Below are 53,867 nucleotides of genomic sequence, written 5' to 3' on the forward strand. Positions count from 1 at the left end.
ATCATCAATGACCTTCCGAAGGCCATGAATGTCGTTCTCTACAGACTGTCTCATGGCCAGCTCTGTTTCATATCTAGGTAGATGGGATATGGGCAAAAAGGGGGAGAAGTTAGAAGGGCCGCCCTCCTCTACCATCTCATCTCATAACCTAAACCTGGAGTCGTGTTAACCCTAGTCCCATAGCCATCCCAAACTCATTTCCATCTTATTTGGTGTTCTAACCTAAATCATGACCCCCTCCCTTAAGTCCCACCATACTCTTGACCCCAAATGGAGTATCTAAATTGACTCACTTGACTCTGAAGTCATCAGCAGCCAGTTGGGCATTATCAATCTGTAGGGCGATTCTGGCATTGTCCACAGAGCTTGCATAGATCTGGTGGGGGGGAGGCAGGGAAAAGACATGGAAGTAGCTTCATGAGTAGAGATCGTACATGGGTAAGGAGGATCCTTAGCATAGGAGCATGTGGTTCACCCCTGGCATTTCTTAAAATCCTTCCTAATGCATGATTCCTTAGTCTCTATCACCTAATCGTATTTCAGACCATTTGTACCCTAGATTCTGTACTCCAGATCCCAGTAACAACCGCCAACAGCCCCCTCATCACACCTAGTTTCCCAAGGTTATACCTGAGTTCCCTTCCTCCCTACCTAGGGGAATCAGTTGCAAAATCAGTTGCAAAATCAGTTCCCCTCCCCCACCTCTTCACCTGCAGCTTGGTCTAAAGCACCTGCTTTTCCACTCCTTCCCAAAAGGGGTGAGGGAAGCAAGTCCCTCCCACCGATTCTCTTGTTTACCCATAGGTGACTCAGCTATATCCGCTTAACCCTCTCACAGAAGGGAGTCTGAGAACTAGGCTTCTGGGGTCCTTTGTATGGGACATTTATTTTCATTCCTACCCTCAAAATTCATTGCTTCCTTCTCAAGTCTTGGCTTAGGTGAAAACCTGTTACTTGGCCTTTTTTGAAATTTTATGGCTTGGGCATTTGGGGGGAAAATAAGTGTTTTTCTTGCCTTTCCACTTTCTTTCCTTCCACATAAGGGAGGCTTCAGAAAGAAATGGGCCTCAGGGTGTGAAAGGGGAAGAGAGTCAGGGTATCTTTTGGGATTCAAGACCTGGACAAGTGCATGGCTCAGGAGTTTGCTAAAGCTGTCTTAAGTCATTGACGAGCAATGTGAAATTTTTAAAAAGTCCTATGAGTCATTATTGAGATTGAAATGACAGGATGAAGAATTTTTTTTTTTTTGGGGGGGAACCTTTTCAGGAAAAAATCATTTTCTAGTTGTTAGAGTGGGAAGATTACTGGGAGGCACTTTGGTTAGGAGAGACTCTGGGGATTTTCCCTGTATCTTTCCTAAAGTGACTTTCAACATTTCTAAATTAAAGGGCAAGGGATTATCAAAAAAGACAAGCAAGAGAAGGGAGAGGGACAAGTCTGAGGGAGGTCTGAGATGGGGGGGCAAAGTGGCACTTGGGCTCTTCCACTCTTACCTGCGCTCGCAGATCCTCGATCGTCTTGAAATAGTGTCCCCATTCTCTAGTGCGAGGTCCCTTCTTTTCCATATGCTCCCTGATTTTCCCTTCCAATTTGCAATTCTGGGCTTCCAGGTTCCTCACGCGTTCCAGGTAGGAGGCGAGGCGGTCGTTGAGGTCCTGCATGGTCTCCTTTTCCCCCTGGATCCCCCCGATCCCGACCATTCCCCCCATCACGCTCCCGGCCCCGGCCCCGGCCCCCCAACCTCCGCGGATGCTGCTGGAGCGGGCCACGGAGATTCGGGACCCAGAGCCGCCGGCGCCCGCATAGACGCTGGCGGCGCTGCTGGCCGGCCGGAGCCGCTGGCCGGCCCCCTGGACTGAGCCCAGGGAGCGGTAATTAGTGGAGTAGGTGGTGGAGCGGGTAGTGAAACTCATGGTCTCGCTGGAGGAGAGCCGCACACACACACGAGCTGCTGGATCACAAGGGCCGGAGAGCAAAGCGGGGGGGTCAGCAGGCTGACTTATAGTCCAGAGGGGAAGGGGAGGGGGCGTCGGCCAGGACTGGCTCCGCCCTTCCCTGCTCCGGAAGGCGCGCAGGTAGATAAGCAAAACTGCTGGAGGGATTTTCCCCTATCTTCTGACCCCGGGTTTCTCCGACCTCCCTCCGGACTCCCTCCAGCGCCTACCCTAAGGGCGGGAGAAAAACAGGTGTGTGGGCCCTAGGGAGGAAGTTTCCGGGCTGGAAATCATGTTCCCGCCCGCCTTTCTCTGCTACACCCAAGTCAGGTGAAGCTGAAGGCCAGGTAGAGGGGGATGCTCCTCTCTGAGATTTGGAGATTTTGAAGCACTCGCCAAACTTCAGCCGTCAGTTTCTTAGCGGACGGGAGCCCGACCCGAAGTAGGGTACCAGCATCCCACTTCCTTACGGTCCCTGACATAGGCCTGAAAACATCCACTGTTACCTATCCTCTCTGCGTGTGGACGGCACTTTCCAGCCCAAGTCTGCTGGGATTGCCTCAATCACCAAATTGCTGAAAAGAGCCAAGTCCATCACACTAACATTCATTTAAAAAAAAATTTAAATTCTGAATTCTCTCATTCTTTCCCTATTCTCCCCCCTTTCACTAAGAAGGGGATTTGGCATAGGTTATACATGTGCAACCATGCAAAACATCTTTCTATATTGTCATGTTCTGCAAGAAGCATACCAAAAAATAAAAATTAAAATAAAAAAAAAAAAAACAACCCACCATGAGAAAAAGTAAAAAACAATATATTTTGGTATTATTTTCAATTCTATCGATTCTTTCTCTAGAGGAGGTTAGCATTTTTCATCATGAGTCCTGTGGAATTGTCTTGGATCATGTATTACTAAGAATAGTGAAGCCAGTCACAATTGATCATTGTACAATGGTACTATTTACTGCCAAAATCTACTTTCTAAAGCTATAAATTGTTGAGGTGCCTAGGTTCCTTTGAGAAGGAATTTTCCATTTTCATACCTTGAAGAAACACAAATCCTTTAAACAAAACAAAACAAAAAACCCACTAGATATTATTAATCTCTATCTCACAGGGGGACTGCTGAAAGGAAAACTCTTCATAAAGCTCTGTAAAATGTGAACCACTTCTAGATGCCCTCCTACACATTCCTATTTTTGCATGCACATACATTCTTAAATTCTCTCCAATCACCTGTAATAAACAAGTCAAATTTCATTGCTTGTCTTGCCCCACAGATGTTTTGGAAGCCTCATTCTTGTGCTGCAGAGTAGAGGCACTAGCTCCAAAGGGCTATCATTGACCTCTTCTTCAGAAAATCTTACATTAATAGGGAGAATTATAGAGGTCAGGTGCTTTTCAGTCATCTGATCTTTTATCCCTGGCTGGACTTGGCTTTTCACCCCCACCTTTGGCATTTTTGCTTGTTCTTTGCTCCCTGATCTATTGATTTTTAGCTAACTCTTGTTGAACATTGGAAGCAGGGGATCAGGGGAGGGAAGAGAGTGGGAGAAATCCTGGGGATGAGGTAAGGTAGATGGAAATGTTACTGGGCTGCTGGGGGCCACGTATTTCAGGTTATCCAGGAAATGCTGGATAATTGCACAACTGAGTCACAATTGAACGCTTGTTTGCTCTCCCCAGGCTCTGAACTCAAGACGGGGTAGTGGAAAGTGCTGGATTTGGAATCATGGACTATAGCTTTGGGTAAGTTATTTCATTTCTCTGGGCCTCAGTTTCCTCATCTTTAAAATGGGAAGGTTGAAAGAGCCTACTAGGTAAGAAGACCCCTTTCAGCTCTCAGTGTTATGATCCAAAGTCTTTCCCATTCACTAAACAGCATGAGCTGGTAGAGGATAGACTCTGATGGAAGAAGGGAAGATGCTGGTGGCATCTGGAAGGATATTCAGGGGAGAGAAGCCACAGAGAGTGATTGCAATGAAAAGGACATACAAAAGAGCTTGCAAATAAGTGTCCAGTCTTTTGCATCAGCAGCACTCAAGTACCAGCTGCAGGCTAGCAAAGTTCCTCATCAGCTAAGCTTTTTTCCTTCCCTTCCCTGGAAACAGACATTGTCTCCTTATCTTAAGACTAGTTATTGGTATAACATAGGAGATAGACTAGGCATACAATTTAGTTATAAATGTACTGTCTTAGTACTATACATTGCTTTATGTATTCAGCTTGTCCTCTCCAGTGAGGCTGTAATTTCCTTCTTCAGAATGAGTTGTCTGGGTTGAGACTTAGATCCCAACTGAGTCCTGTCAGTTTTGTGACCAATTTGCTTCAGGATTCCAGCCTCAGTTTCTCTAGCTATAAAATGTGAGTGAAAACATTTATATGCTCCAAACCTTGCAGAATTTTTGTGAGAAAAGCACTTTGTAAATCTTAAAAGAATTACAGAAATGTGAGCTATTATAGTAGGTGTTCAACAAATATTTGTTGGTTCATTCATTCATTACCCATCTATTTGGTCAATAAACATTTACTGAGAGCTTGCTGTGCACAGTGAATACAAAGGTAAGTCAGACAATGTGTCTGACCTTTTAAGAGCTCACAGTAGGAGAAGAGGGGATATACACAGGCACTTAATATATAAGGGAGAATGTGATTCTTAATAAATTCTTTATCTAACAATTTGTGCGATGCTTAAATGGTTTACAAAATATTTTCCCCACATGCTTTCTCTGAGGCCAGAAGTGGATATATTATTAATTCCCACTTTGTAGATGAGAAAACTAAGGCTCACAGAGTTAAACTGAATTACTCGAGGTTAAACTTTAGAAAAAGTTCAAACCCAGGTTTCTCCACTCCTGGCTCAGAACTCTTTTCACTCTGCCATCCTGAAGAGGGAGGATGAACATTTAGTTGGATCAATTAAGCAAGGCTTCATGGAACTGGTAGGATTTAAGTTAGTTGATTGGCCACAAGTTCTCTCCCACAAGAAGGACAGGGCCATAGTCTTTGGTTTTATATCACTTACCCAAAGTATCCAGTCATATAAGGCAGATTCAGCCTTACCCTCCCTGACTCTAGCAGCTCTCAGTGTTTAGCAGAGGTCTTGTTACAGCAGACCTAAAAAGAAATGTGTGTTGGTTTAATTGATTTTAATGTGGGAGAGTTTACAATGGCTCTCCTGTTTCAAGGAACACAGCTAGTCTCTTACCTTTCAGCACAAAGAAGTCCTTGAGCCTAGGCTATCATAAAGAACCAACTACCAAAATGGGCAAATCGGAAGTAGACTCTTCTTCCTTGTGGGAATCCCTTTTGAGTCTCCTTTTTTCTACATGAATGGCTTGTAAACATATTAAGCTCATTATGTCCAGAACAGAACTTATCTTTTCTCCTTCGTCCCACTTCCCTCTCACCTTTTTTATTGAGAACAACCCATTTCTCACTCCCATATCCAATCTATGGCTAATACCTATTGATTTCATTTTTGCAATACCTCTTCAATATGAGTACATCCCCTTTACTCTACCTCTGTTACTGCTATGCCCTCATTACCTCATGCCTAGACTATTTCAGTTGTATGCTGGAGGGTCTGCCCGCCTTAGATCTCTCCCTACTCTAGTCCCATTCTCCATTTAATCAGTAAAGAGAGATTGTCCAGGTTTGATCATATCAATTCCTATTCAGTAAACTCCAGGGAGTTCCGGGAACAAATACAAAATACTCTGTTTAGCATTCAGATTTCTTTATCTCCTAGCCCCTACCACTTTTCTAGTCTTTTTGCACCTTGTTTCCCAACATGTTCTCTTTGATCTAGTGACGCTGGCCTCCTGGCTCTTTCACAAAACAAGAAACTCCATATTTCTGCTCTAGGAATTTTCTCTGGCTCTTCTTCCTGAATGGAACATTCCTTCCTTTATCTCCTGACCTCCTGAGTTTTCTTTTAAGTCCCAAATAAAATTCTCCCTTCTACAAGACAGTAAATTATTCTCCTGATCTCTTTTAATTCTAGTGCTTTTCTTTGAATTATTTCCTATGTATCCTGCATAAAACTTGCTTTTTATCTCTTTGTTTGCATGTTGTCTTCCCTATTAAATTGTAAACTTCTTGAGCCAGAATTGTATTTTGCCTCTTTTTCTAACCCTAGCACTTAGGACAGGGCCTGGCACAAATTAAGGGCTTAATAAATGTTGCTTGATTGAATCATACTTTGTCCAAATGATAAACAAAACAAAACACCTTATGAATTGGTTCATCCAAACTCCTGATTTTAAAAAATTAAATTAATTTTTATTCTGAACTTAAAACATTAAATATTAATCAATGTCTATACATAGAACACAGAAATGAAAATTATTACTGAAATTGAAAATTTCTATAATACTCACTTTTTATTTCTTTTTTATACTTACTTTTAAAAAAGTATAATGAATTTTACTTATTTTTTTAAACTGTCCTGCGTGTCTGTATTTCTTTCTGTTTTCTTCTGAGCATTGAAAAAAAATATTTAAATGACTTTTGTGGGGGAGCATTATTATTGTTGCTTCCTTAAATTTTCTACTTCCAAGTGAAATGTAAAGGATATGTTTTTTTAATTCCCAAAACAAAAGTCTAGCCAAGACAACAGACCCACACAATGGCCATAGACAAAAATGTATGTCTTCTTTTTCATCCTAGATCTATCACCTTGTAGTCAGGAGATGAGTAATATGCTTTATGATGGTTTCCCTGGAGATGTAGTTGGTCATTGAGTTCTATCAAAGTCCTTTTTCTTTTGCCCATTTAAAAATTGTTCTCCTGGTGCTGCTAATTTCTTCAATTTACACTATCTAGGATTCTCTAAATTTATCTTTTTTTTTTTATCATATCCTACATATTGTACTGCATTCATATATCACAATTTGTCAAGTTATTACCCACACTGATGAGTACTCTCTTTGGTGCTAGTTCTTTTCATTCTAACTCCTTCCCTCCCTCCTTCCCTCCTTTCCTTCTTTCCTTCCTTCTTTCCCTTCTTCCTTTCCTTCCCTCTTTCCTTTCCTTCCTTCTTTCCTTCCTTCCTTCCTTCCTTCCTTCTCTTGCTTTCCTTTTTTCTTTCTCCATTTCTTTCTTTATTCCCCCTTCGTTTTTTTCTCTTTCTCTTTTTTTTGGGAGGGGGGCTAGGCAATTGGGGTTAAGTGACTTGCCCAGGGTGCTGGCTAAATGTCTTAAGTCTCTACACGAACTGATGCTGAGTGAAATGAGCAGGACCAGGAGATCATTATATACTTCAACAACAATACTATATGATGACCAGTTCTGATGGACCTGGCCATCCTCAGCAATGAGATCAACCAAATCATTTCTAATGGAGCAGTAATGAACTGAACCAGCTATGCCCAGAGAAAGAACTCTGGGAGATGACTAAAAACCATTACATTGAATTCCCAATCCCTATATTTTTGCCCACCTGCATCTTTGATTTCCTTCACAAGCTAATTGTACAATATTTCAGAGCCTGATTCTTTTTGTACAGCAAAATAACGGTTTGGTCATGTATACTTATTGTGTATCTAATTTATATTTTAATATATTTAACATCTACTGGCCATCCTGCCATCTGGGGGAGGGGGTGGGGGGTAAGAGGTGAAAAATTGGAACAAGAGGTTTGGCAATTGTTAATGCTCTAAAGTTACCCATGCATATAGCTTGTAAATAAAAGGCTATTAAATAATAAAAAAAAAAGAACAGAAAAAAAATAATAATAAAAAATAATAAAATAAATGTCTTAAGTCTCAGGCTAGTGCTCTATTCAAGGCACCATCTAGCTACCCCCTCCATTTCTTTTTTATTTTAATCACTTGTTTATCTTTCCACTTATCCTCTCTCTTAAGGGCCCCTCAGTTCCCCTCCAGGCCCTCATTTTTTCCGATGAAGAAGCTGCATCATAGAGGCACACAGGTAATAAGCCGCAGGTCTGGGATTTAGAACCTGCATTTCCTGTATCACTAGACCTGTGTTGTCGCCACTGTATTGTACTGACTGATTTTGAGGATGATTTAAGGGAGTCTTCAAATGCGAACCAGACTAAAGCAAACCAAACCCTGAGTCAATTTCCAATTCAGGGTCAAATTTGCTAAGTTTAGGGAAATTGTGGTGTTTATATCCAATCAACTTCCCCTGGGCTCCAACATCTATAATCCTGGCAAGTTTTTTTGATGCTGTCCCAGCAGACTCTATTTAAAAGAATATCATCCTCATTCCAAGGGGTAGCTAGATGGGACAGTAGGGTAGAGTGCAGGACCAGAATCAGGAAAACCTGGATTCAAATCTGACCTTAGACTCTTACTAGCTGTTTGACTAGCAAGTCACTTATCTTTATTTACCTCAATTTCCTCATCTGTCAAATGAGAATGGAATGGCAAACCACTCCAACATCTCTGGCAGGAACTCCTTCCCCCCCACACTCCCAGGAATCAGTGAGTCAGGACTTAAATGACAATGCAACAAGAGCATAGGCTATTCCTTCCCCCAAGTTCCCTAGCCTTCTTTGGGAACTGCTTGAGATTGTTGCTGGGTGGGATAGGTCAAAGAGGAGAGTGGGGTGAGCCAGACCTTATCTCCACTGTCTGCATTCCTGACCTGCTAGAACAGTAACAAAGGAAGCCTTTCTGCACACTCATCCAACCTCTGAAAACTGGTCCCTAAGCTCCTGTCCGATTCAGACTCATTTTCACCCTTGAGAGAATTTGGAGGGATCCAGAGAAGATATAGATTTAGCAGCATTCAGGTGGAATTGGGGGAGGTGGAAGATGAGGGGAAAGGAGTAGGAATTAATCTGAGATTTGTCCTGGGAGAAAAGGGATGGGGCAGAAGTTCTATAGGCACCTCTTCAGAGGTGTACTGCCCACAGGGGCATTTCTTCAGTGTCATTTCTTCAGGGAGGTTTGATATATTCACCCTTTAGGGAAGTTGGATGCAAAGATATTTATGTTCCTCAAAAGGAAACAAACATCAATTCTCTGTGAGAGAATAGACAAATAAATCCCTTATAAAGGACTGACACAGATTCCTTTTCTCAGACCCCTAGACCAGCCTGGAGAGGTCCACACAGACAGTATCCTCACCACAGTATCCCAAGAGTTAGCTACAGAGACCTTTCTACCATAACTGTCAAACAGACTTCTCTGGTGGGACCCAAGCACACAGCTACTTCCAGAAAGTCTGAATACACAGTTCCAGGACAAAAAGCTTCTGTGGCTAAAGAGGCCCAGACATGCTGATACATTAAGTGCAACATGTGATAGAATACTGGGCTTGGAGCTAGGGAGGCCTGAATTCAAATTTGACATTTATTACCTGTATGATCATTTAACTTCTGTCTGCCTTAGTTCTTCAGCTGTAAAATAGAAATAGCACCTACCTCCCTGTGTTTTTGTGAAGATCAAATGAAACATTATTTGCAAAGAGCTTAATATAGTTCCTTGTACATAGTTGACACTTAATAAATGCTTGTTCCCTTCCTCTTTTCCCCCTCTCCACCAAGATACTCAGACACCAGGTATCCCATAAAAGGGATAGACATACAGACTTCACAGAGGTAACACCATGAGATCAAGCCTAGGGCAGGGCAGTTGAATAACATAACTTTCCTAAATTCTCAGGTCCCGGCTGAGAGGGGTACAGGGCAAGTCTGTTTACTGTTTCAGAAGTGACCCTGATAAGGGATAGACTTCTATGAAATTTGGAACTCTTCCCAGACCTAATTTTTTTTTTTTCAATTTCTCCCTGAAATCTCATTCTTAGGGGCCAAGGTAAAGGTCTAAGGGTATCTAACTTTGGATTCCAAGTCTCCAGGGGTAAGAGGAGTCAGGGGGAGAAAGGAATTATAAAAGATTAGGGGATTTTATGGGTTTGAATTTAATAAAAATTTCCCTTAACTCTTTTATCATTACCTGGAGGTCCTATGCATTTATAAGGGCTTGGTGGCTGGAAAGAATTCTAAAATGGAATTTATTAAAGACGATTCAGCACATAGAGGAAAGTGAAGAGGAATGACTGATTGGGAGGATATTTTTAACCCTCTTCTCATGCACCATTCTGTGAGTTAGTCACCCAGGTTTTTGATTTTGATTTCGATATGAATATCATGCCTTTTTTTTTTTTTTTTTTTTTTTTTTTGATCCCAGCAGAGATGCTCAAGTGTCATAGGCCAGGATAAAAAGGCGCAATTCTTGGTGGAAGAAAGCCCAAAGCTGATGGGTGGGTAGAGGGGAAGGAAAGAAGGGTAAGGGGATAGAAGGCCAAAGGTAAATGAGAGCCAGAGAAGTGGTGAGTCTAGGAAACATGAGGTTAAGGGAGGGAAGGAGTTTGTTTTGTTTTGAGGATAGGTCGCCTAAAGACAGAGAAATTGAAAAGAAAGGAGTAGAGCATCACAAAAATATCTTAGAAAGCACACAGAGAAGAACAGAAGGAAGTTCAGAAGGGAACATAGACAAGTGGTGCAGTTTTAATCCTACTGTGTTAAAATTAATCGATATGTAGTCTTTTAACCGAGGGGCTGGAATACAGCTGGGATGGAAGTCTAGGATGGGGCACACCTCAACCAACATATTCTAATTCAAGGATCCTAAGCTTTAATTCCTTCTTTTCTCTGATCTTGAAGGAAATGGAGAGCAAAGATCTCGTGAAGAATGGGAGTTGAGCAGTATGCTCAGAAGATGTGACTACTTTGTGGTAATGAATGAGATAAACTTTTACCTTGATGTAGTGTGAAGTTAAATCAAACAGCCGTTGTTTGATTTGCTCCCACCTTCTCTAACAGTCTGCATGCAGCGAAACAGAGAAAAAGAAGAGAGATGAGAGAGAGATGAGGAGAGAAAGACATGGAGAGAGAGAGTGAAAGAGACAAGGAAAGAGAGAAGGGAATGAGAGAAAAAGGGAAGGAGAAAGAGATACATATATCTTTTTCAGACAGAAACAGAGAATCAGAGACAAGGAGAGAGAGAGAATAGGAAGGAGAAAGAAAGACAGGGGGAGAGATAGACAGACAAAGAAGAGGATAAAGAAGAGAAGAGAGCTTCTGAATTTGTGGAATCAGACTTGAATGCTAGTACTACTATTGTTACTTCCACTGCAGTTTCCACAATTGCAAATAATGTGCAGAATCATCTATTGTTGAAAAGCCTGTATCTGGCTTCTCCTGCTGGGAACAAATAGTGATGAAACTTCCTTCTCTCCTCAGGGGAGATTAGATTTTCCTTATCTAATTTCACATAACTAGTCTCTGGAATCCATTTTTAAAAAAATTGCAGTTAATCTAATTATTTGGTATTGTTTCATTTAAGAACAGTTGAGAGGGAGATTGCATTGGATTCATATAAAGACAGAGATTATCAGGGTTCTTGGTGCTAAAAATGATCCAAAGAAATTTTAATAAAGATACCATATAAATAAAAATATTATAGTTGCTCCTTTGACACTGCTGATAATCCTCTCCTTAATACTCTCTCCTCAATTTTTTGGGACACCACTTTCTCCCAGTTGTCCTATCTAACTAATCTGAGTGCTCCTTCCCTTTCTCTTTTGCTATATCCTCCTTCACTTCACCCCCTCTAACTGCTGCACTGGATGATTTCATCAGCTCCCATGGATTTAACCACCAACTCAATGCTGATGATTCTCAAATCTATCTTTCCTGACCCAAACTCTCTGCTGACTTCCAGTTTTGCATCTCCAACTTGCCATTCAGAGATCTCAAATTGGGTGTGCAGAAGATTTCTCAAAATTATATCCGCTAAATCCTCCCAACTCTTCTCTTCCATATAACCTTAGAAAACAATGGTATCCTCTCTCTGTTTCACAGGCTTGCAATCTAGGAGTCATTTTGGATTTACTATTTCTCTTTTTATTTTATTTTATTTTATTATTATAGATTTTTATTTACAAAACATATGCATGGATGAGTTTTCAACATTGAACCTTGTAAAACCTGTTCCAACTTTTCCCCTCTTTCCCCCCACCCTCTCCCCTAGATGGCAGGTAGTCCAATACATATTAAATATGTTAAAGTATATGTTAAATCTAATATATGTATACATATTTATACAATTATCTTGCTGCACAAGAAAAATCCGATCTAGAAAGAAAGAAAAAAACCTGAGTAGGAAAACAAAATTCAAACAAACAATAACAGAAAGAGTAGAAATGCTGTGTTGTGGGTGCAGCTGATTCCATTCTTTACTGAACAGTTGGAATTGATTTGAATCAACTCATTTTTTTGTTTTTTGGTTTTTTTTACTAATTTTTTTATTATAGCTTTTTATTTACAAGTTATATGCATGGGTAATTTTACAGCATTGACAATTGCCAAACCTTTTGTTCCAATTTTTCCCCTCCTTCTCCCCATCCCCTCCCCCAGATGGCAGGCTGAGCAATACATGTTAAATATGTTAAAGTATAAATTAAATACAATATATGTATACATGTCCAAACCGTTATTTTGCTGTACAAAAAGAATCAGATTTTGAAATAGTGTACAATTAGCCTGTGAAGGAAATCAAAAATGCAGGAGGACAAAAATAGAGGGATTGGGAATCAACTCATTGTTGAAGAGAGCCTCATCCATCAGAAGTGATCATCATATAGTCTTGTTGCTGTGTGTAATGATCTCCTGGTCCTGCTCATTTCACTCAGCATCAGTTCATGTAAGTCTCTCCAGGCCTTTCTGAAATCACCCTGCTGGTCATTTCTTACCAAACAATAATATTCCATAATATTCATATACCACAACTTATTCAGCCATTCTCCAACTGATGGGCATCCTCTCAGTTTCCAATTTCTTGCCACTACTAAAAGGGCTGCCACGAACATTCTTGCACATACAGATCTCTTTTCCTCCTTTAAGATCTCTTTGGGCTTATATCCCAAGTAGTAACACTGCTAGATCAAAGGGCATTCACAGTTTGCTGGACTCACTATTTCTCACACCTCTTATACAATGTGTTGCCAAAGTCTGTCAATCTCACCTTTGCAATATCTTTCAAATACATCCTCTTCTCTCTGATCCTGCCCTGTGTAGTGCAGGACCCCATCACCTGATACCTGGACCTAATAGCTGGTGGGTCAGTCTGCCTCAAGTCTCTCCCCACTCCATTCTATCCTCCATTCAGCTACTAAAGGGATTTTGTTAAAGTGAAGGTCTAATGTCACTCTCCTATTCAAAAAATTCCAGTGGCTCCCTATTGTCTCCAAATGCTCCATTTGACATTTAAAGTCCTTGATAATCTAGTGCCCTCTCCCCCCTCCCCCCCCAGCTTTTCCAATCTTATACCTTGCTCTCCAACCTGTACTCTTTGATCTGGAGAAACTGGCCTCCTGGCTGTTCCAAAAGATAATTCATCTCTCAGTTTTGGACATTTTCTCTGACACTGTGCCACTGCCTGTCTCCATGCCACTGATCTCCCTGGCTTCCTTTAAGTCCCACCCTTCGACAGGAAGGTATATTCCTTCTTAATTCCAGTGCTTTCCCTCTGTTGATGATACATTTATCTTGTGTATAGCTCCCATAAGGCTGGGGGCCAGCTAAAAGGAGTAGTTTTCCTCTTCAGCTAAACAAATTCCATATCCATAATCAGTCTTAAAAAAGTTTAAGTAATAGAGCTTTGGATTTCATCTACTCTTTTTAAAAAAATGGAAATATTTATATTTTTCAAATTCATAATAAGAGAAAAGAAAGATGTTAATGGGAAAGCTGATAAGAAGAGTGTTTGTAGGCAAGAGAGTACCTGATGGTAACTAGATAAGTTGGGAAGAAAGAAAGAGCTGGGCTTGGGGAGGTGTAGAGTGCCATGCAATCTCTTTTAAGTTTGAGTCCCCGAAGCCAGGGAGTTTCCCATTTGCTATTTAAGCTGGCCATGGCTTGTAACTTCTTCCTGAGTCTCAGTCTGCTGCTGCCCATACTGGTAATCCCCCTAGGATCTGGCTTGTTGCCTAGCCTTCCAGAAACTTGCTGCTCCTCTGGAGGCCCCTTTGAATTGTTTTGTCAGAATGGTATATTTTTCCCCTGGGGGATTGTTCTGTACACAAAGGAAGAGGTAGGGTTGCAGAAGTAGAAGGAAAGGAGGAAACCTAGGCTGAGCTTTGGCTTCCCACTTCTGAGCTGGGGGATGAGCAGAAACCTGGATGCAATGGATACCACAGAATGTTAACAGATTTCTGGAGCAGGAAGATGCTGCTCCCTAATAGCAGCATAATTCCAATCCTCCTCCTTCCCTCTGCCCCCAACTCTCCCTCCAGGAGGATGTCTCCTCTAAACATCCTGGGCTTAGGATCATAGAACTTTAGTGTTGAAGGTACCTCAGAAATTATCTAATTCAATTTGAAGACTTCCAGTGATGGGGAAAGCCTTCTATAAATCTCTTTCAGATTTAACCCTTTTCAGATCTCATATTGTCCAAAGTTTATAAAGAGTGTGAAAACTCTGAGTGGCCTCATTTGTATATGAAAAGATCAGGAGGGGCTCTGAGCAGTTTGCTTGCCCCATAGAGTTTAAAAACTGAGGAAACCACAGTTCTTTTGTGGCTATAGGGAAAATACACCTAGCCTGCTGAGATACAAATCTTGAAAGTGATTTGGATAGTCTTTATAAATTAATTTTTTTTTAATTTATTTAATAGTCTTTAATTTACAGGATATATACATGGGTAACTTTAGTCTTTATAAATTAAGGTGAGATTTCTTAACCATGGCACTCGTGAGAACCTCATATCACGAAGTCGTCAAAAGAAGTATATAAAATGGAGAATATTTAATTATTTTTGTTTGTTTTTATTTATTTCTTGGTTTTATATTTTTTCTTTTTTTTAGAAAAAAATGAGAAAGAAAACAAAATGCAAGTAAACAACAATAAAAAAGTGAAATTACTATGTTGTGATCCACACTCAGTCCCCATAGTCCTCTGGGTGCAGATGGCTCTTTCCATCACAAGATCTCTGGAACTGGCTTGAATCACCTTGCTGTTGAAAAGAGCCATGTCCATCAGAATTAATCATCTATACATTCATTTTATTTTTACATATTTTCATATGAATCATGTTGGGAGGGAAAAATCAGAACAACAGGGGAAAACCATGAGCAAGGAAAAAAAAAAAAAGAAGAAATAAGGTGAAAATAGTGTGCATTGATTCACATTCATTTGCCATAGGTCTCTCTCTGGGAAGGACAGCATTTTCCTTCTAAAGTTTATTGGGATTGCCTTGGATTAATGACTTGCTGAGAAGATAGCTGATCTTCACACAATCTTATTGTTGCTTATTGTACAATGTTTCTTGCTTCATTCAGCATCAGTTCAGGTAAATCTTGCCAGGCTTTTCTAAAATCAACCTGTTTATCATTTTTATAGAACAATAATATTCCATCACTTTCATATATCATAACTTATTCAGCCATTCCCCAATTGATAGACATTTACTCATTTCCCAAGAGAATGTTTAGTAAATATCTGTCAAACTGAGGAGGATTTCAGCTAAACCAGAAGCTGAAGGTAGCCAAGACTATAGCCAGCAAATCAGTGGGACCTTATAAGGTATAGTTTGAAGAGTATGGACCCATTGAGTATCTTGAATTTGAGGGAGTTGCTTCACGGTGAACTCAGTCTGCAAGTGACGACTACATTCTACTTAGGCAGGACACAATGTGCAATGGAGAAAGGTGTTGGATTTGGAATAGAGGCCTCAGGTTCAAATTTGGGCTTTGACACTTAAAAATAATTATTTATTTTATATTACATTCATTATGTATATTCATTTTTAACATTTCCAGATGAGTCATGTTAGAGAAGAAAACTCAGAATTGTAAAGGGCAGAAACTCTTAAGGCTCAGTATGATTGATTTAATCCTAAAACAAGGTGTTAACTCAGTAGAATTAAGATAATGATTCTCTAGTTTACATGTACTTAGTATAGTTCACAAGGTGACACCTATTCTACAAGATTGATGATTATTCTGCTGCAACCAAGGCTGGTCCCGAGACCTCCAGAAAGCTAACCAGGACATTACATTTTGGCGTTTGAACGTGGACTAAGGACCTACATCGATGACCTGGAAATAGGGAGAGTACAAAAATAGACAAGCAGGAAACTTTGTTAAAGGCTAAACTAGTGTTTCAGCTGAAATGGGACAAATGCTTGAAGAGCCTTCCCCACCCCAAGGGAAGTGTGTAGAAAGCATAGTTAGACTTATAAAAAAACCAATGTTTGATTATAACTTGGGAGCAGATTGGTGGACTCTTAGAAACATTAGAATACACATCTCCTTGATTCTCTAAGAAAGAAGAATTAGAGCCAGACAAGGGGAAATTAGTACGAGAGCAACTAAGTGAACATTACAATGATAATGGTCCTGATTCAATTCCTAAAGAAACATTCTATACATATAACTTAATACAATTGGCTTTAAGAAATTACATAAGTATTAGAATAAGGAAAAAGAAGAAAGTGCAGGAAGGGTAGTATACACTACTTGAAAATTGACCTGCCAATGCATAGAAAGGGATCACATAAACAAAATACTGTTTCACAAAAAATACTGTTCATACAAATAAATAACTAAAGATTAAATAACTGGAGAAATAAATAATTCCCATGGATATAATAAAACTGATAATATTACCTAAATTAATTTATTTATTTAATGCCATACCAAACTAATTGAATAAATAAATTAATTTAGGTAGTATTATCAGTTATATTATATAGAATTATATATATAGAACTAATGGAATTAGTTCAGAAAGCTAGAAAATAAAAAAAGAAAATTCATTGGAGGAATAAAAGGTCAAGAATATCAAAGGAATCAATGAAAAATAAAGTGGAGGAAAGGGACTTAGCACTACCAGATCTCAAACTATGCTACAAAGCTGTAATTATGAGTTGATAGGTTTATTAGTGAACAGATTAGATAATATATAGAAGCAAATGAACATAGTAATCAAGTGTTTAATAAACCCAAAAATCTGATCTATTGGGGCAATAAGTCAGTATTTGACAAACTTCCGGGAAAACTTGAAAATAATCTGGCAGAAACTAGGCACAGACTCACATCTCACATTGTTTATAAGATAAAGTCAAAATGGGCATGTTCTACATGTAAAGGATTATATCATAAGCAAATTAGCGAAGCATAGAGTATCTATAGATAAGGGAGAAGTTCATGAGTAAATAAAGGATAGAGAGGACCATGGGAAATGCAATGGATAATTTTAATTACATTAAATTAAAAACTTTTGTACAAACTAAACTAATGCAGCCAAAATTAGAAGGAAAATAGGAAACGAGAAGGGAGAAGTAAGAAGAAATTTTTGTAGCACTGTTTATCTGATAAAGATCTCATTTCTAAAATATGTGGAGAACTTAGTCAAGTTTAGAAGCATAAGAGCCATTCTCCAATTGATAAGTAGTTAAAAGATTTGAAAAAGGCATTTTTCAGAGAACTTTTCAAGGTACCAATAGCCGTATGAAAAAACAATGCTCTAAATCACTAGTAATTAGAGAAATACAAATTGAAACAACTCTTGAGATACCACCTCACATCTATCACATTAGATTACTATGCTCATTTGGTTCTGTATATTTTATACCTAATCTACTTCATTGATTATATTCTTCTATATCTTAGCCAATATCAGATTGTTTTTAATGATTACAGCTTTGTAGCACAGTTTGAGATCTGGTACTGCTAATTCATCCTCTTTTACGTTCTTCCCTCCTCCCCCCATTAATTCCCTTGATATTCTTGACCTTTTATTCCTCCAGATGAATTTTGTTATGTTTTCTAGTTTTATAAAGTAATTCTTAAGTAGTTTTATTGGCATGGCACTAAATAAGTAAATTAATCTAGGTCATAATCGTTTTTATTATGTTGGTTTGTCCTACCCATGAACCATGAATGTTTCTCCATTTGATAAGATTTGTCTTCATTGTGCAAAAAGGTTTTGTAATTGTGTTCATGTGGTTCCTGTGTTTATCCTGGAAGTCAGACTCCCAAATACTTTATAATGTCTACAATTATTTTATTTTTTGCTGAAGCAATGGGGTTAAGTGACTTGTTCAGGGTCACATAGCCAGGAAATGTTAAGTGTCTGAATTCATATTTGAACTCAGATCCACTTGACTTCAGGGCTGGTGCTCTATCTACTACACCAATTGGCTGGTGCTGTATTTATTACACCAAGTAGCTGCTTCTCTGCAATTATTTTAAATGAGATTTCTCTTTATATCTTTTCCTATTGGATTCTGTTAGCAATAGATAGAAGTACTGATGATTTTATGTACTTTTTCCCATGTAGTTTAGAATTAATTATTCTTAAAATATTTGGTAGAATTTAGTTGCAAATTAACCTCTTCTGGGATTTCTTTCTTAGAAAGTTCATTTATTGCTTATTCAATGTCTTTAAGAATTTTCTTTTTTTTTGTTAATCTGGGCATTGATTGATGTCCATTGATTTCATTTAGATTGTTAGTTTTATTGGCATATAGTTGGGCAAGATATCTCCTAATAATTCCTTTTATTTCATTTTCATTGATTGTGAATTCCTCTTTACATTTTTTGATACTGATAATTTATTTTTTTATTGTTTGTTTTAAACAGCCCCTAGGTTTTTTTAAAAAAAATTATTATAGCTTTTTATTTACAAAACATATGCATGGGTAATTTTTCAACATTGACCTTTGCAAAGCCTTTTGTTCCCACTTTTCCTCTCTTACCCCCAGCCCCTCCCCTAGATGGCAGGTAATCCAATACATGTTAAATATGTTAAAGTATATGTTAAATACAATACATATATATTTATACAGTTATCTTGCTGCACAAGAGAAATTGGATTTTAAAAAAAGGTTAAAAAAAAAACCCTGAGGAGAAAAACAAAAATGCAAGCACACAATAACAGAAAGAGTGGAAATGCTGTGTTGTGGTCCACATTCATTTCCCATATTCTCTCTCTGCGTGTAGCTGATTCTCTTCATTACTGAACAATTGGAAATGGTTTGAATCATGTCATTGTTGAAGAGAGCCACTTCCATCAGAATTGATCATGATATAATCTTTTTTTTGCTGTGTATAATGATCTGGTTCTGCTCATTTCACTTAGCATCAGTTTGTCTAAGTCTCTCCAGGCCTTTCTGAAATCATCCTGCTGGTCATTTCTTACAGAACAATAATATTCCATAACATTCATATACCACAATTTATTCAGTCATTCTCCAATTGATGGGCATCCATTCAGTTTCCAATTTCTAGCCACTTCGAAAAGGGCTGCTACAAACATTTTTACACATATGGGTCCCTTTCCCATCTTTAAGATCTCTTTGGGATTAAGCCCAGTAGTAACACCACCACCTAGTTTTAGAATATAAGTTCCTTAAAGCTAGGCCCTAGTTCACTTTTGTCTTTGATTATCTAGCACCTTGCACAGTACCTGGAACATGCTTGATTCTAGATCTATCAATAAATCTAGATCTATTTAGAAGAAATCTCATCTTTTAGTCCTAGCTTTGGTAGGTCCATCCTTTGGTACTAGCTTATCAAGATCTTTCTGCATCCTGATTCTGTTGCTCAACATATTGGCTATCCCTCTTGGATCTGTGGGATGTTTTTTTTATCAGATTTAAACTATCTTCCTTTTGGTGTCATATAAATCTGTTTCTGAGTAGAATTAATCTTCTTTATAGAGTCATTCTCTCCTTGGACCTGTGTCTACTTCTGCCTATCCTCCTCCCAACGTTCCTCACCCTTTATTATCCTCTTTCTTATGGAGTTCTCTTTCCCCTCCAAAGACTTTATGGCTTCTACAATTTTCCTTCCTTCCTTCCTTATCAGGGTAGTGCCTGGAGGCAGTTTTCCTAGGAAAAAGAGTTTCTTTGTTAGTAAAATGGTTAGTTACTAATTCACCCAGCACATTCAGATTAAGAAAAAACTTCTATCAGAGGTTGTGGTTAAAGTGTTTGTTCAATCAGTTCTGGTCTATTTCTTGGCATCAAAAATAAATTTTTTTCTAACACAAAGGGAGAGAGGGAAAAGTCAATTTTTTAAATGAAGAGAGTAGTTTAGCTTATTTATACCTAGAATATACTTCCTGGGACTTGTGTGTCACTAGAAATTTCTCCACTATTATAGGAGAGAGGGATATCCCTGTCCTCTGCTATTTGATTATATATTTGCTTTATCTGAGAAAAGCTATTGTCCACAATTCTAACTCTTTTGTTTGAGGGTTTGTATCCAGCTTCTTCCTTAGCTGGAGACATTCTCCTTTTTGTTTCTGTCTTGACTTTACCAACTGGCAGATTATGACCTACCATCCTTCTTTTTATCCAACAACTAGTTTTGCTTGTAGAATCCCAGAATGTCAGAGCTAGAAAGGGACTGTTAAATATACATGTTAAATATGTTAAAGTATAGATTAAATACAAAATAAATATACATGTCCAAATAGTTATTTTGCTGTACAAAAAGAATTGGACTCTGAAATTAACTTGCTCCTTTTTACAGATGAAAAACTGAATCCCAGAAACAATATGTGATTTTGAAAGGAAAAAGGCATGATGATGAGGGTATCAGAGAGAAATATCAGGAGTAATGAGAATAGCAGCATGTTATAATATGGTTGTATTTGAAATTTGGATGCTTGGGTTCAAATTCTGTTTTGGACATGACTTCCTTGTTGTGTGACAGATGGGTAAAGCATTTTGCCTCTTAGAACCTCTGTTTCCGACTTGGTTCTTTTCAGCAGTTCAGTGATCCAGGGCAGTCCCAATAAACTTTGGATGGAAAACTCCATCTAAATCCTATGCTATGTTCACTTTTTTCTTTTTTTCTGTTTTTTTTTTTCTCTTGTGGTTTTCTCCCTTTTGTTAGGATTTTTCTTCCCTATTATTGTTCGGTAAGAAATGACCAACAGGATGATTTCAGAAAGGCCTGGAGAGACTTACACGAACTGATGCTGAGTGAAATGAGCAGGACCAGGAGATCATTATATACTTCAACAACAATACTATATGATGATCAATTCTGATGGACCTGGCCATCCTCAGCAATGAGATGAACCAAATCAATGCTAATGGAGCAGTAATGAACTGAACCAGCTACACCCAGCGAAAGAACTCTGGGAGATGACTAAGAACCATTACATATAATTCCCAATCCCTATATTTTTGCCTGCTTGCATTTTTGATTTCCTTCACAAGCTAATTGTACAATATTTCAGAGTTCGATTCTTTTTGTACAACAAAATAACTATTTGGTCATATATACTTATTGTGTATCTAATTTATACTTTAATATATTTAACATCTACTTTTCATCCTGCAATCTGGGGGAGGGGGTGGGGGAAGGAGGGGAAAAATTGGAACAAGAGGTTTGGCAATTGTCAATGCTGTAAAGTTACCCATACATATAACCTGTAAATAAAAGGCTATTAAAAATTATTAAAAAAAAAAAAAAAGGATTTTTCTTCCCAACATGATTCATAAAGAAATGTGTTTTTAAAAAAGAATGTACATGTATAACCAGAAAAACAAAAAAGAACCTCTGTTTCCTTGCTTGAAAAATGGTCATAATAATCCTTGTAATTACAAATCCTAGTAAGCAGACTTAAAGAAGTCATGGGGTTATGGATTTAAATCTGAAGATCTTAGAGGTCATATAATTCATTAATTTAATCAATTAATTCTATGGATGCAGATCCTGATTCCAAATTCAGGCCTCTTTTCTCTGTATTGAACAGGCATCCTGACTATGACAGAGTGCCTCTTAAACCTTCACCAGCCCTCTCCTTTGCCCCTCTCTTCCTCACCATTCCTTCAGTACTAATAAGCTCTGTACTTGCATCTGTACTTGTACCCTGACTCTGTCTGGTTTTCATGGGTGATACTGGGAGTTTCCCCAGGTGCCATGGCGTCTCCATTTGGCTTTCAGGCTAGTTTCCTGAACAAGGGGTTTGTCCACAAGGGGTTCAATAGAGAAAGGACCAGCCTGGCCCCAGGATTTGAGGGTTCCTCCATCTCTTCCCTCAATTTTTCTTCCTGCTCATGCTCTCATGTTACCATAGTTGCCCCTTATTTTAAGGGACATAGGCAAACAAATATATACAAAGCAAGTTATAAGCTGGATAACTAGAAGATAATTAAAAGAGGAGGAAGCACTAGAATTAAGAGGAGTTAGAGAAGGATTCCTGCAGAAGGTTGGATTTTAATTGGCACTTAAAAAATGCAAGGGAGATTAGTTAGACAAAAAAGCAGAAGAGGGTGAGAGTTCCAGGCATGCAAGACAGCCAGATAAAACTCCCAGAGCTGAGAGATGGAATATTTTGTTCTTGTAGCAGCCAGTGTCACTGGATTGAAGAGGACATGTTGAGGAGTAAGGTGTAAGGAGACCAGATAGCTAGGAAGGGACTAGTTTATGAAGGATCTGTTGCAGTAATCAAAGTATGAGGTAATGAGGACCTGCACTAGAGCAGAAGCAGCATGAGAAGAGAAGGAAGGCATTTGAAAGATGTTGCAAAGATAAAACTGACAGGCCCTGGCAACAGTTTGGATATGGAAGGTGGGGAGGAATGTGGTGAGAGATAGTGAGCAATCCAGTATGACTTCTAGATTGGGAACTTGAGGGACTGAGGATGGTGTTGACCTTTACAATAAGAGGTAGGAAGAAAAAAATTATAAGAGTTCTGTTTTGGACATTTTGAGTTTTAAGATTTCTAAAAGGCATCTAAACGGATGTAAGACTGGAGGTCAGCAGAGTGTTTGAGGAAAGAAAGGTAATTTTGAGAATCAGCAAGGAGATGGGAAGCTGATGAAATCAACAAGTAAGGTAGTATAGAGGGAGAATAGAAGAAGGCCGTAGACAGAACTCTGGCCTGCGGTTAGTGGGCATGATTTGGAAGAAAATCCCAAAAAGGAGAATGAGAAAGGATGGGTTAGATAGGTAGAAAGGAAACCAGGCGAGCAGTGTCCCAAAGACCTAGAAAGTAACAAGAAAGAGAGAATGATCAGTGATGTTGAAAGCTACAAAGAGGTCAAGAAAAATGAAGATTGAGGAAAAAACATTGTATTTGACATCTGAGACCATTAGAAACTTCTCAAAGGGCAAGTTTCCATGAAATAACAAGATTGGAGACCTGTTTATAAAGATTAAGAAGAAAGGGAAGTAGATACCCATTGCAGATATTCTTTTTATTTTTTTTATTTTTTATTTTATTTAATAGCCTTTTATTTACAGGATATATACATGGGTAACTTTACAGCATTAACAATTGCCAAACCTCTTGTTCCAATTTTTCACCTCTTACCCCCCCACCCCCTCCCCTAAATGGCAGGATGACCAGTAGATGTTAAATATATTAAAATATAACTTAGATACACAATAAGTATACATGACCAAAACATTATTTTGCTGTACAAAAAGAATCAGACTCTGAAATATTGTACAATTAGCTTGTGAAGGAAATCAAAAATGCAGGTGTGCATAAATATAGGGATTGGGAATTCAATGTAATGGTTTTTAGTCATCTCCCAGAGTTCTTTTTCTGGGCATAGCTAGTTCAGTTCATTACTGCTCCATTAGAAATGATTTGGTTGATCTCGTTGCTGAGGATGGCCTGGTCCATCAGAACTGGTCATCATATAGTATTGTTGTTGAAGTATATAATGATCTCCTGGTCCTGCTCATTTCACTCAGCATCAGTTCGTGTAAGTCTCTCCAGGCCTTTCTGAAATCATCCTGTTGGTCATTTCTTACAGAACAGTAATATTCCATAATTTTCATATACCACAATTTATTCAGCCATTCTCCAACTGATGGACATCCATCCAGTTTCCAGTTTCTAGCCACTACAAAAAGGGCTGCCACAAACATTCGTGCACATACAGGTCCCTTTCCCTTCTTTATAATCTCTTTGGGATATAATCCCAGTAGTAACACTGCTGGATCAAAGGGTATGCACAGTTTGATAACTTTTTGAGCATAGTTCCAAACTACTCTCCAAATGGTTGGATTCGTTCACAACTCCACCAACAATGAATCAATGTCCCAGTTTTCCCACATCCCCTCCAACAATCATCATTATTTTTTCCTGTCATCTTAGCCAATCTGCAGATATTCTTTTTGAGGAGTTTGGCTTCAAAGGACAGAAGAGAACTAGAATGATATCTGGGATGGAAGGATCAAGAGAGAGTTTTTTCAGGATAAGGGCATAGCATATTGGTAAGCAGTATGAAATGAATCAGCAGGAAGGTAACAAGAAGTGAAAGAATAGAGATGACAGAGGGTACAGTCTGTTGGAGGAGATGAGATGGAAAGAGATCACTTGAAAAAGGAAAAAGGTTAGCCTTGGAAAGGAATAAGGCTACTTTATTATGTGAAATGGGTGAAGGAGGAGAGAGTGGCGTTTGGGGGTGAGAAAGAGAAGAGAAGAGAGAGCTCATGGCAAATGGCCTTACTTTTTTATTCTGTAAAATATGAATCAAGAAGAGAGAGAGAGAGAGAGAGAGAGAGAGAGAGAGAGAGAGAGAGAGAGGAGTGGGAACAATGGAAAGATTTTTTTTTTAATTTTTAATAGCTTTTTATTTACAAGATATATGCATGGGTAATTTTACAGCATTGACAATTGCCAGACCTTTTGTTCCAATTTTCCTCCTCCTTCTCCCCACCCCCTCCCCTAGATGGCAGGATGACAGTAGATGTTAAATATGTTAAAGTATAAGTTAAATACAATATAAGTATACATGACCAAACCATTATTTTGCTGTGCAAAAAGAGTCGGACTTTGAAATATTGTACAATTAGCCTGTGAAGGAAATCCAAAATGCAGCCAGGCAAAAATATAGGGATTGGGAATTCAATGTAATGGTTCTTAGTCATCTCCCAGAGTTCTTTCTCTGGGCTTAGCTGGTTCAGTTCATTACTGCTCCATTGGAAATGATTTGGTTGATCTCCTTGCTGAGGATGGCCAGGTCCATCAGAATTGATCATCATATAGTATTGTTGTTCAAGTATATAATGATCTCCTGGTCCTGCTCATTTCACTCAGCATCAGTTCCTGTAAGTCTCTCCAGGCCTTTCTGAAATCATTTCTTACCGAACAATAATATTCCATAACATTCACATACCACAATTTATTCAGCCATTCTCCAATTGATGGGCAACTACTCAGTTTCCAGTCTCTGGCCACTACAAACAGGACTGCCACAAACATTTTGGCACATACTGGTCCCTTTCCCTTTTTTATAATCTCTTTAGGATATAAGCCCAGTAGTAACACTGCTGGATCAAAGGGTATGCACAGTTTGATAACTTTTTAAGCATAGTTCCAAAGGAGCAATGGGAAGATTGAGGAAGGATGAAAAATTTTGGAATAATGGATATGGAAAATGGGATAGTGAGTTGATAAAGGAGCCATAGTAGGATAGCCTAGCTGCAGTGAGGGCCCAGTTGAGATCATGAAACATAAATATGTAGTAGTAGATTCTGTCAGAATAGTTACGTGACTTTTTCTACCAAAGCTAATGCTTGGCTGGAGATATCAATGATATAAGGAGGCTAGGAATTCAAAAGAGAGAAATAGTATAGGGTTGAATTGGTTCATCAAGGAATCAAGATGGAAAGGAGAGAGTGGTTAATATAAGGGCATTGTCTTTGGAGATAATTGAAGGGGTCAAGGGTTAAAGGTCACAGTGGATAAAGAGAAGGATTATGTAAGAGAAGACAGAGGGATGCTCTATTATGGACAGGCCAATAGATTATGGTCAGATAAGGAAATTTCTAAATTCTTGACCATGGGGGTGGCACATTTGTAGTTGATGCATGTGCAAAAATGTTTGTGGCAGCCCTTTTCATAGTTATAAGAAATAGGAAACTGAGTGATGCCCATCAATCAGAGAATGGCTGAATAAGTTATGGTATATGAATGTTATGGAATATTATTGTTCTATATTATTGGAATATTATTATTGTTCTATGAGAAATGATCAGCAGATAATTTTATTTTATTTATTTATTTTTTAGGGATTGGAATTCTATGTAGTGGTTCATAGTCATCTCCCAGAGTTCTTTTGTTGGGTGTAGCTGGTTCAGTTCATTATTGCTCAATTGGAACTTATTTGATTCATCTCTTTGTTGAAAAGGGCCTTTCCAGGCCTTTCTGAAATAATCCTTCAGCAGATAATTTTGGAGAGACTTACATGACCTGATACTGAGTGAAATGAGCAGGACCAGATCAGTTGTTGTACACGGCAACATTTATATTATACGATGATCAATTCTGATGGATGTGGTTCTTTCCAACACTAAGATAACTGAGGCCAGTTCTAGTGATCTTGTGATGAAGAGAGTCATCTACGCCCAGAGAGAAAACTGTGGGAACTGAGTATGGATCACAACATAACATTCTCACTCTTTTTGTTGTTGTTCGCTTACATTTTGTTTTCTTACTTACTTTCTTTCCTTTTTGAGCTGATTTTTCTTTTCTTTTCTTTTTTTAAATAACTTTTTATTGGCAGAACCCATGCCTGGGTAATTTTTTACATTATCCCTTGCACTCACTTCTGTTCTGACTTTTTCCCTCCCACCCTCCACCCCCTCCCCCAGATGGCAAGCAGTCTTATACATGTTAAATATGTCACAGTATATCTTAGATACAATATATGTGTGCAGAACCGAACAGTTCTCTTGTTGCACAGGAAGAATTGGATTCAGAAGGTAAAAATAACCCGGGAAGAAAAACAAAAATGCAAACAGTTTACACTCGTTTCCCAGTGTTCTTTCTTTGGGTATAGCTGTTTCTGTCCATCCTTGATCAATAGAAACTGACTTAGATCTCTTTGTCGAAGAAATCCACTTCCTTTTTTTTTTTTTACAGGTTCTAAATCTAGATAATTTTTTATTTTTATTTTTTATTTTTATTTTTTTATTTTTTATTTTTTTTTATTTAATAGCCTTTTATTTACAGGATATATACATGGGTAACTTTACAGCATTAACAATTGCCAAACCTCTTGTTCCAATTTTTCACCTCTTACCCCCCCCCCCTAAATGGCAGGATGACCAGTAGATGTTAAATATATTAAAATATAACTTAGATACACTAATAGTATACATGACTAAAACATTATTTTGCTGTACAAAAGAATCAGACTCTGAATTATTGTACAATTAGCTTGTGAAGAAATCAAAAATCAGGTGTGCATAAATATAGGGATTGGGAATTCAATGTAATGGTTTTTAGTCATCTCCCCAGAGTTCTTTTTCTGGGTATAGCTAGTTCAGTTCATTACTGCTCCATTAGAAATGATTTGGTTGATCTCGTTGCTGAGGATGGCCTGATCCATCAGAACTGGTCATCATCTAGTATTGTTGTTGAAGTATATAATGATCTCCTGGTCCTGCTCATTTCACTCAGCATCAGTTCGTGTAAGTCTCTCCAGGCCTTTCTGAAATCATCCTGTTGGTCATTGAAGAAATCCACTTCCATCAGATTACATCTTCATACAGTGTCGTTGTTGAAGTATATAATAATCTCCTGGTTCTGCTCATTTCACTTAGCATCAGTTCATGTAAGTCTCTCCAAGCCTTTCTGTATTCATCCTGTTGGTCGTTTCTTACAGAACAATAATATTCCATAACATTCATATACCACAATTTACCCAGCCATTCTCCAATTGATGGGCATCCATTCATTTTCCAGTTTCTGGTCACTACAAACAAGGCTGCCACAAACATTTTGGCACATATACAGGTCCCTTTCCCTTCTTTAGTATCTCTTTGGGGTATAAGCCCAGTAGTAGCACTGCTGGATCAAAGGGTATGCACAGTTTGATAACTTTTTGAGCATAGTTCCAAACTACTCTCCAAAATGGTTGGATTCATTCACAACTCCACCAACAATGCATCAGTGTCCCAGTTTTTCCACATCCCCTCCAACATTCATCATTATTTTTTCCTGTCATCTTAGCCAATCTGACAGGTGTATAGTGGTGTCTTAGAGTTGTCTTAATTTGCATGTCTTTGGTCAATAGTGATTTGGAACACCCTTTCATATGAGTAGAAATAGTTTCAATTTCATCATCTGAAAATTTTCTGTTCATATCCTTTGACCATTTATCAATTGGAGAATGGCTTGATTTCTTATAAATTAGAGTCAATTCTCTATATATTTTGGAAATGAGGCCTTTATCAGAACCTTTAACTGTGAAGATGTTTTCCCAGTTTGTTGCTTCCCTTCTAATCTTGTTTTCATTAGTTTTGTTTATACATAGGCTTTTAAATTTGATGTAATCAAAATTTTCTATTTTGTGATCAATAATGGTCTCTAATTCATCTTTGGTCACAAATTTCTTTCTCCTCCACAAGTCTGAGAGATAAACTATCCTATGTTCCTCTAATTTATTTATAATCTCATTCTTTATGGCTAAATCATGGACCCATTTTGATCTTATCTTGGGATACGGTATTAAATGTGGGTCCATGCCTAATTTCTGCCATACTAATTTCCAGTTATCCCAGAAGTTTTTGTCAAATAATGAATTCTTATCCCAAAAGTTAGGATCTTTGGGTTTGTCAAACACTAGATTGCTATAGTTGACTATTTTGTCTTGTGAACTTAACCTATTCCACTGATCAACTAATCTATTTCTTTGAGCTGATTTTTCTTGTTCAGCAAGATATATTTATACAATTATCTTGCTTTATATACATATAAAGCAAGATAATTGTATAAATATATATATATAAAGCAAGATAATTGTATAAATATATCTACATATCTAATATATATTGGATTTAAGATGTATTTTAACATATATAACAAAAAAGATAATTCAAGATCTTGACCTTGAACTTCTATAACTTAATTTTTTTAACCAAAAAAATTTGTAAGTGATGGAAAGATCAAGGGCATGAACATCTTGTATGGTAGGATGCAAGAGTAGCTCATGACAAGTGAGTAGCTTGAAGAACAGAGCAGTTAAAGTATTTGAGGGAGAATTCATATGTATGTTGAAGTCCCCTTTATATGAAGACAGGAGTTGAGGAGGAGGAGAGAAAAATTGTAAGCTATATTGAATTTATTGCAGAAGAAAAGGGGATGACCTGGGAGTTTGTAAACAACAACTATCAGAATTTTGAGTGGGGAGCAGAGATGAATACATGAATCTCAAAGGAAGAAAAGATACCAAAAAGGGGAAAACCTGGAAGTGGCTATGGGGAACAAGGATTATGTCAAAGCAGTCTCTCCCCTATCCTTTTTTAGGATTTAGTTTGTGTTGTTGTTGTTTTAATAGTTCAGAAAGAAATGGGAAGAAAAGGGAAAAATCAAAGATAGGTCATTAAAAAAAAAAGATTCATTAATGGCTCTTCCCTATCAGAAATCAAAAAGGGCTTTATTCATCTTCCTAAAATACCCTACTCCTTCAGGGCTTGAGAGATCTTTTTTCTCTGGAAAGCAGCAAACAGAAGGAGCAACTGATTGTCTCAAACAGAAATGTGGTCCACAATGAGCTTTCCAAACAAATATGGAGCTCTTCCTAAATGTATTTGGTACCTGTGGTCATACTTGCATTGCCCCTTTGTAAATATATATCTTTAATAATAATAGCTTATTTTTCAAAATATGTGAAAAGATAGTTTTCAACATTCACTCAAGGCAAAAACCTTGTGTTCCAAATTTTTCTCCCTCCATCCCTTGGACAAAAAGTAATCCAATATAGGTTAAACTTATGTAAATCCAATATAGACATATGTATTTATGCAGTTATCTTGCTGTAGAAGATGAAATCAGATCAAAAAGGGAAAAATGAGAAAAATAAAATTCAGGCAAACAACAAAAGAAGTAAAAATGCTATGTTGTGACCCACACTCAATTCCCACAGTCTTCTTCCTGGGTGTAGATGGCTCTCATCATCACAAGATAATTGGAACTGGCCTGAATTATCTCATTGTTGAGAAGAGCAGCATCCATCAGAATTGATCATTGTATAATCTTGCCATTGTCGTGTACAATGAAATCCTGGTTCTACTCATTTCTCTTAGTATCAGTTCATATAAGTCTCTCCAGGCCTTTCTAAAATCATTCTGCTGATCTTTTCTTATAGAACAGATATATTCTTATAGAACAATAATATTCCATAACATTCATATGCCTTCAGCCATTCTCCAACTGATGGGCATCCACTCGGTTTTCAGTTTCTTACCACTTCAAAAAGGCCTGCCATAAATATTTTGCAAGCATTTGCAAACATTTTGGGTGTTTCCTTTCCTCCTTTATGATTTCCCTAAGATACAAGCCCAGTCAGTGGAAATATTGTTGGATTAAAGGATATGCACAATTTGATAGCCCTTTGGGTATAGTTCCAAATTGCTCTCCAAAATGTTTGGATCAGTTCATAACTCCACCAACAATGTATTAGTGTCCCAGTTTTCCCATATCCCCTTCAACATTCATCATTATCTTTTCCTGTCATTTTAGCCAATCTGAGAAGTATATGTAGTACTAAGTTATCTTAATCTGTATTTCCCTGATCAGTAGTGATTTACAGCAGCTTTTCATATGACTAGAAATGGTTTTAATTTCTTCATCTGAAAATTGCTTGTTCATATTTTTTGACCATTTATCAATTGAAGAATGACTTGATGGCCAGAAACTGGAAACTGAGTGGATGCCCATCAGTTGGAGAATGGTTGAATAAATTGTGGTATTGAATATTATGGAATATTATTGTTCTGTAAGAAATGACCAGCAGCAAGATTTCAGAAAGGGCTGGAGAGACTTACACGAACTGATGCTGAGTGAAATGAGCAGGACCAGGAGATCATTATATACTTCAACAACAGTACTATATGATGATCAATTCTGATGGACGTGGCCATCTTCAGCAATGAGATGAACCAAATCAGTTCCAATGGAGCAGTAATGAACTGAGCCAGCTACACCCACCGAAAGAACTCTGGGAGATGACTATGAACCACTACATAGAATTCCCAATCCCTCTATTTTTGTCTGCCTGCATTTTTGATTTCCTTCACAGGCTAACTGTACAATATTTCAGAGTCTGATTCTTTTTGTACAGCAAAATAACGGTTTGGACATGTATACTTATTTTGTATTTAATTTATATTTTAATATATTTAACATGTATTGGTCATCCTGCCATCTGGGGAGGGGGTGGGGAGAAGGAGGGGGAAAATTGGAACAAAAGGTTTGGCAATTGTCAATGCTGTAAAATTATTCATGCATATAACTTGTAAATAAAAAAGCTATTTTAAAAAAGCTTAAAAAGAAAGATTGCAAAAAAAATTACTTATAAATTTGAGTCAATTTTCTATATATTTTAAAATCAGACTTTTATTAAAACCCTTGAATGTAAATATTTTCCCCAGTTTATTGCTTCCCTTCTAATTTTGTCTACATTGGTTTTGTTTGAACAAACCCTTTTTAATATACTCAAAATTATCCATTTGGCATTCAATAATGTACTCAAGTTTTTAGGGTTCAGTATTCTATGGGATAAATCTAATACAATTTACTCTCTCTCTCTCTCTCTCTCTGTTTCTCTCTCTTTCACATACACACACACATTTATTCATATTACCTCCTTTACTCCTTAAAACTACCCTGTGAAACAGGTTACTATTATTAGGTATTATCCTCTTCAGATATTTAAAAAGCTGGGTTATGCATGAGATAGGGATTTTTTGTTGTTGTTGTTGTTGCTGAGGCAATTGGGATTGATTTGCTCAGGATCACACATCTAAGAAGTATTCAGTGTCTGAGAACAGATTTGAACTTAGGTTCTCCTGACTTCAGGGTCGATGTTCTATCCACCTTGCCATCAGGTTATCCCCAAAGAGAAAGTTTTTTTACCTAATTGTCCTCTGACCCTTTGGGACTCTGGGCTACAGAGTGGCAAATTTTGACTCAATATGAGGAAGAACTTGGAGCTCTCTAAAAAAAATGGAAAAAATTAGCCAACTCAGTTTTAGGATTCCTTACTTTGGTGGGAGAGAAAGCTGTCCAGGAGACAGATGAATTAAATTCTGTGTGTGAGGGGTGTGGTGGTAGGAAGAGTCTTTGAATGATTCTCCCCCCCCCCCCCCACCCGGTCTCCCTCCCTCCATGGTCTCAGTTCTCATCAATCTGCCAGAAAAAGGAAGGGAACATCACAGGCAAACTTAGAATTTCTCAGGAACACAGAGCATAGAGGGAAACTGCTTTCACTTTGCTTACCTCTTTTTTTCTTCCCTTCTCGTCCTATCCTACCTTGTCTTTCTCCTTTGGGAGAATTAGAACTTAGAATTCTTATGGAAGAGTTTTAGCTCAGAACAACGAAAGGGGTGAAGATCTGGGAAGCCAGAGGTTCTATTTGGGTGCTCGCTTCTACTCTCTTGGAAAAGACCTTATCAATGCTCTTCAAATTTATTAAGGGATTTTTAGTAGTGAACCAAGGGGATGCATGGAAACCTTAGGGAGGAATTTCTGTTAGATCTCAGAAAGCTGACTGCCTAGATTACAAGACCTGGGAAACATTTAACTCCATAAGGGATGACCTCTAGTCTCAGGAGAGACATCTTTCATGCAGAAATTATGACTCTATCCCGAGGAATGTTTTAGGGAATGGCACTTCCCTAGAAACAGTTATTAGCCCACCCCCAGAGATTTACCCTTGAGCCCTTCTTTTCTGGTGGTCAAACAACCTGTGTGACTCACACATGTCCATCTCATTCCTCTGCGTAAAGGGCCCCAACTCTGACTCAGTCCTGATTTCTGGGAACCCAAAGATAAGAATCAGGGGAAGATAAAGCTTATCAGAGCAAAATATGCTTTGTTTAACTTTACTCAGTAGTTTCCCTTCAGGCTGGAACTGCAAGCATTTCTCATTTGTCTCTGACTCTTCAATCTCTCTTTAGGAATTCTTATTTGACCAGTTGAGTTATTTAATCTGAGAAGTATTTAGCACCTTCTACGCTTAGCTCCAGAGGTCATTGAGTCTGTTCTCGGATCTCTTTCTTTCTCTATAATAGATCAATTTGCTTTTTGTTAAGTAGGAAACTTAATTTTTAAACACAAATTTTGCAACCAGAAATGCCATTCCATAAGCATATACAACTAAAAATACAGTCTCAACAAATTAAATCAGTTTCCAGATTAAAAATTGTTAACTGTTTTGTACTTCTTATTTCCAGCTTTTCCCCCCATAGGTATTTAGAAACACCTGAGGTAATCAAAGTACTACTTATACTGATAAAAGCTACATTCACAGTAATATACATATTCCCACAAAATACAGAGATTTTTCATTTTTCCAAGTCTTGCCCATTAACAAGGAAACATTAACAAATATCAACAAATAGATATTAAAAGAGCACATTTCATAGAAAAATGAAAACAGGCCATTTAGCTGTGGATACAAAACCTGCTTTCTTTTTTGTCTCTTCCGGTCTACGATCTAAAGGCCATGATTGTAATCGATCATTAAAATGGGTGATTTCTCATGCTGTACCACAGCTTGTGGCTTTGTGCCTGTACAAAAACCACTCAAAGTATTTTCTTGGGGCATAGATGAAGATGGAAACGTACATGAAACACAAAGCAAAAATCTGCTTTGCCTTTCTGGATCAAACTTATTCAAAGGATACCATTTGTTTCATCACAGCTAGGTGGCACAATGGGTAAAATTCTTGAACTGGAGTCAAGACCTGAGTTCAATTCCTCAGACATTTACTGGCTGTGTGACCCTGGGCAAGTCACTCAATCCTACTATTTACTTCAGTTTACCCACCTGCAAAATGAAAAAAAAAAAAAAAAAAAAAGGCAATCTTTTCTAGTATCTGTGCCAAGAAAATCCCTAAATGGAGTCAGATACAATTGAAACAGCTGAATGACAACCAAAAGAGACAAAAATCTCTTTTTCCTTTCAAATCTATAATCTAAAGGCAAAGCATAATTGTGCTGGATGACTAAGGAAGATGAGATTCCACATTGGTCATTTGTTCAATGCTACAATGTTCTTGTGAAGTATAGAATGGTTCGTTAGAGTAAATAAGTTTCTCCAGTTGTTGAAATAAAAAAAATTGTAGCTGTATTTGTTTTTTAAACTTTTGATGAGACAGGATATTATTATTTAAAGATGAAACACTTTTTCCAGGACCTCTATGAACTCATGGGGGTTGTAAAAAGATCTCCTTTTTTGTCTTTGCCCTCTGTTTACACTGAAAGCTGCTGATTGAAGTCATCATAGGCTTGATGCTCATAAAAAAAATCTTATATTCTGTTCATGACCATTGCTTTTTAAAAACAATAATAGCTTTTTTTTTCCAAAATACATGCAAAGACAGTTTTCAACATTCACCCTTGCAAAATCTTATGTTCCAGATTTTTCTCTATTCCCAACCCCCTTCTCTAGAAAGCAAGTAATGCAATATAGGTTAAACATGTACAGTTTTTCTAAACATATTTTCACATTTATCATATTGCACAAGAAAAATCAGATCAAAAAGGGGAAGGAAATGAGAAAAAAGCAAGCAAACAACAACAAAAAAGGTGAAAATACTATATTGTGATCCACATTCAGTACCCACAGTACTCTTTCTGGATGCAAATGACTCTCACCATCACAAATACAATTACAAGGCCTGAATCATCTCATTGAAAAGAGTCAAATCCATCAGATTTGATCATCAAAAATCTTGTTGTTGCTGTGTACAATGTTTTCTTGTTTCTGCTCACTTCACTTAACATCAATTCATGTAAATCTTCCCAGGCCTCTCTGAAATCATCCCATTGATTGTTTCTTATAGAACAATAATATTCTATAACATTCATATACCACAATTTACTCAGCCATTCCCCAAGTAATGGGCATCCACTCAGTTTCCAGTTCCTTGCCACTACAAAAAGGGCTATTACAAGTAGAGACACTGCTGGATCAAAAGATATGCACAATTTGTTTTGGTTTTTTTTTGTTTTTTTTTTTTAAATTTTAATAGCCTTTTATTTACAGGTTATATGTATGGGTAACTTTACAGCATTAACAATTGCCAAACCTCTTGTTCCAATTTTTCCCCTCCTTCCCCCCACCCCCTCCCCCCAGATTGCAGGATGACCAGTAGATGTTAAATATATTAAAATATAAATTAGATACACAATAAATATACATGACCAAATCGTTATTTTGCTGTACAAAAAGAATCGGACTCTGAAATATTGTACAATTAGCCTGTGAAGGAAATCAAAAATGCAGGTGGGCATAAATATAGGGATTGGGAATTATATGTAATGGTTCTTAGTCATCTCCCAGAGTTCTTTCCCTGGGCGTAGTTGGTTCAGTTCATTACTGCTCCATTGGAACTGATTTGGTTGATCTCCTTGCTGAGGATGGCCACGTCCATCAGAACTGGTCATCATATAGTATTGTTGTTGAAATATATAATGATCTCCTGGTCCTGCTCATTTCACTCAGCATCAGTTCGTGTAAGTCTATCCAGGTCTTTCTGAAATCATCCTGTTGGTCATTTCTTACCTAACAATAATATTCCATAACATTCATATACCACAATTTACCTAACCATTCTCCAATTGAGGGGCATCCACTCAGTTTCCAGTTTCTAGCCATAACAAAAAGGGCTGCCACAAACATTCCTGCATATTTGGATCCCTTTCCCTTCTTTAAAATCTCTTTGGGGTATAAGCCCAGTAGAAACATTGCTGGATCAAAGGGTGTGCACAGTTTGATAACTTTTTGAGCATAGTTCCAAATTGTTCTCCAGAATGGCTGGATGTATTCACAATTCCACCAACAATGTATCAGTGTCCCTGTTTTCCCAAGATATGCACAATTTGATAGTCCTTTAGGCAAAGCTCCAATTTGCTCTCCAGAATGATAAGATCAGTTCACAACTTCACCAACAATGTATTAGTGTCCCAGTTTTCCCACATCCCATCCAAAACTTATTATTATCTTTTCTTGTCCCATGAACATTGTTAATCAAATCAAAATCCTGTCCAGGGAGCCCTTTCTGGAAGTCATTGTATGATCAAACACCATGAAGCAATTTAATTTTGTCCCAGGTTTTTTGCTACAGAAATTCATCAATGGTTAGTTTTAATGGAGTCTCTGTTCCTCACTGATGGAAGCTCTACTTTCTTCTCTATGCTAAAGTGCAAACCTCATTCCCTTTTTCATCTTCCTTCTAGCTTCCAAGCAGGTCTACACTTAAAAGAGGAAGAACATTCCTGAATAAACCTTTGGAATCTTGTAGAATAGATCTTATGTCCAGGCCAGGGCTTAGCTGCACCTGGGTCTTCCAAACGTGAAACCAGCTCAACAGCCCCCACAAGCCTTTCTGGATTAGCTTCTCTTATCAGAGATTACTACTTTGGCTGGAGATAAAGTTTATTTACTGAAGCAGAGGGTCTGCATTCCTGACCTCTTGAGGCTCTCTGTTTCTTGTCTTTGGTCATACTTCAAGGGAATCTCCCTACCTTCCCCCACAGTAGGAGACAACATCTCCAAATATTGCAAGGGAGGAATGAGATTCCTTATTACGTGGCTAAAATGAGGAAGTGAGGTTTTTTTTTTTTTTAAATACCACTAGTATTCTCTGATTTAGAACAAGAAGGATATAGGTTTTCTCACAGAAGGAAGGATTAAGGCAGACATTCAGCAATATTTGGGCCATGGATGGAATTGGAAACCAGACTTGAAAGGCTTTAAGAAGACTAAATTTGGGCAATGAATATTAAGGAAAGGAGTTGGTTAAAAAAAAAAAAAAAAAAGAGAGAGAGAGAGAGAGAATATAGGGTAGGAGAGGGGAAAAACTTGGTGACAGTTCATGCAAACAGAATTCTAAGCATCTCTATTGGCAGAACTATATCTTGGGCATTGGTGGGATCTAGAATCTAGAGAATCAGAAGGAGGAGAAAAAATCTTCTATTCTCTGATATCTCTTACTCTATGACTCTCAGAATCTCAGTTTCAAAGGGGAATTCCAAGGGCAGGAAATAAGGGAAAAGTAAGAAAAGGAATTGGCATTTAAGTGCCAACTTAACAGTGCTTTACAAGTCTTATTTGATCCTCACAACCCTGGGAGATAGGTGCTAGTGTTGTTATTTGCATATTACAATTGGGGAAACTTATCTAGTCATGTTTACACCTGCCCCTCTGATAATGCTTTCTCATCCCATCCTGCTTGATCTCTGAAGTGGAACATCTTCCACCAGAGATGTCCGTCAGAGTGCTTGAGGACACGCGTGTCCCTTTCTCACCTTCACTTCTCCAAACTGAACATCCCCACCTCTTTCAATAAAGCCTCTCCTGGCACCTTTTCCAAGTGCCATCACCACCCTAGTTATCTATACCGTTTTCAAAGTGGGGATGGAGAAGGAGGCTGTCAGACCTAGGGGTGTGGTCAGAATTTTACTAGGACCAGGAACAGGATTTATTTATTTATTTTTGGAGTTGGAATAGTTCTAAAGAGAACTTGCAGTGGAAAGATTCTTAAATGTGTGTGTGTGTGTGTGTGTGTGTGTGTGTGTGTATGTGTGTGTATCCTGGACCCCTCTAACAGTTTGGTGAAGTTTTTAAATGTATAAAATAAAATAGCCAAGTTCACAAAGAAGTAGGTAGGTGGCACAGTGGATAGAGCACTGGGCTTATGGTCAGAAAGACACATCTTCCCGAGTTCAAATCTGGCCTCAGAGACCCTGGATATGTCACTTAACTCTGTTTGCCTCAGTTTCCTCAATTGTAAAATGAGCTGGAGAAGGAAATGGCAAACCACTCTGGTATCTTTGGTCAAGAAAACCTCAAATGGAATTACAAAAAGTCAGGGACTACTGAACAAGATTACAAAGGACACCAATCATATTGAAATAGTTATCAAAATTTATAGGAAAACCTCCCACAAAATTCACAGATCCCGAGTTAAGAATCCCCTTAGATGAAATAACATAGGGTAGCAATAGAGATTAGTGCAAAGAAAGCTGGGTTGAATCCTTAACTTGACTATAGCATTGTGCCCTGGCAAGTCATCTCACCTAACTTAATTGAATCTCGGTTTCTTCAGATGTAAAATGAGAATAATACCTTATTTGTTATTTATGATGACATTCTCTTTTTTCTCATTTAATTTTTTTATTAAAGATTTTTATTTTCAAAATAAATGCATAAATTATTTTCAACATTCAACCTTGCAAAATCTTGTGTTCCAAATTTTTTTTCCTCCTTTCCCTTAGACTGCAAGTAATCTAATATATGTTAAATATATGCATTTCTTCTATACATACTTCCACAATTATACGATGACATTCTCAGAGCCACAGTTAATGAGTGCTGGAGGCAGGAGCAAAGGTGGGAAAGGAAAGGTCAGCTTGGGGAGAGTGAGTGTGGAACAGGATTAGGAGGCAAGGTTTTGAGAGAAGAAGAGTGTCCTAGGTGAGATGAGAGGAGGTGTGGGGAGAGATCAGAAGCAAGGAGTGGGCTCTAGCAGGAAAGGATTGAAGAGAGAGTGCCAGTCAGAAAAAGTCTAGCAAACTGAAGAGAAGTAGTTTGGCTCCAGCAGTTGTTTAAAGGTAAGAACAATTAGACCTCGGAGTTCCCCTTCTTTCCTCTCTGGCTCTGGAAGTTGCCACCAGCAATTCAGGCTGCCTTTATTGGCCCCAATCATCAATGGTCTCTGTGGCAACCTGGAGGAGGGAAGGAGGAGGAGGTGACATGAGATGGCCTTGCAAAGAGCCAGGTCCCTGTGTACTGTCCCAGAACGTACAAACACAAACACACACATACAATCCTGTCTCCATGGAGATTAAACAACCAGGTGCACATTGGCCCCAGTCAGCCCAGGGCCCTACCCCCACTCCCATAGGGAGGAGGAAAGTCCTCTGAGGTTTCATTATCCAAGCGGTTTGTGGATTGTTCAGTCTCAGATTTTGGGTCAAACCCTCAGTTTCCCAGCCTGGAATTGGGGGGAAGGAAGAAGGAAAGGACTGGCAGATGAGCTCCTTTTTTCAGTCTCTAACCAAGGAATCCCTCCAATTAGGCTTCTACTACTCCCTTTAAAACACACACCCACCCAAGCCTACTTGCCAGGGACCTCCTCCAGAGCCAGGAAATCTGCTAAGGATCCTAGGTGATAAATTGGGGGCAATTTCAAGTCAACTCTAAATTATTCATATACTCCTGGCACTGGAATGGTTAGAGCTGGAAGGGACTTCAGCCATCATCTTGTTCAATGCTCTTTTTTTTTTTTTTTACTGGTGAGAAAACTGGGATCTTGGATGGTGAAGTGACTAGCCCAACCAAGCTCATCTTTTCTAATTAAAAAACCATGACTCAGCCTCCTTACTGTTTCTCAAACCAGATACTCCTTCTCACCAAGGTGGAGACATCTCCCAAGGCAACTTCATTGGCTGTTCTCCTGCCTGGAAATTTCCCCCAACCTGACTTCTCTGGTTTCCTTCAAGTTTCAGAGAAAATCCATCTTCTACAAGAAGCTTTTACCTCCAATTTATTACTTAGCTGATAAATAAATATATATATACATATATCATATTCATTTATACATACATATATCTATGTAGATGCTATATATTATGGATGTATGTGTATGTTTATGCAAACATACTTATATATGTATGGATAGATTTATATCTATATTTCTATCCATCTATAATTGTTTATATGTTGTCTCTTCCATTAGACTGTGAGCTCTTAGAGGACAAGGACTTGATTTTCTCCCCCTTTTCTTTGTATTCCCAATGTTGAAAACAATCCCCCCCACACTATTGCCGTTCAATTGTGTCCACTCTCCATGAGCCCATTTGTGATTTTTCCTTGGCAAAGATACTGGGAGTGGTTTGTCATTTTCCTCTCCAGTTCATTTGACAGATGAGGAAATGGAGACCAACGGAGTTAAGTGACTTGGCCAGGGTCACACAACGAATAAGTATCTTGATGCTAGCTATGAACTCCTGGATGCTGAGATGGGAACCAGGAAAATTCCTCCAGGTTCAGGAAGATCTCAATCTGGTTTGTGCTGCACGTAGCCAGTGGGTAGGATGTTTGACCCCTCTGCCTTACATCATGCTACTTCTAATTATAGACTATCACATATAATTACCAATGTTCAAATAATCAAGAGTTTACTTATAAGGCAGTGTCCCAACTGGTTGATATAGAAACTTTACTTGGGGGAAGGGATGGAAAGATAAGAGATGGGATTAAGAAGGGGTTGTGCCATCTATTACAGAGCAGGGTACATTTGCCTGTTTAGTTCCTGGGGATTAGGATTTGCACATTCACACTTTGCATGGTAAAGACTCTTTTTTTTTTTTTTTTTTTTTTTAAATTTTGGCTTTTTCTTACCTATGTTCAATTCTTTGCATTCCATTCTGCTTCTGGCTCCTTCTCTCCTTTTTTAATCCTCCCTTTTTTCCAACACATAAACACAGCATTTTTAAAAAATGCCCAGCACAAGATGGTACTGTACTTATTAAGGGCATAATAAATGTTTGTTGGATGAATGAGTAAAAACTGTACCTAGGCAGTTATTCAGGATACATGGAGAGATAAGCTCCTTCAAAGAGTTAGAATCTAGTTAGAACAACCATATAATACCCATATACCACCCTCCCAAATCTCTGTGTCTCTGATGAAGTTCCCAATCTTTATAGCTTGAATAGATTCTTTCGCTCCAGATCTCAGTTCCTTTTCTCCTTTTCTTTTTTCTCCAACTATCTTAGAACATTCTGAAGTCTAAGAGATCTCACCTTTCCCTTATCAGAAACTGTCCTAACCCTTATCACATTCTGGGTTGCTTCCAGTTTACTTGCATTCATTTCCCCTTATTTTTGATGGTAAACTCCTTGAGAACAGAGACTTAATTAGTTCTATCTAAACTTAGTGCCTGATACTAAGCTTAAGTTGTTGACTTCCTTATTCCCCTCCTAACCTCCCCTTCCTCCCCAAATCTCATCATCTTGCAAGTGTTGGTACTTCATATCACTACCTTTCTTTGTATCAGTATCCCTAAGCAGAACACTCTCTGCTTGGAGGGCACAGGGAAGAGCTTTTCCCCAAACCTCCACTTAAGAAAGGCTTCCAGGCCAGCAACCCAGTCTACTTCATTTCCCATTCTACTTCACTCCTTTGGACCTCTCTGACATGTCCCTGACTGGGGACCTTTCCCTCCCTTCCCTCTTTACAAATTCCTTTTATATATTACCTCCCTCATTAGACTGTCAAGCTGGTTGAGGGCAGGGACTTTCTATTTATATCTCAGTTCCTTACTATAGTTCTTGGCATACAGTAAGTGCTCAATAAATGTTTATTGACTGAATTAGAATAGTGGAGAGTGCTATAGAAATTCAGAAAAAGGAAGATCAATTCCAGGCATTGGAATTTCAGTCACTTAATCAGTAAATATTTATTAAGTGCCAATTATGTACCAGATCCTGGGGATCAAAGATAGTGTGTGCTATGGATACAAAGTCAAAACAATAATAAAAACAGTCCCGGTCCTCAAGGAGCTTATATTCTATTGGGAAGAGATAATACTTGTAAAAAGAAAAAGTTAAATATTTAAATTAATTTTCAAGTTAATTTTTTTTTTGGGGGGGGGAGGAAAGGAGATTAGAGAGAGGTAAGGAAAGATTTCATCTATAAAGTGTTGCTCTAACAGAATTTTGAAGGAAGCCAAAAAATAATTCAGAAAGCCAGTAACTGAGTGGTGTTAAAGTGTAGTGTTTTGGCACCTTCCTAGTGGTAGCAGTGATAGCAGTGACTTGGTTATTATTCCCTAAGTTGGGACAGATGTCAAGATGGCCTTGATGGCTAGGTCCTAGTTTCCACGCTAGACGACGATATCACTGTGTCTGGCTCAGAGCTTTAGTTTAACTTGCTCTTCTTCAAAAACTACTGGCAGTTTTGCCCCAGGGAAGCTCCCTGCCCTCACCAGCCTCAAAGCTAACTAGGCCAAGGCCACATAGCTATCGATTGTCCCAGCCAAAATGCCAAGCCTGGCTCCTGAATCCAAATCCCATGTTCATACTTCTCATCTCCCTCTCAGGGCTGTGGAGAAAAAAACCAACCAACCAACCAAAAAACAAGCAAAAATTGTAAAGCAAATAGACAGGAACGATGATTTCTGTTTAAAAAAAAAGAGAACAGAATGGTCCAAAGCATGCCCTTGTCCATACACTTCTTATAGCAGATCCTTCCCTTAATCCCATGTCACCCCACATAGAAATTATCATTTTTTTTTTTTTTTTTACCTCTATCCTTATTTCTTTAAATCTGGGACTAATTTCTCTCCCTCAGCTCAGTAAAGATATTGGGGAAGTAGAGCAGATAGGGAGGGGAAGCTAAAGTATAGCAACAGCTTCTCTTACCAACTAATCCCATCCCCACCCATTTACAGACACACCCTGCTTCCCTAGGAATTGCAATTATTTTTATGGAGGGTTGTAGTTTTCATTCTAGTCCTTGATCCCTAGAGAATTTATAGTCTCAAGCTTTGATATGATCCCTTTGATGTAGGACTTTCTTCTAGAAAAGTAATTTTCATCTATAGCTGTTTTCCCCCTTTCCCTTTCTCTTTCTCCTTACTCATCTTTATACATCACTGCTCTCCCCCCACAATTTAACCTCAGCATCAGCTGAGTTCTTGGATGTAAGAATGAGAGAAAGTCAAAAGAAGGTGTTTCCAGGAATACCCTGGTTCAGCTCTCCTATTCGTCATGGAATAATTTTTGGGGAAATGCCTCACTCTTTCTATATCTGAGCCTCCTTGTCTTCCTCTATCTTCCAAGAAAGGAGAGTAAACAGAAGAATGGAACAAAGAGACAAGAGACAGACAGACGGACACATACATACATATATATATATATATAGAGAGAGAGAGAGAGAGAGAGAGAAGAAAAAAAGAGAAGAGGAGGAAGAGGAGAAGAGAAGAAAGAGAAGGAAGAGGAAGAAGAGGAAGAGGAGGAGGAGGAAGTCTCTAAATTAGTAGATTCCAAAGGGATTTAGAGTTTTTGGGTCAGCTGAAGAAAGTGGCTAAGGTCCCTCTCCCTCCTTCCTGTCTCTCTCTGTCTCTATCTCTCCCCTTCTCCCTTTTGTTCTTCCTCTCCCCTTCCCTCCCTCCCTCCCTTCCTCTCTGTCCCTCTCATTCCTTCTTCCTCTCTGTCTCTTTCTTTTCCTCCCTCTCTTTCCTTTTCTCTCCCCTCCCTCTCCCCCCTCCTTCCCTTTTTCTCCCCTCCCTCTCCCCCTCCTTCCCTCCCTCCCTTCCTCTGTCTCTGTCTCTCCCCTTCTCCCTTTCCCTCTCCCTCTCCCCTTCCCTCTCTCCCTCCCTCCCTGTCCCTCTCATTCCTTCTTCCTCCCTGTCCCTTTCTTTTCCTCCCCCTCCTTTCCTTTCTCTCCCCTCCCTCTCCCCCTCCTTCCCTTTCTCTTCCCTCCCTATCCCCCTCTCTTTCCCTTTCTCTTCCCTCCCTCTCCCTCCCACTCCTTCTCCTTCCCTCCCTCCCTTCCTCTGTCTCTGTCTCTCTCCCCTCCTTCCGTCCCCCCTCCCTCCTTCCCTCTATCTATTTCTGAGCAAGTTTAAAAACTTCCTCCATTACTTTTAGGGGTGGGGGTGGGAGAGTAAGCAGGTGTTGGTGTCAGAGACAAGGGGACTGTGGAGGGGGAGGGCAAAGGGATTGGACAAAACAGAGGCCAGGGGGAAGGCATTCTCTCTAGAGATAAGGTGGTATCAGGGCCTCAGGGACAAGGATGATTACTATTGTTTCCACCCTTTCCCTTTAGAAAGGGTCAGAACAAACATTTGTCCCCTTCCCTAGGGCTTTAATTCCCTTATTTTTCAAATCCAGATTGCCCAGGACTTCAAAGTCCAAACCCATTCCCACCCCCCAGCCAAAGATACATTCCTGGTCCTACTGACAGAAGATTTTGGGAAAGACTCCTAATTGCTCAGGGACCTGCAGCTTTCCCATTGTAGGGTGAGGGAAACCTTTCAGATGTTTCCCCTTTTGGGACCCCAAGTAAAACTATGCAGCAAGATAATTTAGTCTCATCTTTCACCCTGGCTTGTCTCTTCTCCCCCCACTCCCAACAATTCCCACTTATCCAAAGCTATCCCAACTCCATCAACATTGAACAGTCCCTGTCCAATCTCATTTTCTTGATTGCTCTGAACCTCTGCTAGGTGATTGCTAATCTGAGAGACTGATCTGGAGTTGGCATATGAGTGGGTCTTTCCCATGCATTAACAATGGTCAACATCTTAACCCCATTTAAATAGTGACTTTATTGGCTTTCATTTCAATTAAGTAAAATGTTGTTTGGAGTTTTAGGTCCATTGGACCCGAGTTAGGCCTCTGTGAACTTTTGAACTAGCCTCCTACTGTCTTACTGTCTTATTGTCTCCATTCTTCCCCTTCAGTAATACGTTTCAAAAAATTCTTTTTATTATGAATTTAACAAACATCACAATGTGTGAACAGAAAAAAGCTGCAAGTTTCTATTATGTACAGTTCTGTACACAATCTCCAAAACTGTCTTTGTGATCCTATTCTCTTTTATGTATTTTTAAGGGTTTCTTTGATGTTCTTTGCTTTTCTTTTGAATCTCCAATTATCCCTTAAAAATCTTCCCTTTACAAAGAGAAGTCAATTCATATAACTAATAAGTATAATCATGAAAAACAAATCCATACATTGTTACTGAAAATGTATATCTCCTTGTGTATCTCTCATCTATCACCACTCAGCTAAGAGATAAGAAACATGCTTTTTATATAGCCTTCAGAAGTCCTGATTGGTTATTGTACTAATTAGGATGCTTAAGTTTTTCTTTCAATATTTTTAATTTCTCCTTTTAATTTTAGAATTTCCAATTTAGTATTTGATTGGGGGTTTTTAATTTGGTCTTTTTTTAGTTTTTTTAGTTGCAAGCCCAATTCATTAATCTTTTCTTTCTCTGTTTTATTCAAGTAAGCCTCTAAGGATATAAAATGATGCTTAAGTTTTTCAACGTTGCTTTCCTTTCCATGACTGTGGTTATTGTATAAATTATTCTCCTGGTTCTGCCCACTTCCCCTACTGTGAATTTGTTCATGATATCTTCCCAGCTTTATATGTACCTCTTTCTTTTATCGCTTCTTATGGCTCAATAATATCCCTTTTGTGACCTTTCCCCAATTGATGGATATCTCCTTATTTTCCAGTTCTTTGATAGACTTCTTTGTTGCTGCTGCTCTAAATATTTTTTTTGATCCATTTTTTCAAACAGCTGCCAATAGTCTTTCTAAGTCATAGGTCTAAGCAACCATGTCACTCCCCTCCCCAAAAACTTTCTATGGCTCCCTAATGCTTCCAGGGTAAAATGCAAAATCATTATTGAAACATTCAAAGACATCTGTGTTCTCATTAGTGTGAATATTTTTTTTCCCCAGTGATATCCAATTTATCCATACCTGGACCTTTAGGATGACTCTTACATGTCCTTTAAAAAGTTTGCCACAAGGGGGTTCATCTAATATCGTTGGGTCTTTCTTTGATTTCTTGCAGATACCAGTAAAAATAGAAATTGTGTACTGTTCAAGCCAAGTGACCAGTACATCTTTTTTGAAAACACATTTCTCTAATGATAGATAGGTAGGTAAAGCATTCATTAAGCAATTATTATGCACCAAGCACTATACAAAGACTATTCTCATCCAAGCAAGTAAAACTAAGTCCACACTCTCAAGAAGCTTAGATTTTAGCCAGAGAAGATAAAAGCTGGGAAGAAGCCTGAGCAGTTGTAGTTTTATAGATAATTATTTCCCCCCCCCCCAAAAAAAAAAGAGTATGCATGACACACTTTTCAGTCTAATCTGCATTTTCATCATTTTTCCTATCACTTTCTTAAGCAATGAATCAAGGCCTGATTTGTAGCTGTTTCTGAGGCATAAATGCTCAAAGTGAAAATGTAACAATCACAATTTTCAAAATTTGGCATAAATGGACTCTAGCATATTCCTGAGAAGGTCTGGTTGGACCAAGGTAGGTCAAAGTCTCACAGACAGAGTCCAAGGCTCTGATTGGAAAAGATGGAGATGATAGGGTAAATGGCTTGTGTGAAAATGTCTAGGGAGTGATAAAATCCTTTGTTCTAGGTCTTGTTAGTTTCTTTTTTCTTCTATGTTAAAGCCTGTTCTCACCCACTTTGTGTTTCTTCATATTCTCCAGGTGATTTTCATGTTTAATTCTTCAAAGAATGCTTTGTTCCACGACTCACAGAGTCACACAACTGCATATTGGTATTCAAGAAGTGACCTTTGTTTTTTGAAGAAGTTTTATGATTTCTTTTTTTTTTTTTTTTTAATAGCCTTTTATTTACAGGTTATATGCATGGGTAACTTTACAGCATTAGCAATTGCCAAACCTCTTGTTCCAATTTTTCACCTCTTACCCCCTACCCTCTCCCCTAGATGGCAGGATGACCAGTAGATGTTAAATACATTAAAATATAAATTAGATACACAATAGGTATACATGACCAAACCGTTATTTTGCTGTACAAAAAGAATCAGACTCTGAAATATTGTACAGTTAGCTTGTGAAGGAAATCAAAAATGCAGGTGGGCATAAATATAGGGATTGGGAATTATGTAATGGTTTTTAGTCATCTCCCAGAGTTCTTTTTCTGGGCATAGCTAGTTCAGTTCATTACTGCTCCATTAGAAATGATTTGGTTGATCTCGTTGCTGAGGATGGCCTGGTCCATCAGAACTGGTCATCATATAGTATTGTTGTTGAAGTATATAATGATCTCCTGGTCCTGCTCATTTCACTCAGCATCAGTTCGTGTAAGTCTCTCCAGGCCTTTCTGAAATCATCCTGTTGGTCATTTCTTACAGAACAGTAATATTCCATAATATTCATATACCACAATTTATTCAGCCATTCTCCAACTGATGGACATCCATTCAGTTTCCAGTTTCTAGCCACTACAAAAAGGGCTGCCACAAACATTCGTGCACATACAGGTCCCTTTCCCTTCTTTATAATCTCTTTGGGATATAATCCCAGTAGTAACACTGCTGGATCAAAGGGTATGCACAGTTTGATAACTTTTTGAGCATAGTTCCAAACTACTCTCCAAAATGGTTGGATTCGTTCACAACTCCACCAACAATGAATCAATGTCCCAGTTTTCCCACATCCCCTCCAACAATCATCATTATTTTTTCCTGTCATCTTAGCCAATCTGACAGGTGTGTAGTGGTATCTTAGAGTTGTCTTAATTTGCATTTCTCTGATTAATAATGACTTGGAGCATCTTTTCATATGACTAGAAATAGTTTCAATTTCTTCATCTGAGAATTGTCTGTTCATATCCTTTGACCATTTTTCAATTGGAGAATGGCTTGATTTTTTATAAATTAGAGTTAATTCTCTATATATTTTGGAAATGAGGCCTTTATCAGAACCTTTGACTGTAAAAATATTCTTCCAGTTTGTTGCTTCCCTTCTAATCTTGTCTGCATTAGTTTTGTTTGTACAAAAACTTTTCAGTTTGGTATAATCGAAATTTTCTATTTTGTGATCAGTAATGATCTCTAGTTCTGCTTTGGTCATAAAGTCCTTCCCCTTCCACAGGTCTGAGAGGTAAACTATCCTGTGTTCCTCTAAAGAATGAAATAATTTAATTCTTTATGCCTAGGTCATGAACCCATTTTGACCTTATCTTGGTGTACGGTGTTAAGTGTGGATCAATGCCTAGTTTCTGCCATATTAGTTTCCAATTTTCCCAGCAATTTTTATCAAACAGTAAGTTCTTATCCCCAAAGCTGGGGTCTTTGGGTTTGTCAAAGACTAGGTTGCTATATTTGTTGACTGTTATATCCCTTGAACCTAACCTATTCCACTGATCAACTAATCCATTCCTTAGCCAATACCAAATGGTTTTAGTAACTGCTGCTCTATAATATAATTTTAGATCTGGTACAGCTAAGCCACCTTCATTTGATTTTTTTTCATTAATTCCCTTGAAATTCTTGACCTTTTGTTTTTCCATATGAATTTTGTTGTTATTTTTTTCTAGGTCATTAAAATAGTTTTTTGGGAGTCTGATTGGTATAGCGCTAAATAAATAGATTAGTTTAGGTAATATTGTCATCTTTATAGTTTTATGATTTCTAAGAAAGAATCTAGACCACTCTCCTCTTCCTCCTGATTATTTTTGTGACTATCTAATCCTTATACACTTTTCCCAAGATATGTTTTGTATAATGTGTGTGTATGTATATCTTCTATATGTATATGTTGTATAGTAGAAAATTATATATCTTGGACAAATAGTGCAAATGGATAAATTACAGAATATTATATATTTTATATTAATATGTATTACTTACTAACATGTAGAAACAAGGTACATAAAGGAAAAATTGGAGATAAATCATCAGAGGGAAGATCTAGCATCAAGAAAGAATGAGAAGGGCTTCTTATAGAAGATAGGAAGCCCAGGAAGCCAGCAAGAGGAGATGAGGAGGGAGTGAATACTAGGCATGAGGTTCAGCCAGTAAAAGTGCTCAGAGTGGGGAGACAGAGTGTCTTATGGGAAGAACAACACTGAATTAATTAAGAATAGGTGAAGGAGAGTAAATTATATGAAGCTAGGAAAGGTGACATTATGAAGGACTTTGAAAATCAAGCTCAAGGTTTTATTTCTTTTATCTTCAAGGTGATCGAGATCCACTGGCATTTATTTGCAGTGTTCTGGGAATTGATGTAACCAGGAGGCATGATTCTCAAATAAAGGCACCATCTATACAGAATCCCTCTTCAACTTGGAATCTGCCCTGGATTTTTTTCCATGACAGTGGTGAAAACGTTTGGCTAACATGCAGCAACTTATTTTATGTCTTCCCTGATATGTCCCATCAGTAAACTCTAATCCTGAAAGACAAAGTAACTATAAAAAAGTTGGACAATCAATTTTCCTAATTATATTGTGTTTTTTTAATTTTAAAAATTTCAAAATTCTTGTCCCCAAAATGAAATGAAATAAGGAAAACCATGTGCAATGGATAAATATGATATGCTTGATCTTATTCCAAATGAAAAAGAACAACTAATAAATCTGTAAGTTGCAATAAGCATCTAAACCTGAAATTCTTATGTTTGGCAATAAATATCGAAAAACCATATAGTCTGTTATATATATTCAAGGAGTTCTAATATACCATGAGAATGCATCTTCCAGATTACTGGAAGAGAATTTTTAAAAAGAAGTTTTCCTTTTCCAAATTTTTCCTCTTACAACAGCAACAACCAAGGAGCACAAGAGGCTTTTGTATACCTTCTGGTCAATTGTGTCATGGTAAAGAAGTGGTTTACTGTGAGATGTTGCTTCTGCAAATCTACCTGTTGTATTTAAGGCATGTCCATCATGGAAAATTGAATGTAATGGAATATTGTTACACCATAAGAAATTATGAAAGGGGCTGGTTCCTAGGAATATGTAAATTAACAGATGCAGAGGGAAATAATCAGAATTTATTCAATGATTATGACATTATAAAGGAAACCATTTGAAAGACTTATGATCATCCAGGACTCCAGAGGATAAAGTTGAGAGGCACAAAATAAGATATATTATCATATGGGGATATGGGGATATGTTTTACACTACTATACTAACTTGTTACAAGGGCGATTTTATTTATTTATTTATTTTGGAGAGGGGAAAATAAGAGAGAAGATGTTGCCTGGCGATATTGATACAAAAGCAAAGGACAGAAGAAAAGTATCAATGAAAGTCACAAAAGAAAGATCAGGTTTTGGAGTTTTGCTGAATGTAATTGAAAACAACAAGACCCTGTCCAATAAAAACCCAAGCAAAACACAATGAGGTTTATGGTTTCTCTTTTTCATATATGGAAATGTTCATGTTTGTTGGTGTTTAGATTTTAAGAAAGAAAGAAAGAAAAAAAGGGAGAAAGCCCTTATCACTATCACTTCCTTATTAATATCTCCATCAAGGATGCTCATGAAACATGCTTATATTATCGTTACAAAATTTTTATGTCAATGAAGTAGGTATTCTAGTCAGTTATTTTTTGATGTTCTCATTCACCTTATTTTTTGGTTTCATAAAGTCAGAGTTTTTGGTATCCCTTTACTATCCCAAATGTTTGGCCCTGCTGGATTGTTCTTAGGCCTGGTAAATGTTTCTTTTCTCCTGTCCAACTCTGCTCCCAAAAGTTTATGGCTTGCTGCTTCAGCATAATTTCTCTAGGTATTCTATCTCTGCTTTTCCATTAAGAGTCAATATATTTTAAAAAGTATTTCCACAAAAATCCACTTTCTCTTTCTCTCACCTGCCATCCCCTTCCCATTGAAAAAATAAGGGAAAAAAAAGCACAAACAACAACCTAGTAACAAATGTGGATAGTCAAACAAATTCTCATATCAGCCATATTAAAAAGAATTCTCTATCTGCTTCCCCCCCCCCCCGCCCCATTCCTCATCTGTCTCTCTATTAGAAGGTGGCCTTGCATGAGAGAAAAAAATAATTTGAAATGAACTTCAAAAGTTTTTCAGAAATTGTGTGTTTAACACTACAGAAAATAGAAGTACTATGTGTTTCAAGTCTTAATATAGACTTAAACATTAATAGCTTGAGAAATATAAATGTTTACAACTTACAAAAGCAACATTTGAGTGATTTATTATTTAGTTTTTAAAAGTTTTAATATTTCTGAACTGTGTGCAAGGTAAAATTAGCAGAACTAGCAGAATGTTACATAAAAATATTGTGTGATACAACAATATTGTGTGATGATCAATTGTGAATGACTTAACTCTTCTCAGTAATATAATGATCCAATTAAATGTGGAAATTTGTTTAGAAGAATTGCATGTGTTTAACCTATATTGGATTACTTGCAGTCTAAGGGCGAGGGGAGGTTGGGAGGGAGGGAGAAAAATATGGAACTCAAGGTTTTACAAGGGTGAATGTTGAAAACTATCTTTGCATGCATTTTGAGAAATCAAAAGGTATTATTAAAAAATATATATAATGATCCAAGACAATTCGAAAAGATTCATGATGAAATGCTTTCCAACTCCAGAGAAAGAACTAATAGAGTTTGAATACAGATCAAAGCATACTATTTTTCAGTGTATGTTTGTGTGTATGTGTGTATGGGTAAGGCATGGTTGGGGGATGGGTCTATGTTTTCTTTGACAACGTGACTAATATGGAAATGTTTTGCATGACTTGCAGGAGTATCATCTGTATCAAATTGCTGGCCTTCTTGAGAGGAAAGGGGAGAAAGGGTAAAAGAGAATTTGGAACTAAAAATTAAAAAAACGCCTCTGAATTTTAAAATTTGTTTTTCTGTGTAATTGGAAGAAAATTAAAAGATTAAAAAGTATTAATACTTCTTATTAAAATTCAATAGTACCAACATTTTGTGCTTCATCACAGTTGATTTTCAAACTTTGTAAAAAGTTTATCCACTGCTGCACAGTGACTGAAAAGATCTCATTTGAAATCAAGACTTTATGATGATCCAAAGTATGAGATTTTGTGACAGTTTCAATGACCCTCTTTGGGAGTGGGAAGTGAGCACCTGGGCTGCTTTTGCAGATTGTCTCTGGTATCATTGCCAAATAAATCTCTCCTTGAGAACTTAATATTGGAACAAAGATTTCAAAAGAAAAGGAAAAAGAAAAAAAAAAGCAGCTTAGCAGAATTAACATATCCAACTAGTCTGACAGAATGTAAGATATTTCACACCTATAATCCCCTCCCTCTGTAATGCAGGGAAGAATGCACCCTTTCTCAGCTCTTCTACAGGGCCAAACCTGGTCACTATAATTACCCCATATCATATTCTTTAAAAAATGTTTTTAAACTCAAAATTTTATTTTATTTTTTAAATAGTTTTTTCTCAATTACATGTAAAGATGGCACACAACATTCATTTTTGTTAGACTCTATATTCCAAATTTTTTTCCCTCCCTTGCTTACCTCCTCCCTCCCCAAGACAGCACACAATCTGTTATGGGTTAAATATGTGCAAACCTTTTAAATATATTTTCATATTTATCATGTTGTGCAAGAAAAATCAGACCAAAAGGCAGAAAAATAACCATAAGAAAGAAAACAAACAAAAAAAAGGTGAAGGATGCTTTGATCCACATTCAGTCTCTGTAGTTCTCTTTCTAAATGCTATTGGCATTTTCCATCCCAAGTCTATTGGAATTTCTTTGAATCACTTCATTATTGAAGAGTCAATTCTATCATTGTTGATCATCACATAATCTTCTTATTACTGTGTATAATGTTCTCTTGGTTGTATTTACTTCACTCATCAAGAGTTCATATAAGCCTTTCCAGGCTTTTCTGAAACTAGCCACAGTAATATTCCATAATATTCATATGCCACAATTTATTCAACCATTCTCCAACTGATGGGCATCCATTCAGTTCCATTTCCTTACTACTATAAAAATGACTACTACAAACATTTTTGCACATATAGATCATTTCCCCTGTTTTATCAAATTCTTTTTATACTTTTGTACATTATGTATGCATTTATACTTTTGTAGTTGTGTATATTGTTTGACTGAAGCTATACTTTAGACTTTCCACATTTCTCTGAATTCTTCCTATTTGTTGTGAAATAGGAATCCATGACATGAATGTACAACAATTTTTTTAAGCCATTCCCGGATCAAAGGACATCTGCTATGAATCCCTATTAACAAACAGATTTTAGAATTAAAATAACAACAACAATGATAACTTTTATATAGTACTTTAAGATTTACAAAGTGCTTTAAAAATATTATCTCATTTTATCCTCACAACAGCCCTGAGACATCGGTGCAATTATTATTCTCATTTTAGAAATGAGGAATTTGACCTCGCCCAGAGTCATATAGCTAATATGTGTCTTAAGCTAGGGCTTTCCCAACTCCATGTGCAGTGTATAATATTCCCTGAAACTAGTGTAAAACTCAAATAGAAATGAGTCTTCCAAGGGAATGCATTAACATAGAAAACTACAAATTAAAATTATTTCAGTTGGATTTTATTTTTGTTTATTTTGATAAACATTTTCTAATTATATTTTAATCTGGACTGGCCACTAATTTGACACAGCTGCATTGAGCCACCTAGATTTAGGAGGGACTTTAGAGATAACTGAATCTAAATCCTTTTCACTTTGTAAGTGAAGAAACTGAGGTCAAGAGAGTTGAAATAATTTTTGGTAATCTTTGGTAATCAAACTAATTCCTAATTTCTAGTTGGTTCAGTTTTTGGTTTCTTATGTTCTAATGGCGTTTTCAGAGAAGCAGATTTAAGTTTGACATGAAGACAAATGTGCTAATAATTGGAGTTGTCCAGAAGTGAAATGGATTGCTTAGTGGGGTAATGAGGTCCCCATCTCTGCAGGTCTATAATGGCTGTCTGATCCTTTGTCAGTGAATATTTCATGGCCCTGATAAAATCTAGGTAATGCTCTTCACTGTGTGTAAGATAAAGTACAAATTCTTCAACCTGGCATTTAAAGACCTTCACACTCTTTTTGGGGTGGTAAAAATTAGAAATGGAGGAGATGCCCATGAATTGGGGAATGGCTGAACAAATTGTGATATATTTATTTGTGATGAAATACTACCATGCTATAAGAAATGATGAGCAAGTAGAAAATCAAAGAAAAAAACCTCAAAAAAAAACTGGGAAGATTTGTATGAACTTGTATGAATTTGTACAAAGTGAAGTGAGCAGAAGCAGGAGAACATTGTATACAGTTACAAAAATATTGTGATGATGATCAGCTGTGAATGACTTAGCTGTCCTCAGCAATACAGCAATATATCCAAGTCCTTTGGAAGAAGGACTTAGAATGAAAAATGCT

At 37.8% G+C, this 53,867-nt stretch overlaps 1 protein-coding gene and 1 long non-coding RNA gene across 2 annotated transcripts in view; one reads left to right on the top strand and one right to left on the bottom strand.

The window, feature by feature from the left end:
• KRT18 (keratin 18) overlaps window positions 1–1,978 on the bottom strand; it is a 4,452-nt gene extending 2,474 nt beyond the window's left edge. Inside the window, exons 1-3 of the mRNA XM_012551638.3 lie at window positions 1,494–1,978; window positions 294–376; window positions 1–73 (exon numbers count right to left, since the gene is read on the bottom strand). The exon at window positions 1–73 is cut by the window's left edge and continues 84 nt beyond it. Of these exons, the coding sequence (XP_012407092.1) occupies window positions 1–73; window positions 294–376; window positions 1,494–1,913 (576 nt within the window). The 5' untranslated portion in view covers window positions 1,914–1,978. The remainder of the gene's footprint in view (window positions 74–293; window positions 377–1,493) is intronic.
• A 1,544-nt stretch (window positions 1,979–3,522) lies between these two features.
• Window positions 3,523–50,406, top strand: LOC116419202. The gene is made up of 3 exons (XR_004229451.1): window positions 3,523–3,686; window positions 10,576–10,646; window positions 48,671–50,406. It is a non-coding gene; the product is annotated as an uncharacterized LOC116419202 (long non-coding RNA).
• The last annotated feature ends 3,461 nt before the right edge of the window (window positions 50,407–53,867 follow it).

This window comes from Sarcophilus harrisii, chromosome 5 (assembly GCF_902635505.1).
Source record: "Sarcophilus harrisii chromosome 5, mSarHar1.11, whole genome shotgun sequence".
In the NCBI taxonomy this organism is placed as follows: domain Eukaryota; kingdom Metazoa; phylum Chordata; class Mammalia; order Dasyuromorphia; family Dasyuridae; genus Sarcophilus; species Sarcophilus harrisii.